The sequence below is a fragment of the Dromiciops gliroides genome, chromosome 1 (genome assembly GCF_019393635.1).
Source record: "Dromiciops gliroides isolate mDroGli1 chromosome 1, mDroGli1.pri, whole genome shotgun sequence".
Classification (NCBI taxonomy): Eukaryota; Metazoa; Chordata; class Mammalia; order Microbiotheria; family Microbiotheriidae; genus Dromiciops; species Dromiciops gliroides.
Window position 1 is genome coordinate 161,457,853 of NC_057861.1, and position 72,089 is coordinate 161,529,941.

General features: G+C 40.7%; 1 protein-coding gene across 1 annotated transcript; it reads right to left on the minus strand.

Annotated features, from left to right (window-relative positions):
* Positions 1 to 30,424: 30,424 nt before the first annotated feature.
* On the minus strand, positions 30,425 to 51,036 carry IRF4 (interferon regulatory factor 4). The gene is made up of 9 exons (XM_043978197.1): positions 50,981 to 51,036; positions 48,644 to 48,996; positions 47,134 to 47,320; positions 45,484 to 45,572; positions 44,322 to 44,463; positions 41,162 to 41,269; positions 38,077 to 38,430; positions 32,306 to 32,418; positions 30,425 to 30,568 (listed from the first exon to the last, which is right to left on the minus strand). The coding sequence occupies exons 2-9, from the start codon at positions 48,881 to 48,883 to the stop codon at positions 30,425 to 30,427; spliced, it is 1,377 nt and encodes a 458-aa protein (XP_043834132.1). The 5' UTR covers positions 48,884 to 48,996; positions 50,981 to 51,036.
* Positions 51,037 to 72,089: the final 21,053 nt, after the last annotated feature.

Below are 72,089 nucleotides of genomic sequence, written 5' to 3' on the forward strand. Positions count from 1 at the left end.
TGACTCTGGAGGAGAGAGTGAGGTTGGTGACCTTGTACAGCCCTCCCTCACTTAAGTCCAATTCACTGCAAGTCATGACATCACCTTCCTGATGTCATAGTCCTCTTCAAGAAGGAAGGACAAACAACAATATTAGATGGAATCTACCATGCCTAGTACATAGTCAGTGCTTGAGAATTTGTGCTTCATTCATCCAGCCATACAGATATTTATAACAAACACTTGTCCTTCCAAGTAAACATTTATTAAATGCTCACTATGTGCCAGACATTTCTGTGTGTACTTGGAAACACAAATACCAACAAGTTACATGATAACTTTGTTGTATATTTGAAAAGAATAGCAAGTTGGGCTTAGTAGATTTGCAGTTTTATGTGTAATCATCTCTTTTATTGTAGTATGTTATAGAAATGCTTGTTTTATTACATAAATTTAAAAACTTTTTTAAAAAAAGACAGTCCTGGGGATGGCTAGGTGGCACAGCACCGACCCTGGATTCAGGAGGACCTGAGTTCAAATCTGGCCTCAGACACTTACTAGCTGTGTGACCCTGGGCAAATCACTTAACCCTAATTGCCCTGAAAAAAAAAAGACAGTCCTGCCTTCAAAGAGCTTATATTCTAATGGGGGATGAGGGGTAAACAACATAGAGAAAGGAGCTACAAAGATACAGTAAAGAGGTGGGGGTGGGGAAGGAGAATAGTGGAGGAATTTAGGAGGGTCAAGAGTTCAGTCCTGAGGAGAATGCAGATGTGGTCAATCTAGGGGCCTTGCTTTCAACAGAGTTCCTGGGAGGAACCAATCAATCAGAAGAAGGGGCCTCAGGAGTAGAGTGAACTTTCCTGGTGAGAAGGTCACTGGCACGATGGAGAAAGTCCAGTGAATGAAAAGTAGAATCCCTAGGGGAATGAAGGTCTACTGGCCTGGGGACTTTCCTAAAATGGAAAGCTACTCCAGTAATTTAGGGGTACTAATTATGAGAAGAGATGTCTTAGAAAGGCATATATCCTATGTAATACTGTCCCTAACAATATTGGTTTTGCAATTACATAATTAACATATTATTGCCAAATGTTTCCTTGAAATTTGGACAATCGATGGAGACTAGCCCTGCCCTAGTGCTCAACCCTAGTTCCCAACCCATGTTCTATACCAGACTGCTCCTATGTTATGATGTGAAATTAAATTTGGGGAACTAGACACTTTGGTTACACTTTAGGACTCACTCTCTCCTTTCTCTTTCCTATCTACAATCTGTCAAAAGATTTTGAAAGGCACAGGGTGGAAAGAGAAAAGCCAGGGTCAGTCAGTCATTTCAAAAAGTATTAAATGCCTACTATGCGCTTTATGGGGCAGCCAGGTGGTCCCAGTCAGGTAGAGCTCCCAGCCTGGAGTCAGGAAGACCTGAGTTCATATCCAGCCTCAGACTGGATCAGATCCTGGACAAGTCAGTTAACCCTGTTTGCCTCAGTTTCCTCATCTGTAAAATGGGCTAGACAAGGAAATAGTAGGGTCATGAAGAATTGGACATGATTGAAAAATGACTCAACAAGAACAGCTCTGTGCCAAGCACTGTACTAAGTGCTAGGAATATGAACACAAAGAGAATACTTGCACTACAGAAGCTTAAAGTCTAGTGGGAGAAGATGACACACACACAAGGAAGCTGAAAGGCAGGGGAGGGGGAAAAGAGGGGGGAGGATGGAGGGAGGAGGGGAGATGGGGGGCAGGAGAGGGGGGAGGGGAGGTAAAGGGGAAAGGGGGGACAAGGTCATGATGGAGGCCAAAGGAGTGCAAGCACTTGGGAAATGAGCATCTGGACATAGTTGCTCAGTCACTGATCCTAACCTTCCCCCCCACCCCCAGAGTCTATCTGAATCATTCTGCCCCTATCCTAAAGACAAAAATGAAGGAAGGTGGGGTGAGGCCATCCCCCAAAGGATTTGTTTGGAGCTAGAGAAAAAAAAATACCAAAAAAAAAAAAACCCAGCACATGTTACGAGACAGCATCATTTCAAAAGGCAGGACTAAAAACTGAAAAAAAAAACCCAATAACTTACTAAATCCTGTCATCACTACCATAAATATGTTTTGTTTAAATGGAAACAAAGATTTAAAAACTTGGCCAGACACAGAGTAGTATGACAGTTTTTAGAGTCAGGGGTATCTGAATTTGAATCCTGACTTTGCTGTGTGACACCAAGCATAAGTTCTTACCCTTTCTGGGACTCAGTTTAACTAATTGTAAAATTATACAGAGGCAACTAGATGGTGCAATGGTTAAAGCACCAAGCCTGGAGTCAGAAAGATTCATCTTCCTGAATTCAAAGCTGGCCTCCGACACTAGCTGTGTGACCCTGGGCAAGTCACTTCACCCTGTTTACCTCAGTTTCCTCATGTGTAAAATGAGCTTAGATGGAGATAGAAAACCACTCTAGTATCTCTGCCAAGAAAACCCCGAAATGGGATCACAAAGAGTCAGACACTACTAAAACAACTGATCAAAAAATGAAACAGGTAGGATTAGGTGATTTCTCCGGTTCCTTTCAGCTCATGATCCTATAAGAAACAGAAAAGACATTTTTTTTTATCAAGCATTTAATGGCAGGGGGGGTGCAGGGGTGGGGGGGGAATCTCATCTTTCCAATTTACCTGATTTTGCTTCACAATCATCTTCTCTGCTAGAGAGGGTAAGGATAGATAATAGAGTTAAGTAGAAGAAGGTTGGTTTGGATTAAGTGATCATGATAAAAACTGGTGGGTTCTTGAGCTTTGCTGTGGTTTTTGTTAGTTGCCTAGGTTTTGTTGTTGTTGTTGTTGTTGTTTTTATTGCTCAATTCTAAAGGGTCTCAAGGAGAGAAATGCATTCTGCCTGTGGGGAAATATGACCCTTAGGAGCAGTCTGATTCCCCCCCTCTCCTCTAAGGTGAGAGAATCCCTCCCCAAGTCTTTTCCAATGAGTTATTTCCTATGACATGGAGAAGGATAATAGGACCATCCAGGATCCTCCAAGAAATTTTTTGGAAGTGGAGACAAAAACAGAGGTGGCACTCGGTGAGTGTGGAATTCGTCTGGGGGACTGGGTATAGCCCACAGAAGTGAACAGAGCCCCACCCTCCCCTCCCTACATTCTATCTATCTACACACAGGGGATATGATTCAGAAGCAGAGAGCTGCCATCCTTTGTTTTTTGGCTATAGTCACAGTACCAGCACTCCTTGATAAAATACTCTGGCTTTTCCATGAGCATGCCCAGATAGGACTAATCCCACACTGACAGGAAACAAAGTGAAAATATCCATGCACCTTGAAGGGGGACTGGGCCCCGGGGTCAGCTCCTGAGATGAGCATGGCACCAATCTATCAGCATTCTGAATAGGATGGTATGAGGCAATCGCCACATGGAGAAGATTGTGTTATAGGCAGGATCATCTATTCCAGATACTGGGAGCCGGAGACATGAAGGATCTGTCACAAATATATTTGAAGAATGGGATGGGTTCCTGGAGGCTCAGAACCAAAGACATAACTAGCATGGAGTGAAGGGAGCTTCTATCTCAAGGTACCAACATCTAGGGATCATGTTCTTCTTCTCCACAGTGGCCATCATCTCTTGTTCTTTACAGGATTATGTAACCACCCTTGCTTCCAAGTGATTCCCCCCAACATCCTATCACTGTGATGCCCTTCTCTTAGGAAGCCTTCTCTCTTCCACCCCTTCCTGGTTGAGAGCCATTTCTTCCTTCCCTCAGTCTGACAAGTGAGATCATTCTCTAAACTGCTGACTCCTGCAACCATCCCACCTCCTACGCTCCCTCCTTCCCTCAACTGTTTTTTGCCTCAGATGAAAACATTCCCAGTTTACAGTCTTGTCGGAGCACCCTAAGGCTGTGCCAAACTTATGGTCAAGATTATCAGAGACTTTTGACATTAAATAAATCTCACATCCTAGATGGCCCTCCCTGTCATCAGAGGAGTAGGAACAAAAGGAAATTCCAAAGAGCAGTCTGGGCTGGAGGTGAGGGGGTGGGGAAAAATTGGAATCCTGTGGAAGCAAATGGAGGAGAAAAAAATGAACTCTAGAAGTGGGGTGGGAAGAGGAGTCAGGGAGCAAGAAACAGGAATAGAAATCAAGAACTGACTGCTGGATATAAAGGTTGGGGATCAGAGATCTGCAGAAACTAAAATTCTGTATCTTTGAGACCCGGATTCACACTGCATGAAGGCAGCAGCCAATGAAGGAAGATCTCAGTAACCCATCTGACAGAAGATACTCCAGGGGAGAGAGCGAGCCCCAAGGCCCTCAAATGAGTAAAGGTTGTTTTTCACCTGACCAGAGGGTTTTTTTTTCTCTCTTTGGTTCTTATTGCATAGAAATTATTCATCATTTGGATGGTGGGGACTTTTGGTGGGGGTAAGAGAAGGGGTTCCCAGGAATAAGCCAAGAGGGACCTCCCACCCCTGAAGATCTTGAGGGACCTGACAAAAAAAATCATGGAATCACAAAATCAAGGGCTGTGAGAGTTGGAAAAGGCCTTGTGAGGTCACTTAGTCCACTCTCATTTTATGATGAGAAAAGCAAGTTCAAGGAAGGGAATAGGAAATGTCAGGCCTTGTGATAAGTTAGTGAATGCTAGAGCTAGAACCAAAACCCAGAGCACTCCCAATGTTGGCATCCCCTGGTCCCTTTGTGGTCCCTTTGTTGTCAAGAATGAAAGTGATCTGCTCATCTTCATCTTCTTTTAGATCAGAATCTTCTTTATGTCTGGGCCCTATCAACAATCTGGATGTAAGGCCTCCGGAACCCTTGTGAAAATAGTTTTAATGCTAAAAATAAATATATAAGGTACAAAAGATAAACAATAGCACTGGCAAAAATAGTTTTAAACAAGTACTGCACCCCAGGTCGATAATTCCTGTTTTGAGTCCTTGCTGCCAATTTTTTAAGCAATCATAGCCATGCTTTGCAGGCAGGAAAGGGAGAAATAATATTGGTGGGTGTTGGCACAATGGAGAGAGTGTTGGCCTTCAGTCTGGTTGACCCGACTTCAAATACAAACCACAGACACTTACTAAACTGTGGAAGTCCTGGGCAAGTTCAGTTGAGGTTTCCTCAAACCATAAAATGGGGGTGATAATAATACCCCATCCCCAGGGTTGTTGTTGTGAGGATCAAATGAGATAATATCAGTTAAGTACTTCGCACAGTTCCTGGCACATTATAGGTATTTAACAAATGCTTGTTTCCTTCTTTCCTGGGTGAAGCAAGCCCATGGCTTAGATTCAGAAGATTATGGGTTCAGATCTTGGTTCTGTGAACATGGGAGAATCACTAAATCTTGGTGCTTACTCAGAGGGCTAAAGGAAGACATGTACTTTTAAATCCTATATATTTATAGTTATAAATCTTATGAATGTGATATATTATTACCCATGGTGACTCCCTGACCACTTTTTCCCTGAGGCTGTGGCACAATTCACAATTATCTAGTAAGTTTGGAGTGGTTCCAAATTGACATCGAATCATTCATAGTCTGAGATCGGAACTGCCCAGACAATTTAAATTCACTAGATAACAACAAAGCTTTACTATTCAAATAGTCTGGATGTTCCCCACTAAAGTTGCTCCCTTATAGGCCAGTGCTACACACCCCTGTTGTGTAGTTATCTTGGTAAATCAAGGAGTAGCACTGCTGACTAAGGCCTATCCCCCTGTCCCAACCTGATTCAGCCAAAGCAGGAATTCCAGTGTTAGAGTATGACTTCACGGGACAAATTGTGAAATAAATGTGACACTATTAGGGCTGGAAAAAATCTTCAGAGATCATCTAGTCAGTCGTCCATTTTGTAGATGATGAAACTGAGGCTCAGAGAGGGTGGGGTCACACAAGCAAGACTATATGTTTGAAAGACTGGAAGAATAGTCAACAAAAACAGAAAAGTTTTGAAGAGAGGAGGAGTTTATAGGAGATGATGAGTACTACTTGGGACCCTCGGAATTTGAGATTCCGTTTGAATGTCCACCAAGCAATCAGTGATGCAGAACTGACACTTCAGGGAGATTGGAGCTGGAAATATAGATCTGGGGGGTCATTAGCACAGAGATGATCATTATAGTGGGAGTTAATGAGGTCACCAAAAGAGAAAGTATAGGGAAGCTAGGTGGCACAGAGAATAAAACCATAGCCCTGGATTCAGGAGAACTGAGTTCAAATCTGGCCTCAGACACTTGACGCTTACTAGCTGTGTGACCCTGGGCAAGTCACTTACCTCATTGCCCCACCAAAAGAGAGAGAGAGAGCATAAAGGACAGAGGACCCTTGGACAGAGCCTTGGGGAACACCCACAATCAGGGAACATTGTTTGGGAAAGATGATAAGCCAAACAAAAGAGACTGAGAAGGAACAGTCAGACAGGTAGAAGACCCAGGAGAAAGCAGTGTCACTTAAGGCTCAGGAATGAGACAGTATCCAGGGGGAGAGACTGGTTGACCGTTGATATTTGGTGACATGATATCTTTCTTTCCCCCTTTCCTTAAAAGACAAAACCTAAAGAAAGAAAAGTTGTCTATTACTTTCATGCACTACTTATAGCCCTAACTAGACAAACATTGTCAAGGCTCCCGGTGGTCACAAAAGTCCACTGTGATGCCTCCCCAGTAAGTCTAAGTGTAACTGAAAGTGACTCACATGAGCTCATTACAGGAAGCCCTTACAGCATTCTTGGATAGAGAGTGCATGAGAGAGGTGCTAGAAAGGTAAACCCTGAATGGGCAGCCTTGCTATAAGCAGTACATCTGCATGCAGTAAGTAACACAGGCTACTGAAATGAGTGTGAATTTTCCAGCCCCGCTGCTTGATTTCAGGCCATAGTTTTGCACTCATTTAGTCCCTTTGCCAGGAAAAGGTCCCACAGTTAAAATCATTTACAGAAAAGAGCACAATTTTCAAAGTCAAGTATCTGGACAAGAAGGCATTTCATTCTTACTGACTCTAATTCCCCGTGCTAAAAAGTACATGGAGACACAGAGAAGATGGCTGGAGGACCACGGAGGGATTTTTTTTTTTTTTTGAGCAAACTACACTCTCATTACAGAATGAATCCTGTGAATGCGTATGAACAAGTTAACTGCTAAGGGACCAATTCATCAGTTTTCAAATAGAGATATACTAATTTGCTTGAAGTTTGCAAATCAGATAAGATTTTTTGAGTTGGGTTAATTTTTTTCTAGCAACCAAATTCCCATCCATACTCAAAGAGGATAACCATGTGGTAGGTTGTGCCTAATAGCATGAGGAGATTTAGCAATTAGCTCTGGGGATGTAACGATTGGAATGACGCACCTGCTGGATACTTACTGTAGAAGAGTCTCTTGGCGGGAGGAAGTGACGCAGACTAGTGGGAGGAGGAAGGAAGAGACTGGCGCTCGGTCTGGCGCTCTTTCTGGGGACGCTGGCAGAGAAGGGAGCTTGAAATGTGCTCTCCCTTTAATAGTTAGGAATCTAGGCCTTTCTCTCTCTTTACCAAATTCTTATTCTCCTTAATAATGCTTAAAATGCCTAACTCATTGCTAAAGCTTATATTTTATTGGCGACCACTCATTAGATATTTTTAGACAGTCTAGCTAGAATTTAGCCCTTAACAGATGGCTGACACGAAGAGGAAAGCTAAACCTCAGTCTTCTTCTGATCTTCTGGTTGGGTAAGAAATTTCCCCCTCCCTCTCCCTTTAACTGCTAAGTACTGGTGTACTGGCTGTGTGTTCCTTTAAATTTTTTCAAATGGACCTTTTAAACTCCCTAATACCCTATTTTTGATTTTAGTCTGTTTAACCAGACAAATGGGGATAAGATCATGTTAATGCTTGGTTTTTGTGGATTTTCTATTTTTCTTTTTATTTTTGTTAAAAGAGCCAGCAACTTACTCACACAAGGAAATATCTCTCCCTCTCCCAACCATGCTTTTTCAGAGAAACCTGAAGAGATTCCGGCAGCTTTTCCCCAGTTCTAACACTAATTGTTGCTCTAATTTGCATGCCTGGAGGCAATGACCCACCCTCTAGAAGCCTTTTAATCCCCTAGCACCTGGAGGCAAAGTGGGGGAAGAGGAATCCAGGCCTGAGTTCAAAATCAAGTCTGATTCAAATTGCGCTGGTCCCTCCCCTCCTCTCCAGACCCCACCCTCTACTCCTCCCATGGCTAAGCCCATTGCTTCCCCTGCCTGGGAAGTCAGAGATCTAATGCTCATGCGCAACTTTCTCTAAATACATTTGCAGCTTCAGGCTCAGCCTTCCCCCGGCTGGCTGTGCCTTCTGAGACAACCTTAGAAAACCCTTTAAATTCCAGATATACTCGTTTTGTTCATAATTGTGCTAACCTGCTTTTGTCTTTAATTAGTAATCTTATAAAGCATTTGTATGGGTGAAAAGACTGACAGACAATATAGAGGGGTTAACGAAGAAAAACTTAAGCTGAATAAGAATGACAATCATCACCATAGTTCAAGACTCTGCTTCTTTTGCCATGGAAGGGTACATATTTTACAGAAATGTAGAAGTAAGCAGCAAGGTATTGATATGAGTATTGGGATTTTAGATATCGGAATCAAAGTGTTCTGAATTCACTCAGAGTCATAGTATCAGTTCAGAGGTTACATAGGATTTCTATGCTATATATATACATTTTTAATTAATGGTATGGGTTTATTTTCGTAGAGATTTTCATGCATTTGAGATTGTGTTTTATACTTAGTTTCTAAACAAAGAGAATATTTGTAAAAGCTTTTTATAGTCATGTGGTCCAGTTTATATTTTATAATACTCTTATTGATATTAAGTTCATATTCATTTAGATTTCCCTAGTTTGAATTTCATTGTCTTTTATTGTTCCACGTGTATCTTCTTCTAATCATTCATCTATCTAATTTTGAAACATGTTTTGATTTCATAATACATTGTTAATTCTAGGAGTATTTGTGCTCCCATATTCTGAGTTGTTTGTTTTTGTTATTTTTTCTCTAACTGATTATTTGATCAAACTCTTTAAAGCATTTCCCTGGCAAATTGGTTGCCCTGGCAAGTATAAATTGATTCTAGAAGTATTATTTTTGATAAGCATATTCCAAAAAAAAAAAAAGAGGGGAACATTTGTAAAAGTTTTCTTTTTTTTTCAAAAAAAAAGTTTTCTTTGAGATTCTGTTGTGCTTTAACTTATATTTAATATGTTCAGATTTTTCACAAAAGTAATTGTATACTAAGTAAAAAAGGTATTATTTGAAATTGTTGCATAATTATATATTATATTCTGAGTCAAGATGTATTCACATTTTTTGCAATCATTTATTATCCTCAATTTTTAAATCCATATGAGACTGGGATTATGGGAACTTATCATTTAAGACACTAATTGCCTTTATCTGAGTTATCAGATGCCAGTTGGCCAAGATGCCATCCAATCACAAGAGGAATACGCAAGAGCAGACACTGAACTGTCACATGAGGGAGACATGCATGAAGTCAAGGTATGGCCGAGGGGAACGGCTTTTGACTAATGTTGAGGTTGGATTCTCTTGGTTTAATATTTTATTTTATTTTTCCCCACAATATTGTACAGTGGCTGGAAGTATTCATCCCACCATCTCACTTCTACACCTGGCTTCTATGCTCCCTCCTATATGCCTGATGCCATGGACATCTCAATCCCATGCATCTGATTAAGTCTGACTCAGTTTCCTCCAATATGTTCGGTGGCATGGACATATATTCCATCCACCTATTTTAAGCATGGCATACAGCATGGTACAGTATATATTGCTCAAGTGTGGAATGCTCATATCCTATCATTTCTCTGTTCTTTTATGGTAACCCCCATAATTATCTCAGATGTCATGATAAATAACAGTGTTGAATTTGGCCTTGACATCTGTTACCAATTATTTTAGATTGTAATTTCTCATAATGGCATGAGGATAATTAGGCAGATGATGCAAAAGGTGATGAAACAAAGATAAAAATTATTTTTAAAAATTAATATTGCAGCAATTGTCTTCTCAATTACCCTCCAAAAGGGGGGACTATAGTAATATATAATTTTAAAGGATGTTTCAAATTTTGTTTTATTAATATGTTTCATGTGTAACAACCAAGATTCTGAATTCCCTTAGACATGTTTTTGAGAACTTTCATTGTTTGATTTGATTATTGACAAAGCTATTTTAAAGTTGTGTTAAGCTCAATTTTGTAGGAAATTTCCTGGCTGATTACCAGCATCCACACATCAACCCCCTGAAAAGACTTCCATTCCACGACTACACCTAGAGGACATCTGAGAAAAGACTTTCAGAGACTTGTAAATGAACAGTTTTGATTTGTTGTTTTTGTTGTTTTTTTTTTTTTCTCTTTCTGTTATAATATACACCATCTGTAACATGTATTCTCTGCAGAGGCCCTCCCTTTGCAAGGACTAATGTCAAAGCGTCGGTTCATGAGGACAAAAAAATCGCCCCTCTGGACAAAACTTTCCTCTCTTCCTTTTCTATATTTTTGTTCACATATTATTAGTTAGCAATAGTTATCATATTGTTTTTACTGTTCCGTCAAGGAAACATTTTGTTTCTTGAGGAACAACAGGGGGGGACTGTAACGATTGGAATGACGCCACCTGCTGGATACTTACTGTAGAAGAGTTCTTGGCGGGAGGAAGTGACGCAGACTAGTGGGAGGAGGAAGGAAGAGACTGGCGCTCGGTCTGGCGCTCTTTCCTGGGGACGCTGGCGGAGAAGGGAGCTAGAAATGTGCTCTCCCTTTAATAGTTAGGAATCTAGGCCTTTCTCTCTCTTTACCAAATTCTTATTCTCCTTAATAAATGCTTAAAAGCCTAACTCTTGCTAAAGCTTATAATTTATTGGCGACCACTCATTAGATATTTTAGACAGACTAGCTAGAATTTTAGCCCTTAACAGGGATCAAGGGCTGGAAGGACTTTAGAAATATAATAATGGTGATGGTGGTAATACCACTTATACATTAATTTAAGGTTTCAAAAATACTTCCATCAATCAGTCCCTTCATTTTATATTTGAGAAAGTTGAAGCCAGGAAAGATTAAGGGACCCAACCAAGGTCTCTCAGCTTATAAATAGCACAGCCCAGATTCAAACCTAGGTCTTCAGACTCTAAATGTATTAATGGCATAGAGTCCAGCATAAGAAAGGTGGTTAATAGTTCCATTGCTGGGATTTAAGGATTAAATTAGTCTATTGGTGTCAAGAGCAATAGGACCCTTTCTTTGATAGACTTTAAACCACAGGGCTTTACTGAAGACCCAAGGGAACAATGCAGGGGAAGATGGGTGGAGCAACAAGAAGGAGTCCTAGGGAAGTCTGCATCCCCTTCTAAAGAGGGGCAGCTACTAACCCTTTCCAAAATGAGGGTAACCCATTGACCCCTCTGAAGTAGAAAAGAGAAAGGATTCACTCAGTGATATCAAGGGAAAGCTTTGGGAATAATGGTTTTTTTAGTTCGCTGTTCAAGGATAAAGTATTGGCCATGGTCAGCTAGGTGGCCCAGTGGATAGAGAACTTCAAATCTTACCTCAGACACTTCTTGGTTGTGTGACCCTGGGTAGGTCACTTAACCCCAATTGCCTTAAACATCCAGGGCCATCTCCAGTCATCCTGATAATATATCTTGCCAGTGGACCCAGATGGCTCTGGAGAAGAGAATGAGGTGAGCCCTCCCTCACTTAAAAAAAAAAAATCCAATTCAGTGCAAGTCATGACATCATCTCCTGATATCATGGTCCTCTTCAAAATGAAGGAACAAGCAACAACAATGGCTGTGGTGGCCTTCTGAGAGTTTGCAACCTTCAAACTTCCATCAGCTACCCTACCGCAACTCAAGGGACCCACCAGCCTCAGCCTATCCCAAGGAACAGGGATTCCTGGAGGCACATCACCACAGTGGGTTGGCTTTTTTTTTTTCTAAGGGTCAACAAAATCCAAGCCCAAAACTGAGGGCTCCTCCTGCCTTTTGTAAGCAGGCACCCTCACCTTCCTCGATCTCCCCTGGTCTTCCTTTTGCTCCCCTTACCAAAGCGTATGTGTACCAGCATGTGTTTTCTAGCAGTGCAGTGCATTTATCAGAGCTTTCCACAACAAAGGTTACCATGGGAAACTTGACACACAGCGAGGAAAAGTGAGAGGCAAACTGTTCTATGGAGTGGGAGGTTGGAGTAATTTTCTAGAATATAATCTTTGTCACAGAATCACCGGCTCTTAGACCTGGGTGACATCTCAGAGGCTGTCCATGTCCCTTAACAGGAACCTTCTCTATATCACCTCAAGTGACCTCCCAGCCTCCTCCTCCTTCTCCTCCTCCCCGTCCTGAAGACTTCCAGTAATGAATGAGCTCCTGGCTGAGCCCAGAAGGAAAGACTAAAGGAAGTGGCTCACAGAGAGAAGACAAACAAAAGTTTCTGAAACAGCCAACAAGCAATTACTAAGTGCCAGGCATTGTAATAAGCACTAGGGATAGAAAAAGGCAACCACATGGTCCTTGCTTTTAAGGAGTTTACATTCTAATGGGGGAGATGACATGAAAACAACTATGTGCTTATAAGATCTGTACAAAGCCCATGGAAGGGAGTGTCAGAGGGAAGGCACTAAGCGGGTGGGAGGGTGGGGCCTTGCCACCTGTTTTAGTACGACCTTTTGAGCTAGAAATGGTTTTCACATTTGAAAATAAAGTTTTATTTCACCTTTGTTATAAAATACAGCCAGGCTATTGTTTGCCAATCCCTGCCTTAGGTGACAAGGAAGCCAGGTCAACCCAGCCAGAAGCTACAAGGAAGTTACATCAAGAAGGAGACAGTAGGCCTTGCCCTGCTGCTAATCAATTGGATCTTGGTTTTATCACCTTTTAGTAACCAATGTTTTAGGGGTATACCAGTGATCTCTGGCCCCCATTCTAGGGGTCGAAGCACCCCCAGTTCCCATTTAACTCCACCAAGGAATATTTACTTCAAAAGTATAATAAGAACAAACATACAAACATTTCCCCCCACATGTAGGGGCATAATCCCCCCTTAACACCACCTGGGTCTCTGAGGAGGGAAGTAGGGTTACATTTGCAACTTAACTCAGTTCCTACATAGTGTTAGTCCCACCAAGTTACAAGACCAAAGAATGAGAGGGACACCTTGAGCTTTCATTCCTGGTCTTTTGCTTCCTGGCTTCCCTGCTGGCAACACCCAGCCTGGGAACTTGCACCCTAAGGTCCCCATGACTCAAATTCCTAGTTGGAGACTCCACTCCCAGTACCTAGACCTGAAAAGGATAAAGAAAACAAAGCAAAAAACCTCAAGTTCATTTTGTGGGGCTGCCTGGCTTTGGGGGGAAAAGAAGGTGGTCCTCATGCCCTCCTCTACTTAATGCAGTGTGCCTCTGTGAGAATACCCCTGGACACAGCTGACTCAGGTAGCTCACAAAGATGTAGGCAGCTGCAGTGACACAACCAGTGAAAAGAAACTGCTTCTATACATATGCTAAGTCAATACAGGCTATATAAGTCCTACTATCTCCTAGAAGCATAACCTTGCCATCTCCCAAGCAGGTGCCTTCATTTTAGGTGATATGGGAATGTTCCAAACACTTTAGAGTCAGCTACATGGAGCAGTGACTTGGAGTCAGGAGGACCTGAATTCAAATCCAACCTTAGACACTAGCAGTATGACCTTTAGCAAGTCACTTAACCTCTGTCTGCCCCAGTTTCCTCATCTGTATAAAATAGGGTTATGAGGCATACTCATATTTGACCTTCCTGGTACATTCTGGCCACATATTGAGACACTGCTGCTTATAAAGTCCCACAGAAAATAATAACTTCCATTCAGGGGGGTGGAGGCAGACAAATCAGAGCATGCCACATGACTGTTACATTTTTTTAAAAAAAAGAGGCAGCTCAGTGACCTATGAAGCCTTCCAATTCCACATCTATGATCTTGTGACTCCACTAATTCAGAATTGGGGATGATTCTCACAGAGGTTTGCCTAAGATTTGCCTTTGCTATAAAATAATAATAGTAACTCACAAAAGCACTCCACATACATTACCTACTTTAATCCTCCCAAGACCTCTGAGAGGTAGGTGCAATTATTATTCCCATTTTCTTGATGAGGAAACTGAGGCTCAGAAATGTTCATGGAAAAAGCTCAAAGATTTAGAGTTGTAAAGGACCTTAGAAGTCATCTAGTCCAACATCCCCATTTTAAAGGAAACTGAGGGTTAGCGATAGGTTACAAGTGACAGAGTGAGGATTCAAACTGAGTTCCTTTGGCTCCAAATTTAGTGGGTTTTTTAGTTTGTAGCTCAGGTGTAAATGATTCACTCAGGATCCCACAGTGAGTTTCTGAGGAGCCCAGTTCTTCCTGACTCCAGATGGAACCTTATATCCACTATAAAAGGGTATCATGAGCCAATAAAGCAAGGTGGAGGAGAAGATATTCAACTCATTTGAGACCCAAACTTTTTTCAAGCATTTTAAAATGATCTTGTTAAAAGCTGAGAGGCAATCTGGTGGTAAGTACTGAGAGCTCTTTGGAGTTTGGGAGACCTGGGTTCAAAGTGTGTGACCCTAGGCAAGTCAGCTTTCTAAGACTATAAGTTGTAGAAAAGATGCCAAACCACATCAGTGTAGGGAGTCTCCACACCAGGGAAATCATGGGTTAAGACCCCTTTCCCCACCCCCACCCCCCAAATTCTGTTATTACTAATTTCTTTTTTCAATATTATGCCAACATTAGCGTGTCTTGGCAAGCAACATACTGGATTTCTTTAAAATAAATTCATACTGTTTCAGACCAGGTGACCTCCCAATTAGTCTAAAATGTTGAGGCTAGAATCAACATTAAGTGATCTTGTATAAGATACTAGTCAATGACTTCATTTCTACTTGAGAGGACAAGAGGCTCAAATTTCAAGTGACATTGGGAAGATCTTTCCTCTAAAGCTTGAGATATACTAAAATATATTTTGAGAGGCTAGAAGTTGCTCTACTCTATCTGAACCTGCCCAAGTTGGTTTTTAGACAGGAGCAAATTGCTAAAAGGGCTCACCTCATCCAACCCACCCTTACAAATAAGAAAAGGGAGGATCCCCGCCCCCCAAATTAAGTGACTTCCCTATGGCCACACAAGGAATAAGTTGCAGAAATGGGATTTGAACTCGGATTTCCTGACCACCAATCAAGCATCCTTCACTACACTAGAATGATGGGGTCTTATCACTGTATTGTTTAAAATCTAAATGTGGGTCCTAACACCCCCCCCAGTTTTGGGGGGGAAGCTGGCTAAAATCACTGATAAATTCAGCAAGAGTTTAGACTTTTAAGGATTTATTAAAAGATATATTATAAGATAGTGAAGAGAGAGAAAGATTAAGAACAGATTCCTTATAGTATGGAAATCCTAGCTTTCCTAGCAGCCCACGTGAAGTTCTGCTACCAAGCCAATGTCTCAAACCAAGAGAGATCCAATCAGCCAGTCTCAGCTTCCTACTTCCTGTCTTCCTCCCTGAAATTGGAGGTTCTTCAAGTTGATTTGTTGAGAGTGGTCTCCTATTGATATTGCAGTCCACAGCCTCTGAGAATACACTCTACTCAGGGTTAGCTTAACTAGGTTCAACTTCTGAGAACAACACCCTACTCAGGGCTGGCCAGGTGTGGCTACAATCTAATCATCCCCAAGTAGGTACTTAGTTTCTCATTCTCACCCAATTCAAACAATACTAAATCAATCTTCAGGTGGGACTCCTGGGCATCTGCCAAATTCCATTATTTTATCGCATCACTAAAAGTGATTTATGAGAAAATCAGTGCATTTTCCTAGGCAGAGCCTTAATCATGAATTGCTGAGCCCAAGGCAAGAGCACAAAGTGGGTTATCAGTAAGGGGGTGCAGAGGTGGTGACAGAACTAACCCATGAGGGAAAGACAGAGAGCCTGGGACATTACCAAGAAGCTACAGCCTGGAAAGCCACCATAGGAATTTAGGAAAGATCTCACCACAGCCTCCATCTGGTAGCTCCCTCTTTTAACTAATTATTTGTGAAAAGTTCTAAGTTCTACAGCTTCTATACTGCTAAAGAACTGAAAGCATTATTGATGCCCTCTAAATAAAGAGCGCTGCATAGACCAACATGTTACACCATGTACCAAAGTGGAGTCAAAATGGGCACATGATTTAGATCTAAAGGGTGATACCATAGACAAATCAGGAAAGGAAGGAATAGTTTACCTCTCAGATCTATGGAGAGGAGAATTTATGACCAAACAAGAGATAGATAATATTATGAAATGCAAAATGGGTCATTTTGATTACATTAAATTAAAAAGGTTTTGTACAAACAGAAGCAATGCAGCAAAGATTAGAAGGAAAGCTGAAAGATGAGAAACAATTTTTACAGACAATGTTTCTGATAAAGGCCTCATTTCTAGAATGTATAGAGAACTAAATCAGATTTATAAGAATACAAGTCATTACCCAATTGAGAAATGGTCAAATGATATGAACTGGCAGTTTTCAGATAAAGGAATCAAAGCTTTCTATTATCATATGAAAAAATGTTCCAAATCACTATTGATTAGAGAAATGCAAATTAAAACAACTCTGAGGTACCACTTCACACCTATCAGATTGACTAATATGACAAAAAAGAAAAATAATAAATATTGGGGATGTGGGAAAATTGGAACACTAATGCATTGTCAGTAGAGTTGTGAACTGATCCAACCATTCTGGAGAGCAATTTGGAACTATTCCCAAAGGGCTATGGGGCTGTGCATACCCTTTGTCCCATCAATACCACTACTAAGTCTGTATCCCAAAGAGATCATAAAAAAGGGGAAAGGACCCACATGTACAAAAAATATTTATAGCAGCTTTCTTTGTGGTAGCAAAGAATTGGAAATCAAGGGGATCCCATCAATTGGGGAATAGCTGAACAAGTTGTGGAATATGAATGTGCTTTAAGAAATGATGAGCAGGCAGATTTCAGAAAAACCTGGAAAGACTTAAGTGGACAGATGCTGAGTGAAGTGAGCAGAACCAGGAGAACATTGTACACAGTAACAGTAACATTGTGTGATGATCAGTTGTGATAGACTTGGCTCTTCTTAGCAATGCAATGATCCAAGGCAATTCCAAGGGATTCATGATGGAAAATGCTCTCCACATCCAGAAAAAAGAACTGTGGAATCTGAATGCAGAGTGAACCATACTATTTCTACTTTTTTTGCTTGTTTTTTTTCTTTTTTGAGGTTTTCCCCTTTTGTTCTGATTCTTCTTTCACAACATGACTAATATGGAAATATGTTTAATGTGATTGTTGGGGTTTTTTGGGGGGATGAGGCAATTGGGGTTAAGTGATCTGCCCAGAGTCACACAGCTAGTAAGTGTTAAGTATCTGAGTCCGGATTTGAACTCAGGTCCTCCTGAGTCCAGAGCCAGTGCTCTATCCACTGAACCACCCAGCTGTCCCTGTTTAATGTGTTTGCACAAATATAACCTATATCATATTGCTTTCTGTCTTGGGGAGGGGGAAGGGAAGGGAGGGAAGGGAGGGAGGGAGAAAAATTTGAAATTCAAAATCTTATAAAAAAATGTTAAAAACTATCTTTACATGTAACTGGAAAAGAAGAAAATACTATTAAAATTCAGAAAAATGAGTGGATGAATGGAGGGAGAGAGAGAGAGAGAGAGAGAGAGAGAGAGAGAGAGAGAGAGAGCACGCGCGAGCCCTGGGAGAACACCCCATTCACTATATTCTAGTTACGGCTCTTTTCCTGAGATAAGAAAATAATTATTAAGCAATAGATACAAAGGTGAGAAAGAAACCTATTATTAAGGTCCAAATCAGCTTTGAAGAAATTTAGTTAAATGTGGCAAAAGAAATTCACAATTTTTAACCATAGTATATTGGAATTTGTGAGAATTTAATATCTTAGGATTAAATTTAGAATTTACTAAGCATACTGGTAGTATGAACAAGTATAACTCATGGATTACATTGTAAAGCTCTGTACTTCCAGTTTCAGCTTTGGAGGCTCTACAATAATTAGAGCGATGGCAAGCTGGATGGATTTGGAGACAGGCAACCCTGGATTGAATCTTGCTTCAGATATTTAATAGTTGTGTAATCTGGAGGAACTACTTAACCTTTCTGAGCCTCAGTTTTCTCATCTGTAAAATGAGAGGGTTCAACTCAATGACTTCCAACATCCCTTCTAGCTCTGATCCTATAAGTGTCCTATAATTAAGGGTGCAACACTGGTGCTTTGTCCCAGGGTACAAAAATTTAGGGTATCGATAGTTCTTGTACTCCTTTGGCAGATAAGAATAACTGAGCTTTATTAACAAGAACAATTGATTAAATGATGCTCAAGATGGTGGAGTAGAGGCAGCAACCCAACTGAAATCTCTCAAATTTCTCTCCCCAAAATTTTAAAATAAGGTATCAGATCAAGTTCTGGAGGGGCACAGCCAACAAAAGGTTGGGGTGAGACATTTTCCAGCCTCAGACAACTTAGGAGGTTGAAAGGAGAGGTCTGTGATAGCAAGGTGGCCTTGGAGTCAGCGGCAGCAGCTTCAGGAGCTCTCAGCTCTGAGATGGTGAAGGGAATTGGACACCTGGTCAGAAGGAGATTACAGAGAACCCTGAATGACATCAGGTGCTTTTTGGCAACTCCATTGCTCATACACAACTCTGGATTGCAGTTCCAAGGTGGAAAAGGGCACCAGTATTGGTGGATCCAGGAGAGCAGGGACACAGGTCACTGTTTCAGGGATAAGAAGAGTAGTAGTGGTTGCAGAGGAACAGGGGCCCTTCCCAGGTAAAGCTCTCAGCTTAGACCTGGAGAGCAGTGATCACATCTCTCCCAGGATAATACCACTTTGGAAACACTGAAAACTTACACACCCTAAGAACTAGTTCTGAAAACAGCAGTGCAGAAAAAAACCTGAAGCTTGGGACTGCTCCCACCACCACCATGCTGAAGACAAAGACCAAATGTAACATAACATTCAAAAAATAAAAGGGAGAAAGTGAGCAAATAACAAACAACAAAAAAAGAACATGACCATAAAAAGCTACTATGGTAGCAGGGAAGACCAACACACATACAGAAAACAATGTGAAAACAGCTACAACCAAACCCACAAAGGAAAATGCTAATTGGACACAAGCCCAACAAGAATTCCTGGAAGAGTTAAAGAAAGAGATAAGATTGGTAGAGGAAAAATTGGGGAAAGAAACAAGAGTGATACAAAAAAAATGATGAAAAGAGAATCAACAGCATAGCATGGTAAAAGAGGCACAAAATAGTGAAGAAATAACACCGTAAAAAACAGAATTGGCCAAATGGTAAAAGAGGCACAAAAGCTCTCTGAAGAAAAGAACACCTTAAAAAGCAGAATTAGCCAAATGTAAAAAGAGGTAAAAAAAAATTCCTTAAAAATTAGAACTGGGAAAATGGAAGTTAATGAATCCATGTCAATCCATGAATTCAGTCAAAAGAATAAAAAAATGGGGAAAAACATGAAATATCTCATCAGACGCCCAACAATTGAGGAATGCCTAAACAAATTGTGGTATGTGATTATTATGCAATACTACTATACTGTAAGAAATGAACAGAATGCTCTCAGAAAAATTTGAAAGACTTGCATGAGCTGATGCAAAGTGAAATGTACTATGTACAAAGTAACAGCAATACTGTATGATGATCAGCTGTGAATGACAGCTATTCTCAGTAATACAATGATCCAAGACAACTCTGAAGGACTTATGATGAAAAATGCTATTCATCCCCAAAGAAATAACTGATTGTGCCTGAATACAGATTGAAGCATAATTTTTTTGCTTGCTTTAATTTTCTTGGGGTTATTTTGTCTGTTTTCTTTTATAACATGACTAATATAGAAATGGTTTACATGACTACACATGTAAAGCCTATATTGAATGACTTGCCTTCTCAAGGGGTGGAGTAGGGAGAGAATTTGGAATTCAGAGTTTTAAAAATGGATGTTAAAATAGTTTTTACATGAAATTAGGAAACAATAAAATATTAAATATTACATTTTAAAAATACATATAAATATATATCTCATCAGAAAAATCATCTGACCTGCAAAATGTACCCCAGAGAGATAATTTAAGAATTATTGGATTACTTGAAGTCTATGACCAACAAAAGAGCCTAGATATCATATTTCAAGAATTTATATTTAGATCCAGAAGGTAAAATTGAAATTGAAAGAATCAATTGACCACCTCCTGAAAGAGATCCCAAGATGAAAACCTCCAGGAATATTATAACTAAATTCCAGAACTTCTATATCTAGGACAAAATATTGTGAGTAGCCAGAAATAAATCATTCAAATATCATGGGCCACATTCAGGATTATACAATATTTAGCAGATTCTACATTAAAGTAGAACATTTGGAATATGATATTCTGGAAGGCAAAGGAGCTAGGATTACAACCAAGAATAACCTACCTAGCAAAACTGAGCATAATCCTTCAGAGATATTTAATGAAATAGAGGACTTCCAAGTGTTCTTGATGAAAAGACCAGAACTGATAGAAATTTTGACATTCAAACAAAAGATTCCAGTGAAGTATAAAAAATAAACATGAAAGAGAAATCACAAGGAACTCAATAATATTAAATTGCTTACATTTCTATGGAAAATGATACATGGAACTCCAAAGAACTCTATCATTATTAAGGCAGTTAAACATAGTCTTTATAGACAGAGAGCATGGATATAAATTGAATATATTGAGATTATCTCAAAAAATTGAAGAGGTTCCTAATTAAGGGAGATAATCAGGAAAACTACATTATGTTAAAAATATCATTGACAATGAAGACAATTAAAATTTTTGGCATCAAGTTTCTCTGATAAAGGCCCCATTTCTCATATATATAGAAAAATCAGTCAAATTTATAGAAATAACAGCCATTTTTCCAATTGATAAATGGTCAAAGATATGAAGTTTTCAGAAGAAATCAAAGCTATGTACAATCATATGAAGAAAAGCTCTAAATCACTATCAATTAGAGAAATGCAAATCAAAACAACTCTGAGGTACTATCTCACACCAATCAGACTGGCTAACATGACAAAAGAGAAAAATGACAAATGCTGGAGGGGTTGTGGGAAAATAGGGACACTAATACACTGTTGGTAGAATTATAAGTTGGTTCAACTACTCTGGAGAACAATTTGGAATATGCATAAAGGACTTTAAAACTGTGTATACCCTTTGACCCAACAATACAACTACTAGGTCCATATCCCAAAGAGATCAAAGGAACAAAGGAAAGGATCTATACATACAAAAATATTTGTAGGAGCTATTTTTGTAGTAGCAAAGAATTGTAAAATGAGGGGATGCCCATTAAGTGGGGAGTGACCAAACAAATTGTGGTATATGATTGTGATGTAATACTATTGTGCTATATGAAATAATGAGCAGAATGGCTTCAGAAAAAAATGGGAAATACGGATTGATTCAGAGTGAGGTGAGCGGAAGCAAGGGAGCATTGTATATAGTAATAGCAATATGATAATTATAATCAACTGTAGAAGATTTAACTACTCTGATCAATACAATGATCAGTTCTAAAGGACTCATAATGAAAAATACTATTCACCATCCACCCCTACCCCCACCCCCGCTTCCCTCTCTTCCTTTCCCCAGTCTCTCTCACACACACTGTGTGGGATTCAATATTGTCCCAGTCTCTTGCTCCTGTTAATCTTGGGGATTCCAATACTAAGTCACACTGCTACTATCATGTTTCCCACACTGTTATTATTGCTCTATGATTCTCTCTTCTAAAGAAAGTGTTACAGCTCTTACAATGAGTGGCCAACATGCCCCTGGAATGTTCAACAGATTTAGAGGCAGCCAGGCTGTGCAGTGGAAAGAGGGCTGGGGTAGGAGTCAAGAAGATTCATCTTCCCAAGTTCAAATCTGGCCTCAGACATTTAATAGCTGGGTGACCCTGTTTGTCTCAGTTTTCTCATCCTTAAAACGAGTTGGACCACTCCAGTATTTTTGTCAAGATAACCTCAAATGGGATCATGAAGAGTCATACATGACTGAAAAATGACTCAACAAAAAGAATAAGGTGGTACATTGAGTAGACTGAGGGATAAACCTGAGTTCAAATCCTGCTTCAAACACTAACTGTATGACCCTAAGCAAATTATTTAATCTCTCTTAGTTTCTGTTTCTTCATTTGTAAAATGGGGGGAAATAGCACCTAAATCGCAGGGTTTGTCATGAGAATACATAAATTAATATATAAAGCACTTTGCAAACCTTAAACTTTTATATGTTATTATTATAGATTCCTAATTCTTTTTGCTCTGTTTTTTGTTTGTGGGTTTTTGCTTTTTGTGGGGCAATGAGGGTTAAGTGACTTGCCCAGGGTCACACAGCTAGTAAGTGTCAAGTGTCTGAGGTCCTCCTGAATCCAGGGCTGGTGCTTTATTCATTGCGCCACTTAGCTACCCTAGATTCCTAATTCTTTTGTTAGGTTCATTGTTCAATAAACATAAGCATCTCTCTCATGCCTTGTGAAGGCCTCCTCACTTGCCTAGCACTCACCCATCTGATTCTCAGTTCTCAAGTTAGTGTGACTGAATTCCATTTACCTATTCCCTACTTCAGAGTACCAGTAGTATATCACCCAATATGGTTAACAACTCCCACTGAAGCTTTTCTGACTCCCGTCGCTCTCTCCCTCTGTATGGCCTGGCCAGATCAGGTCATACAAATTACCTAAGTCTCAAGGAAGCTTCAAGAAAGCACTAGAAATAAGCAAAGATTTTATATAATTCTGTTGTACCTGGAAATGGTTTAAACTACTAAAGAGAAGTATATATACCAGTATCTTGAAGCTCCTCACAAACATTTGTTAAGCCAATTGAAATCACTCCCATCAACTGATATAGGACTTGCGTTTAATTAGCAGAGTTCAAGTTACCAGAGGAACAGAAAAGTTAGATGCTAAACAGAAAGCTATTCATTTGCACTACTTTGCCCCCCCCCATCACCCCGTCACCCTTTACTAAGGTCCTCCTCTGATCAATGCCTTATTATGTTTTTTCCAAGGCATTTTCAATGAAAGCATAAGCTTGGTAGAGCCCATCAAGTTAGAAGGGCTTCAAATATTGATTTGGTGACATACATTAATGTCCAAAGACCAGCCTAGCTAAGGTAGAAGAGGTTCATCCCCAAAAAGGCTGCTTACTTTGTAGTTAATGTGTAAGGGGTGTTATGTGTGATTCGCAGTGAAACCAGAATAGATTCATCTCTAATATCTCCATCCCTGACCTTTCTAGAAGGAAAACTTTAATTCCTGCGGGGGGCAGGGGGTAGGTAGGAAGCAGGAGGTTGGGGCCAGAGCCTGACTTCTGGTCTCCTCAGAGAGAGAGGGGATATTGGGTTAGAATTATAGCTATCTTCTCCCTTAAATACTATTAGTCTAGAGAATGTAACTTTAAGGTTCAAATTAAACTCCTGATTTCTATTTCTCAATGGAAAAGAGCACAGAGGATCCCAAATTCTACATCCAATACTTGACTCCCTTCCCACCAAATGCCTTTTTCACACTGAACACAAATAGGAAATAGCAAAGAAACCCATTTGTCCAAGTCAACAGCAGAACAGAAATCAGAGAAAGCATATATATGATCATATACTAGACAATAAATTTGAAGGAGCTCTCCCTTTGGGAGCAAGATAGTCCAACTCAAGAGAGAGAAAGACAGAGAGAGACAGAGAGAGACAGAGAGAGACAGAGAGAGACGAATCTCATCCAAGAGGAAATTCCTCAAAGTCTCTGATGTAGCAAGCTGGGAATGGGAACATGATTGAGGGTTTCCATGTCTGTTTCTTCCCAGAAAACTTTCAGTAACTTAAATAGAGGTTGGCATCATCTGTGTAATCTCTTGAAACTGGAAACTTAGAAGCTGAAGAAAATGAAGAGCCCAGATTGCACTTCTCTCACTCTTGCCAACTCTGCCCCGCCTCTCAAGCAGGTATCAGGCACTGATATCCACCAATGAGGAGAGTCCCAAATCAGTGAGCTTAGGTTACAAATGTTATTTATATGTGTGTATATATATATATATACATATATATGTGTGTGTGTACATATACATATGTACATATGCACATACATGTATTATTTATATATGCACACGTATATACAGATACACATACAAAAAGACTTATAGAAGTAGCTAGTTGGCTTAGTGAACAGTATGCTGGACTTGAAGTCATAAAGACCTGAGTTCAAATCTTGATTCAGAAAACTGCCAGCTGTGTGGCCCTGGGCAAATCACTAACCCTCTCTCAGCCTCAGTTTCCTCATCTATAAAATGGGGATAATAATCACATCTACTTCACAACATTACTGTGAGGAGAATATGAGATAATCTATCTAAAACACTTTGCAAAATGTGAAGAGCCACATAAACATTAGCTATTATCTTGTTGGTTCCTCCCACAGAATGTAAGTTCTTTGAGGCTAAGAACTGCTTCCAGTTTTGTGTCTCTAGTGCCTAGCACAGTGCCTGGAACGTGGTATGTGCCTACTAAATAGTTGATTGATTGGGTATATCTCTCAATGACACCATCATTGAGGTGCAGAGGTACTGTGGCCCAAGGGAAGAAGTACCCATGCCAATAGAAATAAATGTTTCTACTTTATCAGTCTCCAAAGTATCTGCTTTCAGTGTTTGGGGGTTCCTGGGCCCAGTCAATACAAACTCCACTGAAAAAAGCTTTCAGTTTCCAATAGAAAGTAAAACATTTCTAATAGTAGAGTAGAGATTTGTAACAACAAATTTTTCCCTTCTACATTGTTAGTTAAGCTACAGCTATGGCTTAGCTCTAAGGTAAGGTGTCATTTCAGCTAATAAATGGCACAAAACTAAAGAAGAAAAAAGGAGAAATCCCTTTTAAAAAAAATTCTTACATCAGAAAGTGGAATGTATACTCAGGAGTGGAAGTTGTGACTATAAGCATCTCTCTTTCCTGAAAGAGTCCTGACGCTTCTGGTGTTTCCCCACCTCCAGCTCCCTCACAGAAGTTGTAAACAATACAGGCTGACACTTTAAAGGCCAAGGGGATTTCACCTCCATCCTGTGTTTTTTGTTCCACAAACAGTTTTACGTTAGACTTCACATTAAGAAGGTTTGGTTAACCTACATCCCCTCCATTGTTACTGTATGCTTGTTGAGGGAAAGAGAAGTAAGTCTCAGCAATACAGAACCAAGACATGCTCCCAACAGACATCTTAAAACAGACACGATAGGGGGTGGGTATGGTGGGAAAAGGTAGATTGTTTTATGTTGGATTTACATATTCCAGAATAATGGTCCTCAACCCCAGAATTCATCCTCCTTCACAGATTTCTACAGGTTGGCTGAACACTGAGAGATTTGATTTCAAGGGCACATACAGTCAGGAAGGAAGTAGTAGCAGCAACTTGCTCTCAAAAGGGATGGAACAGAAGTAGGAAGTGTTTCTAAAAGCTATCAAGATCATGTTGCTGACTGTGTTTTTTGTTGTTTAAGAAAAAAAGAGCAATTCATCAATCTGTAAAAATGTCTTTATTGGTAATTAACTATTTAAAACAATAGGTTTTTGATCAATTTACAACAAAATCCATGATACATTTATATACAAAAGATTTATTACCTACAGCTTTCTAGCTCTGCAATAATTTCAGAAATATCAGCACCCTATAAAGCCTTCCCTGGATTAATTACTTTCGGTCACCTGCCTTGTTAACTCAATGCTATGGCTGTGGAAGATGGGATGGAATGTAGAGACTTTCATTACCACCGGCCTTTTCTACTTCCTTTGTCATCCTATTTCTTAGTCCTCCACAATTTAACAATGCCTCATTCAATAGTTCTACCTAAGAACAGGAAAGATAAGCATCTTTTGCTAAAGCAAATAGCTGTGCCAGGGCCCCTTACTGGTAAAACTGTGCATCTAGTTTGCTGGAGAACAACCCAGAATGTTAAGAAGTCTTTATTATGGCTTCGGGCATATTAGCATGTGTATTCATGTGGTACCAATCACGCAGATGTTCCACTGGTGTGGCATGTTGTTCCTTCCAATCACCTGGCTTTACTCTTTTCCCATTGGACCATTCTCTTTCCCTTCTGGTCCAGCTCTTCCTTCTCGAGGCAATATTCCAAATGCAGGGAGGTAAGTCTTACTTCCCTCAGCTGATCTGTTTCCAATATGTCAGAAACTATTGCCTCTTGTCCAGCATCTGGTAAAGGTCACCATCATATGAAATCCCAATAAATTCTACTAGTAAATCTGAGAGCAATTAATTACCCCCTTGAAGGGCCAGTGCATTCTCATTCTCTCTGTGTGTCTCTGTCTCTGTCTCTCTGTGTGTCTCTGTCTGTCTGTCTATCTCTTAATCCTTCCCTCCCCCCTCCCCCCAACCCTCATTCGTCACCTCTTAGGTGTTGCACTGTCCTGAAGCTAGAGGCAGCTATGTGGTATGGTGGGTGAAGAGCTGGTCCTGAAGTCAAGATGACCCAAGTTCAAATCCAATCTCAGACACTTACTAGCTATGTGACCCTGGGCAAGTCACTTAGCCTTTGCCTGACTCAATTTCTTCAACTGTAAAATGAGGATAAATAATAGCACCTATTCCTCAGGGTTGTTGTTAGGATCAAATGGGATAATGTTTGTGAAGCACTTGGCAGAGTGCCCTGGCATACCATAGATGCATTTAAAAAATGCTTCCTGAAATATGTTTGATCAGGAACAATATGGCCACTGACCCATTCTGCAACCATTCTGAGTTACTGATCCTGCTTTACCAATGAAATGGTGAATCAATGAGGTGCACTGTACCCATTAGGATCTTGGCACTCTGAGTGATCATTTAATCTTCTCTTAGCCCTCCATTCCTTCCAAAACTCAGACTGAGAAACAGCAAGGTTACAAAGAGGAAGTGATTCATGGCCAATGAGTATCTCCCAGAAAATATGACATCACTCTAAAAACCATATTCTGCTGAGAATATAGATTGCTAAAATGTTTTAAAATCTACATATTGAAACTACTTCATTTATTGAAATCAAGCATCTGACTTCAGAATTAAATTAAATGGGAATTTTGTATGCCTTAATACTGAAAGAGATGCTATGAGCACCTTCAAAGGATTTTGACTTGGGTCTGAGCATGCTACCTCAAAGAAAATGCTGACCAGATCCTGGTAACTGAGACATTAATTCAGGAAAGATTCTGAATCATCCTTTGTCTTACAAATAGTGTAAAGTAGAAGCATACAGTGTACCAGATCTCTTCAACACAAATAGGATAATATACCCCACAATATTTTGCATCTATAAGATGTATAAATAACTACAATTCGTTAAAACAAAGATCTCCACACCCCTGAGTAGCTAGACTGGTGGAATATTTTCCAGTCAAGGTTTGCAGTTATCCTCCCAAAAATTTGAAATCAGAACACAGCAAAGCATATGACCAAAGAATCTGAAATTGGAAGAGACTTTAAGGATAATGTGGGCCAACATCCTTCATTTTATAGATAAGGAAACTGAGACTGAGAGAAGTGAAATGACTTGCCCAAGGTCACACACAGTAAATGGGGTAGGTGGGACTATAAATGTACCTACTCCTGATCCAGTACTCTTTCCAGTATTCCACACTACCCTAGGCATGTTTAGAACTGGGAAATACACACTCCACTTTTCCTAAACAAGACAATTTATGAGAACTATTTAAGGAACGAGTTATCTTTGCAAATAATATTTCCTAATCTACACATTGGACGAAGCCTAACAAATCCATACCAAAGAATCGTCGGTATAAGGAAGGATGTAACATCCAGACATAAGCAAAAGCACCTCAGAGCTTGCAGTAAGTTCAATGCTGTCATCATTTTTACATAATACAAGGCACCACATTCACTACCCCGGCTCCTCCTCCTTGGTGTAACCACGGGCAACTGACTAATAGCCAAACAAACCAAGCAAAACAAGAGGGAAAATGTCACGAGTTTCAAAAATCTTTAGCAATTGAGCCACTTCTTTAATAATATGCTAGACATTTTTCAAAGCATGAAGAGAAGAAAAGTTGAACAGCTATTTGTAAATTGTGCACGTGTGCACACACATACACACACACACATGTTTCTACCTATTCACCACACCACACTGAAATACATATACACCTGTCTTAGTCATCATTATTAGTCTCTTTCTAAACTGGGGAAGAAGGGGAGAGCCAGCCAAGGGGAAGATCTCGATCCATAGTATTATTTACACTCTCACTCAATTTATAGTATATGTAACATATATACTATATAGTATACACACATATACACACACATTTATGCTCATCTAAAAGACTATTTAATGCACATATCACAGAAGGAAAATGCTTACATGGTGCTCAGAAAAGGTGATATAAGGACGCTCTCAAGGTCTCTCGCAAGAACTGGAATTGATTACATGACATGGGAGACACTGACACAGGAGCACCCAGCTTGGTGTGCCCTCATCAGAGAAGGTGATGTGCTCTATTGGCAAAGCAGAATTGAAGTTGATCAAAAGAAATGGGAGATGCATAAATTTAGTGAATCCACCCCAAATGTTCACATGGACTCCTTGTGTTGTTGTTGTTTGTCCTTCATTCTCAAAGAGGAACATGACATCAGGAGATGATGTCATGACTCGCAGTGAATTGGATTTAAGTGAGAGAGGGCTGTGCAAGGTCGCCAACCTCATACTCTTCTCCAGAGCCATCTGGGTCCAGTGGCAACATATACATCAGGACAACTGGAGATGGCCCTGGATATTTAAGCAATTGGGGTTAAAAGTGACTTGCCCTAGGGGGCAGCTAGGTGGCACAGTGGATAAAGCACCAACCCTGGATTCAGGTGGACCTGAGTTCAAATCCGGCCTCAGACACTTGACACTTGCTAGCTGTGTGACCCTGGTCAAGTCACTTAACTCTCATTACGCCACCAAAAAAAAAAAAAAGTGACTTGCCCAGAGTCACACAGCTAGTAAGTGTCTGAGGGGAGATTTGAACTTAGGTCCTCTTGACTCTAGGGCTAGTGCTCTATCCACTGTGCCACTGTGGTAGAGCCTTCCAAGCCTATATTGGTCTGATCAGCCACAGTCAGACACATTGTAATTTGACTCTTAGATAGTGATGTCATTTTGGTCCTCTTTGAGAATGAAGGACAGCAACCAAACAACACACACACACACACACACACACACACGCACGCACGCACATACTAGATGCTGTCTGTCTATCTATATCTATATATCTATGTTCTATATATATATATATTCTCTATATATAACACATGTATGCTATATATGCCATATATAGAGTAGATAGATAGAGAGAAAAAGAGAGAGAGAGAGAGAGATAGAATGATTTAGAACCCAGCATCTTAAACTGGATTATGACTCCACATGGGGTTGCAAAACTGAATTTGGGCATCAAGAAAAGCTTGGGAACAGTAAAAGGTTATGTATGCCTATTTTATATAGCTATATACCCGGGGTCACATAAAAATTTCTCAAGCATAAAGGTGTCATGAGTGGAAAAGGTTTAAGAAGCCCTCATTTAGGATACTAGAAGTTATCAGAAGAGGGGAGGAAGTGGCTTATGGGAATGAAACCCATGATCTTCATGGAAAGAGCCATTCCTGAGCTAGTCTATGCCCAAAAATATTTCCCTTCTGGTCAAAAACTTTTCTGCAAGAGCTATAATTTCTATGAGAGCTAATTAATGTAGATAGAGTGATTTCATGAAGATATTTATGTTCCCTGAGATTAAGAACACATAGCTTTTGCTATTTTGTTATTGTTCTATCATTTCAGCTGTGTCCAATTCTTTGTGACCCCATTTGGGATTTTCTTGGCAAAGATAATGGAGTGGTTTGCCATTTACATCTCCAGCTCATTTCAGATTAAATGACTTGGCCAGGGTCATATAGCAAGTAAGTGTCTGAGGCCAGATTTGAATTCAGATCCTCCTGAGTCCAGGACTGACGCTCTATCCATTGTGCCATTTAGCTGCCCTAGCTCATGCTATACCGTGCTAGCTAAATGATCATCCTGAAAAGGCAGTATTTTCTTTCTTCAGTAAGAAACAGCCATTATCATTGAGGTTTCACAAGGATTCTTCTGTCACTGGGAATAACTGTGAAAAATGGCCAAATAGCATGTTCATATTTACTTAAATGTTATCTTTGATTTGATAATGGCTACTCTTCTTAAGTCATTCATTGTCGTGAAGTTTTTTTTAAAAAACTTGCTTTCAGCATTTTCATTCTTGGATGGAGGAATGTCGAATTGGTCGATGGTAATCCTCTGGTCCAGTAATGTGTTCTTGTAAATCAAAGCCCCTCAGAAAATGTCCACTATTTTGCTGAGCGAAGTAATAGAGTTGCTTGGCAAGTAATGGCTCAACCTAATGATAAATTAAAAAAAAAAAAGTCAGTTGGTAATGCTTCATGAAGTGCTCTTTGTTCTTAATCAGCTAATAAACACTACCACCATTAAATGCAAATCTGAGTCTATAGCCACCCAAGACCAAAACATACAGACTTTGGGAAGCACCCAGATAGTTGACTTTTTCCACATTATTCATCCAAATATTTATTTAATTTTAAACACTGATCAGACTCTACCGATGATCTTCTTTCTTGAGAATTAAGGTGTACTAGACCAGGAGCAAAAAGACCTGGGTTCTAGCCTTGCCACTGTCTAGATTTGTGTTCTGAGTAAGACGATTCTTCTCTCTGTGCCTTCTACCATAAAATTCCTAAATGAAGTCTAAAGTTCCTTCAATTTTTGTACAAATTTAGTTTATGATTCTAAACTACAAACTCACCTGGACTTAAAATTCACAAGCTACTGAAACTGTACCTATATCCAGGTAAAATAAAACCAAGGACTGGGACAATCATCTGAATGATCTGGGTGCAATAAACTAAATCTTCCCACGTGTGTTGCATTTGTTATGGGGACAAAAACCTCAAGTTATTGGGGATACAAAGAAAATTCTGATTTGAATAATTCCCAATAACCTCCTTCCCTCATATAGATAAGTCTTCCTAGCATAGAAAATTGCAGGTCTATCATTCCCTAGATGAAGGGGACCTAGAGAATTCATGCTATTAGAGACTGTGGGGTCCACCAAGTCAGAGGACCTAAGTCCAAATTTTATCTCTGCTCTTTTTCTGTCTTACCTTCCTTCTCTGGATCTCAGTTTCTTCATATCTATAATACTGGAGGTGGGCCGGGGTGGGGAAGGTCCTTAACATGGGTTGTATCATGGATCCAGTGAAATCTATCTTTTCTTTTTTTTTTTTTAGTGAGGCAATTGGGGTTAAGTGACTTGCCCAGGGTCACACAGCTAGTAAGTGTTAAGTGTCTGAGGCCGGATTTGAACTCAGGTCCTCCTGAATCCAGGGCCGGTGCTCTATCCACTGTGCCACCTAGCTGCCCCTGAAATCTATCTTTTCTTATTCTCAGAATGATGGTTTTAAAGCATAAAATAAAATGCAAAGGACTACAAATGAAACCAAGTATATTGATATAGTTACCAAAATTTTTTTAGCAATTTTGTGGACCCCAAGTTAAAAACCCCTTGAAAATGAGGGGGTCAGATTAAATGACCTCCAATGTCCCTTCTGGCTTTAGGACCTAATATAGAAAAAGGCTAATTGAGACATTTCATCTAGACTATTTTTTCAAAGTGAAAATAGAGAATTTCAAAGAAGTGTTCTGATTGTCAATTCTCAGTACACTTCAATACAATAGGAATACTCTAAAAAAACCAGATGGGAACAACTGAGGTACAGTGTGGTTAAACTGCCTCAAGATCATGTGGGGATAAACAGAAATAAAGTTCCTTGAAGTTTAGTTTTTCATGCTGTTCATTATACTCTATTTCCTCCTCACATCTTTGTCTCTGTCTCTGTCTCTATCTGGGGGTCTCTATCTCTGTGTATCTCTATTTCTCTCTGTCTCTATCAACGTCTCTGTCTTTCTCTCTCTGGCTCTGTGTTTCTCTTTCTCTGCCTCTCTCTGTATTTTATTTACCCAAGTTACATGGTTCATCTTTTTACTTGGAACCAAAATAAAAAAGTGATAGTCACTCCCTTTTCCTAATGCCATAAAAATTCAGTAAGTGTATACTTACTTGGGCTGTGATAAGTTTCCTTTGCCTCTGGGGGTCTGGAAATTCTTCTCCAAAGCACAAAACCACCTGGAATCTTGGCAAAGGGCGACCATGATGAGCAAATGCTTGCAACTCTGGAGATAAGAAAAGGACATTTAGAAAACCCTTTCTTTGCACTGTAAGTTTCCAGGGCATGCAGCAAGTGCTTAATAGTGATACTGCTCTAGAAGAGAAAGCATGTGGCAATGTAATACAGCATTGTTTGTGTCATGGACCCCTCTGATAGACAGGCAAAGCCTATAGACCTCTTTTCTCAGAATAGTGTTTGTTAAATGCATAAAACAAAATATATGGAATTATAAAGGAAATCAGTTATATTGAAAAAAACCATCAAAAAAATTTAAGTTCATAGACCATAGAGTAAATACTTCTGGCATAAAGAGAAAGCTACTGAAAGACCAAAAGAGATGAATAAGAGTGAACCTGCTAAGACAAATGGGTGATAGGAGGGAGGGAGAAAAAGAAGGAACAAGGGACAGAAAGAGAAGGAAAGAAAATGAAAGAGAAAAGAGAGAGCAAAAGGGAATATAAAATTCATAAAGGTCATCATGGTGTGAGAGCAGTTACTTAATTACAAAAGGTTTCAAAATGTTTTATTTTCCATGAAAAAAATCAAAAAGGTAAAGAAATGTTTCTTGAGCATGTTCCCCCTCCTCCCACCATGTCATTTCTGTGGCATTCCAATGCCATCCCTACTTTCATATAAATCACAGAACTTCACTCTGTGGCCAAACCAAGGCAAACCAAAGTAGAAGGAAGACTTCATTGTCTGGGAAGAAGTATGGTGGATGCAGAAGGAAGCACGTGGATGGAAGGCAGGAGAACCAGAAATTCATTCCAACTTCTACTACCAACTCAAAATGACGATAAATCACTTCATTCACTAGGCACCTACTTCCTCACTTATATAATCTGGAGACAGGCTGGGTGACCTCTAAGATCCTATCTCCCTTTAAGAGGCCAGTAGCTTTACAGACTGTTAATTTAACTTTCCCCAGTCCTCCCATGGATTATTTCTCTGACCCCCCAGATTTGAACTCACAAAGATGAGTCTTCCTGACTCCAGACCTGAACTCTATCCACTGCACCACCTAGCTGCCCCTGATTCTCATTTTAGTCTAGGTCATTTTAAACATGATGTTTAAAATGAGATTTCTTTATAAGGTGAAATAAAGGTACACCCTGAAGAAATAAAGTGAGTGATAGACTGCATTCAGTTTGAGGTATATTCATGCTACACATTTTCGACATCTTTTGGTAAATACCATGCCTAAAAGATTTCATGCTGAACTGTATTCTGGGGCACCTGCTGGAGGAGAAGGGTGATATGGAATGGAACAACATATGTAATCAATCAGCCATTGATTATTGCTGCCAAGCACCATGGGTATGCCTGGAGACAGAGTATAGCTCAGATCCACAGTCCTTCCCTGAATACTTATAATTGAAACTGGAGCCTTGCTGAACAGAGAAATGCTCAGCCTATTACATCAGCCTATCTTCCCCTTGTTGATGTTCAAGATAACATTCCTGTCTTGGGCTGTTTCGGTTCATTAAGGAAAGGGTAACATCTCAGGTCTCCAAATTTAACACAGTAGCTTTAAACTGTGCAACAGCCCTGAAGATGCATCTTTTACCAGCTAGATGCTCCTGGTTCTTGCTTCCAGGGGACTGTCCCTTATAGTTTGTGTATCCTGGATGGGCAGATATGAAAAAAGTTTCCATCATCCTCTTCAACTGCAGAAGAGTTTCTAGCTAACTCACTTGACTATGTAAAGAAAGGGGGTTGGGAAGGGCAGCTGAATGGCACAGTGGATAGAGCACCGGCCCTGGAGTCAGGAGTACCTGAGTTCAAATCCAGTCTCAGACACTTAACACTTACTAGCTGTGTGACCCTGGGCAAGTCACTTAACCCCCATTGCCTCACTAAAAAATAATAAAAAAATTTTTTTAAAAAGAAAGGGGGTTGGGGAGTTGGGGTAGGCAGTTGTTTCCAGAATTCAAACTAACCAAAACTACTTCAATGAAACTTGGAAACAAGTACAGGAAAATAGAAAGCTGAGGTAACATTCTGGGTGATAAACCTCCCCAATGCCTGTTAAGAGAAGAGAGGAGTTTGTGGTCTATGCTATTCTTCTATTCGTCATTCACAGGATAAATGCTTATTCCTACACTTGATTTTGCCTATGTGGATACCATCTGAACACCCAGAACTAAAAAGCAGTCTTGGTTCCAGTCTGGTAATCTCCCAGGTCTCTAGTAATAATAATTTAATGATAATGAGAAGAATTGGAGAAGGGGCAGGGGAGATGGAGGGAGAGGAGGAGAAGGAGGAGGAGAAGGAGGAGGAGGAGGAGGAGAAGGAGAAAAAGGAGGAGAAGAAGAAGAAAAAGGAGGAGGAGGAGGAGGAGGAGGAAGAAGAGGAGGAGGAAGAAGAGGAAGAGGAAGAAGAGGAAGAGGAAGAAGAGGAAGAGGAAGAAGAAGAAGAAGAAGAAGAAGAAGAAGAAGAAGAAGAAGAAGAAGAAGAAGAAGAAGAAACAGCTAGATAGCACAGTAGATCGAGTGCTGGGACTGAAGTCAGAAAGACTCATCTTCCTGAGTTCAAATCTGACCTCAGACACTTATTAGCTGTGTTACCCTGGGCAAGTCACTTAACCCTGTTTGCCTCGATTTCCTCATCTATAAAAAGGAGCTGGAGAAAGAAATGGCAAACCACTGCCAAGAAAACTCCAAATGGGGTCACAAAGATTCAGACACAACTGAACAACAACAACAAATGATCATAATAATGGCTGGTATTTATAAAGTGCTCTAAGGTTAACAAAACACTTTCTTAGGTAATGGAAAGTGCACTCACTGGCTCGAGTCAGAAAACCTGGATTCAAATCTTGCCTCTGATTCTTATTCCCTATATGACCTTGAAAAAGACTCTTCTTCCTCCCTAGACATCAGTTTCCCCATCTGAGGAATGAGGGGGCATGATAGGGTGGACTGCATAGCCTCTAAGCCCCCTTCCTTGCAATCTTAGAACTTAGTTGCATCTCCTGTGACCTCCTTTGATTCCCACAACAGCCCTGAGAGGGAAGTATTACAGGTATAACAAATCACAGCCTGGCTCAAAGATAAGAGTTTTTGTAATTGTATTAAATTATAACTTCTGAGTGTGTGAGAGGATCGGTCTAAGGGCTGGGCTGGACCATTCCCACTCTGCAGGAATCCTTTTGGCCACTGATTGAATATACCAGCCCTTCAGGTACAGAGCAGCTTAAGAACATGCAGCTGAGGATCAGAACAGGAAGGAAATGCATACTGAAACCTCAAGGGGAACTCAGGAAGGCAGAAGTGATTTTCTTGAATTTCTTAGGATTCTTGAGCTAAAAGCCCCTACTTGTGTGACATCCCTCATTTCCCTCACCCAAAGCAGGCAGTGCCTCTGTATCTGTGGCAATATGCAGCTTTCTCCAACTGCTTCCCACCTCCAAGCCTGTGCAGCCTCATTCACCCTGTCTGTAGAAACTGAGTGCTAAAAGAATCCAGAAGGACTGCCCAGTCTGGTCACCCCCACCACCATTTTTAGAGAGAAGAAACTGAGGCCCAGAGAGGTTAAGTAAGTTTCCACCTGATCCACAGAGAGAACAAGGCAGGACCCGTATTGGACCCCAGACTCTCTGACCCTAGTTCTGTTGCCCTTTCCCATTGTACCTTTAGAAAGGCCATCCTGACAATCTGAATCCAATGCAGGCAGGCTCCACAAACATGGGCTTAGCTGGTTTCTGTCCTTCCCTTTCCAGTATCATGGGGCACCCATTCAACTGAACACAATAGAACGACTGAAGCCTGTGCCCATAGAGAGTTCTGTGGCATTGCCTAAGATGCCCCCAAGAACCTAAAGGTTTTACTTTGTAAGGATCACAGACTTAGGACTGGAGGGGACCTTCAAAGCAATTGAGTCTAACCTCCTTGTCTTACAGAGTAAGAAGCAAACACAATGAGAGGAAGTTACTTATCCAGGGTCACACAGCTAATAAGAGTCTAAGGCAGAATACAAACTCCAATCTTCCTCACTATGCTTCATCCACTCAGTCACCCATTAAGTACCCTTGCCATTTTACTTCCTTAGAGAAAAGTTCTCATCTCCCTCTTGTTTACATCACTCCCTGGTAGGCTGACTAGGCACCCAGGGAAGCAAACTGTTGTATAGGTACAAATATAGGCCATGCTTCTCCTGACCATAATTCAGTTTGCTTAAAACATGAGTGCAGACAATAATCAGTGCTGCTTTTAATACACATAAATAGACTGTTTTATACATGTTTCCAAGAGCTGTTATATGGCTATTTTATGTGTACCAGAGGCAGCACACGATGTTGGATAGAGAACTGGTCTTGACACCAGGAAGACCTAGATTTTAGTCGTGCCTCTAACAAACATTGTCTATGTGACCCTGAGCAAATTGCTTAACTTTTCAATGCTCTGAAGACTATAAGCTGAAGATAAGGTATCAACCAACATTGATAGAGGAAGCATCCTCACTCAGGAGTTCCTGAAATCATAAGTTTAATCCTTATCTTGACCAATGTACTTGTTCATTTCAAATAAATCTCATTTTAATACTACAAACTAAAATGATCTGGACCAAAACAGTAACTTTTTCAGGAGAGAGGATAGCATTTAAAAGACTCTACAAGGGTCTAGACTATCTCAGCCTGACATTGTTGGCATCTGCCTAACCTTCTGGGTCAGTACAGTAAGAAGATCTTATATGGTCAAAGATGGTGGGGGCAGCTAGGTAGCACAGTGGATAAAGCACCAGCCCTGGATTCAGGAGGACCTGAGTTCAAATCCGGCCTCAGACACTTGACACTAACTGTGTGACCCTGGGCAAGTCACTTAACCCTCATTGCCCCACCAAAAAAAAAGATGGAGGACTTCTGGGGAGAGGCTGCCAAAAATTGGTGATGATTTCAGGGGATTAAAAGTTGAGTGAAGGACAGGAAATAGACAATGACCAGCTACTATCCCCATCCTCTCCTCTCCAAAAAGGGGACTTCACAGAGCATAAAATTAGTCCTTTAGAATAGGCTTCAAAAGATGGGACCAGTTGTTATTGTGAAAGTTAGCCTAGGACAAATCTAATGCAGATACTTAACAAAAGATATAATCAAGACCTGCCATCCCAATGTACGCATCACAACAAATAACTCAAAGCAATAAAGCCTAATAATTTCCCTCTTTAGTCAGATTCAATAGACCCATTTCAAGTTTCCATATGCCAAAAGGCAGTTGCATAAAGATGACACATCTGAGCTTGCATTATTAATAACATACTTCTAACTCTAACCTTTACAATTCTTCTAGGAAATTTAAAGGTCTGAGACATTATTACATATGCTCTCAGAGAACATATTGCTAAAACACCTAAATTTCTATTCATGGGATACTATTTGTTGAAAACCAGAATGTAAAAGGCCATCCCATCAAGCATTTCATCTGGATTTCTATCTCTTCCCCCTCCCCACCCCCAATACCGACTCAGAGTCCAAGACAATGTTTGGTGGGACAACAGGTATGGCAGATGAGCCAGAAAACCTGGATGAGCCTTAGCAAGGTGTGGAATCAACATGGGAAAGGTCTCTGGGCTATATGAGGATGAGCTAGTCATTCTTGACTATTATTCCCACCTTCCTCCTAGCCGTACAACTGACAGACATGCAGACAAGTATGTGCCTTACCTGATAAAAACTGTTGTGTGTCAAAAAGTTTGCAGGTCTGATCCCTTTCCAGCTTATTAGGACGGTCACTGCATAATGCCAAAGGTCCATTCCAGTAGATCCGGCTTTGACAAAGTCTCTTAGCATACAACCCATCAGGTGCCATCCAGAGAATCACTCCCCTTTCCAAATGGCTCAGCAATTTTTCAATGTTTTTCCTCTGGACATTATCCTCTGGATAGGGGAAAAGAACCTGATCCAAGGTGCTGGCATCATAGCTCTGGCCATGAGATATCCTACAACCTTCAGGACTTGAAGTGGTTATCTCCTTCACTAGCATATCACGATAATACAAGCAGATGTGCAGCCGGCAATCTGGAGAAAGAGATTTGTTTCACAGTCAGCATCGAAAGAAGAGTACCCTATGCCCATCCTATCAGATACCACGCTGAAAGCTTTTAACTTGCCTAAATGGTGCTTGACTTGTTCTCATGGTGCTGATGGTGGGACCAATATTTCTAAAATACCAAATCTTGTACTAATGATCAAAATTTACTTTTGAACAAAGGAGTTAATTCTGAACTTGAGAAAAGAGGAGCTCTAGAGTCAGCCGCAACCAGTTAAAAGGATGGTATTTCCCAGTTGCTGGGGCTTTGTCCACTGATGCTTTATACTTTGCTTTAGCTTTGAGTGATACAGCATCTGAGGATATGCTCCATGGAAAGACCAGAGCAGGCATGAATTGGGGATTAAAAGTAGCGGCTAGGTGGCAGTGGATAAAGCACCGGCCCTGGATTCAGGAGTTCCTGAGTTCAAATCTGGCCTCAGACACTTGACACTTACTAGCTGTGTGACCTTGGGCAAGTCACTTAACCCCCATTGCCCCGCAAAAAAAAAAAAAAAAAAAGTAGCATGTCTTATTCTAGACAGGGTGCTATGCAGGCATCTTTATGGGAATCAATGGATAAAAGTGAAAATATGTGAAAGGAAAGGAAAGGGTAATGAATGAGAGGGAAGGGAAGGATTTTATAAAATGGCATTTTGTCAAAATGAAAGGAAACATAATATACCCACCAATGCTTTGCAAACTAACCAGTAATGAGAAAAGTATTTCTTGAAGGCAACATTTACATAAATATAATCAAAATCCTATCTAACTTTCTACTGATGTTTGACAACAGTCTTTAAGACTGTGTGTTCTAATGTTTTAGATGGTGGAGCTTGCAAATTTATTCAAGTTTCACCTATTTAGGAAAGATCCTAGCCTTTATAAGATGAGGGAAAGAAGCTGCCCTAATGGTTAGAGGGTTCTTTAAGACCTTAAACAAGGGCTCTGGACAGGTTTCAGATCCCCCAATTCTATACATTCAGTGGCTGTGAATATTTAAGGGGGGGAAGGTAAATAATTTTTTCCTGAATCTGATCAAAAGACACAAACCAATCTTGACAAGGAAGACTCCCAAAGATGGATCCCATAAAACCTTTTTTTCCCCTCCAATCCAGAGAATTGGTTCAACTTGCCACTCAGTGTTTGTGCAGACAGACTCACACACCAAGGACTCAAACAGAGTATATATTAACAAAGAGGAGGTGTTGCCTAGTGGAGGTGATTCTTGGGGCAGGTTTCATTTCATTTAGTGACGTCAGTTGTCACAAGGTCGAACTGACATAAATAGCTGTTTATTTCCTATTCCTCTCGCACCCACGCAGACTGGGGTGCCCAAGAAAAGAGTATGAAAGTTTCTAAAAACACAGATGCTCTCATACACAATTCTTACTGCCCCAAGACACCTCCTCTCAAAAGGCATACTCAGTCATTTGCAACTTCTCAGAGGACCAAAGGAAATATCTTTTTAGTTTTAGCTCTGACACTGCAATCATTGAAAATCAAGGATCCAAAAACTACTATGAAAAATAACCTCCCCCCTCCCATATTACACAGTCTCTAACATCAGTTTTTAAATGGGGGTAGTTTCAAGGTGAGTAATACCAAAGGTTAATACTGATCTGTACAGGTCAAATCACTTCATAATGCAGTCCAATGAAGTTATCTAGCTTCTTTGGCTGGTCTACAATTATGCTACATCAAATAATCCTTAAAATAAGGGAAACTGGGGTGCAGAAATCCAATTGTTATGCAAAGATAATTGTTGCAATGAAAGTCATAAACTATATTTGCTAGTTAGACAGTCAACAAAGATTTATTGTCAGTCCTTGCTCAGAAATCAAGCTCTATGGTAACATTTATTCAGAATCCTGCTACAAGTGGACACTCAATGTGTATTTATTGAATAAACTTATGCATCATCAACACTGAAATTCATGAACATTATTCTTATTACTAATAAGAATAGCTGATATTTATATAGTATTTTAAGCTTTGCCAAGTGCTTTACAATTGTTATCTCCTATAATTTATTGGCAAGGCAGTTGGCAGCAATGAACTAAAGAACCTGCAATTCAAATGATGGTCACTGAAGAAGATTGATGATTCTAAAGGTTGCTTTTGTTTATTGGTTACTTCCAATAATTCTAGTTTAGTTTTTAGCATATACATGTATATGTATTACATATGTGTACATGTGTACACACATGCAGGAAAAGAGGAAAGAGGCCAGTACCAGATGCCCTATACTGGGATCCCTGTTGTAACAAGTCACTGTTTCCTGAAGGTGCCATATTAGTGATAAATTTCTATGCTTCCTGGCTTCATTTAAGTCCCAACTAAAATCCCATCTTTTACTGGAAGCCTTCCCTTAATTTTAGTGCCTCCTCCCACTCTTAATTATTTCCTATTTATTCCATATATAGCCTGCTTTGTATAGATCTCTTTGCATATTGTCTCCCCCATTAGAGCATAAAACTGAGGTCAGGCACTGTTTTTTGCCTATTTTTGCATCCCCAGCACTTAGCACAGTGTCTAGTATATAGTAAGCTCACAATAAATAAATGTTGATTGATTGATTGATCCTCTTTTTTAGAGAGGCTCAAGTCATCAGAGATCGGCTCAGTAATTAGTTCACAAATGTGAGACACAAGTGATAGCTGTTATTACCACATTCTCTCGGTGACTTATACCAGTAGACAGACAGAACATCACACTTACCTGAGAGGGCCAGGGCTTCAGCAGACCTTATGCTTGGCTCTATGGATATTCCAGGAGTCTGTGACTCAGGTGGCGCACAAGCATAAAAGGTGCCCGTCACCTGGCAACCTGTATTTACAAATAAAAACCAAATAGTTTCTTAACTGACAGTCAAAGTCAGCAAGAGGCAGCATCTTTGTGAAGCAATGTGAAGCAATTCCTCCCAATCCACAAAATAAAGCTGGGAAATAAACTGGAGGCCTTACACGGAGGCCATTATGGTGAGCCTTATAGTGCAAGAACCCAAGAGGCATGTCAGCTCTGTGAAACAAGTGTCCAAGGTGACTGGTTGAAAGCTTGCTCTGTAGGAAACTGAGGCACAAGGAGAAGAAGCTGAAGAGCCCAAAGTCCTACCATGTAGAACCTTTCTGACATAAGCACACCTGAATAGGAACTTTTCAAATATTTAGTTTATTTTTTTAACCTTCTTTTGATGAGTTTGGGGAAACTGAGCCAGGAGAGGTACACCCTGGTCTGTTTTAATAAAGAACGACTCTGCAATGAATGAACATTCCTTTCCATTTGCTTCATCTTATTTTTCCTTCGGAGATTTGTCTTGTCATTCCCTCTCCTAATATACAGGGTATCTCGAAGGTCTTAGTGCAATTTTAAATTACTAAGGCTTTAAACTTCTCTAAGAGTTTTGGGGCATCCTGTATTTATAACCACATTCTCATAGTTAATACTTATGGCTATCAATCTAATAGGTCCAGATCCATTGCACACAGACCCGAAGCTCAGGAATACTATTATAATCTTAGTTTATTCATCTCAAAAAGGGGGAGAATATGGCAAGATGATTACCTCAGAAAGCATCACTGAATAATTCAAATAAATAAATACAGAATGTTGTGGATATAAGTTATAAAACATATATCTAATAATAATATATTATTTGTTAACAATATTATGCCAAATGCTTTTGGAAACTAAAGACTGTTCAGTTCTTTGTCTTTGCATCCCCAGTGTCTGGCACAGTTCCAGGCACATAGTAGGTGCTTAGAAAAATGCTTGTCAACTAATTGGTTGACTGAAAATAGAGAATGTAGCATATATTGCTTAAATAGGAGTAAACTGTCCCAGAAAATGCAAAATAAGTAAATTATTAAATATTCTCTCAGTATTTCTACCCAAAAAACAAATTTGTAAAAGTCATAGCATTCGCTAGCATATTGTACTAACTATTCTCTTTAATGCTATATTAAGAATTTCCTATATGCTATATTAAAGAGTCTTTCTTTGTTCTGCTTTTGCTATATTAAGCCAAATATCTCCTGTGAAATTTCATTTCAATACCAGGGGGAATCTCCTTAAGGGTTATGGCCTGGTCTATTCTAAATGCAATAAAACCCCTCTGAAACTTAATAGTGCTAGGTAGCTTTTATTTTTTCATTATGTAAATCATTTTATGATCTTAAAAATTAGGGATTTTTACATGGAATCCATTGAACTTATTTTTTAAAGTATTTAAAACTAGAACCCTATTTCTATGTAGGTATGCTATACCTATCTAGGTAACTATATTTCAATATAATTGCTTCTCTTAACAAGCACATATATTTTATTTTATGCATTTAAAAAGCATTCTTTTGAGGAGTCCCTATGCTTCATCAAGAGTCCAACACAAAAAAAGGTGAAATTCCCCCATTTTAGATACATTTTATAGATGTTTCAATAAAGTGGACACCCTGTGGCAAACTTCTGGGATGAACATGGAGTCAGAGGAAACTTCAAATTCATGAGATTACAAATCCACTTGAGTATCAAGGATAAAATATTCCATATCCAAACAGTGAGGTGTAGTGGAAAGAGCACTGTATTATATTGTATTTTGGATTAAAAAGCAGGAATGCAAATCCTAGCTTAGCCACTCGATGCTCCCTGTGTCACCCCAAACAAGTTATTTTACCTGGCTTGACTTTAGTCTCCCTGTGATTCAAATAAGGGGTTTGTACTATATGACCTTGAAGTTTCCTTTCAACTCTAAAATGCTAAGGTCCTGTGCTAAGGTCCTATTTTTGATAAAGACTCATGTCACAACAGATGAATGATAAACTGAATCAAAGATAGATACAGGTGATAGCTACTATTCTTTTTTTGATCCACACTTGTAATTTCATCAGTATAGGGACCTTTTGTGTGGAAACTCCCTCCATTGATAGACATCAGCAACTCATCTATAACTAATATTCTTAGAGAGTTCCCTAGGACATTGATAAATATTGTGACTTGCCCAAGATCACACAATTTATTACTGTCAAAGGTGAGACTTCAACCTAGCCCTTCCTGACCTTGGCCAGCCCTCTGTCCACTTCATTGCCTTTTGATAGCTGCTATAATTCATATTTTTAAAATGAGGGTAATGTTGTTCAATCATGTCCAACTTTTCATGATCCCGTTTGGGATTTTCTTGGCAAAAGATACTAGAGTGGTTGGCCATTTCCTTCTCTTGTTCATTTTACAGATGAGGAAACTGAGGCAAACAGGGTGAAGTGACTTGTCTAAGGTCACATAGCTAGTAAGTGTCAGAGGCTGCATTTGAAGTCAGGAAGATGAGTCTTCCTGACTCTAAGCCCAGCATCCTATCCACTGTGTTAACCTAGCTGAGGGCAAATCTATTTGGCACCCCTGCACTATCTCATGAATCATTAGATGGAAAAGGATGACAAAGTTCTTGACCACATCATAGGCCTGGGAGTAAAATTTAGAACTCAAGAAATCCATTACACCAGACACATGATGGCTTCTCTTTAGAATAAGATTCAGTATCACTTGATTATACCATAATCTTAATACAGTAACTTGGAACCAGCACTGGAAGATAAATAGTCTTTTGTTTTGTCCCCAGTAAAGAGAAGAGAAGAGATGAAGAATAGCCCAGTTAATAGGTATAGGATAAAGAGACAGTCATTTATCCAGCAAACTGTCTTTCGTCTGCTTTTACACATGTCGGTCATTCTTTACACTGTTCTCAGAAAGGGGAAGCTCTTTGTCACTGATAAACAATACTAGATTAGCAGTGATTTTTTTAAACTGTGGTCTCATTATCAGTGAGTTCAGCATTAGTGGGCCCGAAGTACAGGCCATGGATAAAGGAAACCAACACTGGAATTCTTCTTACCATTCTCACAAGCAGGGCCCTGCCAATGGTGAGGTCGAGGCCCAAAAGGGACAGTTGCACATTGATAGGGGATTTCTGGGTGAGGCTGTTCTGGAACAAAATCTCTCCAATTACGGTCGTGGGGCATCATATAGTTTGGAACCTGTTCAGATCAAAGAAAGAAGAAATACAATAAAGACTTTGGGGAACTCCTCCCAGATCGTCATATTAATAGGGGACACTTTTCCTTTGCATACTCCTGGACTTCCTAGGGATTCACTCATTTGGCAAGTGGCCAATAATGATTCTAGCACCAGAAAAAAAAGTTTAGAATGAATTGTTCGTCTCACTGACAAGTTAAAGACGATTTAAAAAAATACAATCAAGGCACTGTTGCAAAATATTGATTTATGCAAAGCTTCATCATATGGTTAAACTCTGACACCAAAAACACCACAGGGAAAACTACCTCCCTTTACCCATCAGATTCAATCAAACAGAGCTGTAATTCACTTTAGAAAAAGCCAGCTAGGATCAGCTGCCCTGTGGTTTCACATGATAAAGCACTTCTTCCCAAGTTATAAATTTCAACAAAAGACCTATTTCCCAGAAGATTTTAGAATCAATTGGGAAAAAAAGATATTCTATTCCTCCATCTTTCCTTACTCTTCTTCTTCTTCTTCTTCTTCTTCTTCTTCTTCTTCTTCTTCTTCTTCTTCTTCTTCTTCTTCTTCTTCTTCTTCTTCTTCTCTGTCTCTGTCTCTGTCTCTGTCTCTGTCTCTCTCAATATGAATCTCAGTCTGTCTCTACCTCCTTCCCTTCCTCACTCCCATCAAACAACATTCTTATAAAACCCACCATTGATTAAACCAATGATATACCAACAAACCATTTGAAATTTTTAAAAAATGTTTTCAAGGGAAAAAGTTGTTGAATTGTTTCTTATCTTGTTCTTACCATACAGACAATGAGCTTGGTTTTAAAAAAACAACTGAATTTACTAGTTGTTTTGTTATGACTTACTCTCATAAGATTCGTCAGTTCAAAACACCAGCCCTGGATTCAGGAGGGCCTGAGTTCAAATGCATCCTCAGAAACTTGACACTTACTAACTGTGTGACCCTGGGGAAGTCACTTAACCCTCATTACCCCGACAAAAAAAAAAAAAGATTAATCAGCTCACCTGAGTTTGTAGTGATGGGTAGGGAGCAGGCATTGCAAAAGAGTGGTTCATAATTATCTGAGGATCCTCCAAGCCCAGTTGTTTAGCTCCTATTTATATTGGCAAAGGGGAAATAGAACAACATTTTAAAAAATAAATAAAAGCTAAGGTTAAACAATAAATTTGGACACAGAATGACAGTATTTCAAAATGAAAAGAGACCTCCAAAAAGATCTAGTCCTGGAAGTATATCATCCAAGGTATTTACTAGCAATATTTACAAGTTTTACTTTGAATGAGAAAATGAGTCCTATAAAGATCAATGGACAGAATGATCCTAAAATTAAATAAACTTAAGATTGGCCTTTTGAGCAGTAGTTAGTCACTAAAGGCTCTTGGGGATCACCAAAGTCCCCAGTGCCCAGTGGTTATCTATTTATGGCCAGAAATATTGCCCATGACATTACTAGAGTAATTCACTGATTCAGAAAAAAAAAAGTTCCAGGGGATCTGCAGTATGTATACCTCTCAGTAAATGCTGTCAGTCCATAAACTCTTATTAAGTGCCTACCGACTATGTGCCAGGCACTGTGCTAAGCACTGTGGATACAAAGAAGGGTAAAAGATATTGCCTCCTCTTAAGGAACTCACAGTCTAATGGTGGAGACAACATGCAAACAACTATGTACAAACAAGATATGTTAAGGGCTACCATTAAGATATATCAGGAAAGGGGGGTGGGGTGGGAGATTAGCTAGGACTTGAAGGAAATCAGTAGGTAGAGACAAGGAGGGAGATGATTCCAGGCATGGAGGACAGCCAGGGAAAATACCTGGAGTTTGCAGAGAGAATATTTCATTTGAGGATCAGTAAGGAGGCCAGTGTTACTGCATCACAGAGCACAATGGGGCTGAATAAGGAGTAAGGAGACTGGAAAGGTAAGAGGAGGATAAAGAATAAAAGCTTTTGAATGACAAATGGAATATTTTACATTAGATCCTTGTGGTGATACTGGAGTTTATTGATTAGGAAGCTGAAATAATGAACCCTGAATTTCAAAAAAATTAATTTGACTGCTTAGTGGAGGATAGACTGAAGGGGAGCAACAAGTGAGGGATATTAACCAAAAGACTGCTGCAGTAGTTAAAGCATGAGGTGATAGGGGCCTGGACCAGGTGGCTGTACCAAAGGAGAGGAGGAGGCAGGGGAGAGATGTGATGAAGGTCAAATGTACCAGAACTTAGCAACAGATTAGATGTAAGAGGGGGGGATAAGAGAATGAAGAGTCAAGGGTGAGGATGACACCTAAGCTGAGAGCTTGCCTTGCTTGGAGGGTGGAGATGCCCTTCATCATAATAGGGAAGTTTGGAAGGGGAGATGCTTGGGGGAGTGGTTAAGGGGGAAAACTGTAATAAAATCTTGGCCTAGAGTTAGAATTTGAGAAGTTCACATACAAGAATACTATAGAAAACTCAAATCAGTGCCTCAAAGAATGAAGCAGAACCTTTATGAGTTTTCAAAAACCTTAGTGGCAGTTTGTATGAAGACAGAAAAAAAAAGACAAAACAGAATTAAAGCACTGAATGTGTGTGTGTTGGGGGGAGGGTGTAGCTTACAATGCAGAGAGACAGATTTGATTTTTAAAATAACAACAGCAAGGAAATTCCCTACCTTTTTTGGCCCCTTCAGGAACAATTCTGTAAACTTTATATGGATCTGAGATATCCAACTGGCTTCTGTCCACCAATTCTTCAAAGTCATTACTCTTGTTGAGGGCACAGCGCAACCTTGTCTTCCAGGTTGGAGGGTCTGGTTTGTCAATGCCTTCCCTGAACTTCCCTTTAAAGAGTGCCCAGGCCTGGGAGGAAAAGTTAAGAAGGGAAATGTAACATTAAAATGCTGGTCATTTTCTAAGAAACTGAATGGAGGAATTGATTTACAAATAAAATCATGCCTTACTAATTAAATCACAATTGTGCAGTATTTCTGCACAACTATTTCCTTTGAGAAATACCATTGCTGAGCTCAAGCAAAATGGTCTAAGAGAAGGCTGGTTGACTGGTGGACTGGACAGTCACCATGTCAAAATGACACAAAAATGGAGGAAGGAACCTCAAAGGGCTTAGGGATTTTGCCAAGGCTGTGGTTATCTAATCCCTAATTCAAATAATCAGCTCCATTATTTTAGAATTGGATTTCTGTCTAGATGAGGCCTCAAAGCTCATCCCCTCCAGATAAGGAAAGTGAGGCTTCCTTTCTGATAGGGACCTAAAGTCAGAAGTGGTTTGCCCAGCATTACACAAGTAGCAAGACTGGGATTCTCAAATAGGAACCGGGATTCTTTGGCTGAAAATCCAACTCTTTTATCTCCAGGGAAATATTGGGGGGAGGGGGGGAATGGAAGGGGTGGGAGCAGGAAGAGAAGGGTAATCCTGTTTGAGGCATACATTCTGAAGGGCTGTCAAAACTCTTAGGAACCTGAAATCTAAGCAAAGACCCTCTCCTTTGCTTTTTCTAACATTACAGGTGGCAAGACAACTTTCTCATTAGATCAGCCTAAACCCTGCTCTAGAATGGAACAAGTTTTGTCTGTAGACTGAGACATTCACAAAGATGCAAAGACAGAAAGACCCAAACAGAGATACAGAGACCGACAGAAACAGGGAGAGTTGCAGAGACAGAGGGACAAAAAGAGTCTTAAGTCCGAAGCCCTTCAGCTCCCTCCAGCGCAGGGCCCCTAGCAGCCTAGAGAAGATCTCCCTGTTTGGGCCAGCAGCACTACTTTCTAGATATTGCTCACCTGGCACTCTTGGGGCTTGTGACTTGGCCCCTCATTTGTGCAAACACCTCAGAAAGCTACCAGCTTTTCGTTTTCTCATGTGGTCTCCACCGGGACTGTACCTGAGGGTTGCGATCCCACAGACATCTACCCATTTCCCGGGTCCTCCCCTAACAGCCCCACAACTCCAACCACCGCCCCTGCCTCCTCTGCCTGCTACTGCTAACAGTAACTGGGGGAGAGCTATTTGCAAGATCTGAGATGGGTGTAAGAGCAAGCTTCCTTGCTCCCCTCTCTCCCCATCCTCCCGCACCTGGGGAGAGGGTATTTCCCCTGGTCAGGAGCTCAAGGGCCACCCCCCTCCCTTTCAGCTTTCCTCCTCGCTCCCCCAGCGTTAATGACCTTGAAGAGGGCAGCATCCTCCTCGCGGTTGTAGTCCTGTTTGCCGGCGTGTTTCCAGGGGATGCGGAAGATGCTCTTCTCCTCATTCTCCCACACGAGGCCCGGGTACTTGCCGCTGTCAATCTGGTCAATCAGCCACTGGCGGAGTTTGCCGTTGCCGCAACTCACAGAACTCATCCCGCACTCGCTGCTGCTGCCGCCGCCGCCGCCGCTGCCGCCGCCGCCTCCCTCCAAGTTCATGCCCCGCGCGCCGGGTCCCCTGGTGCTGCTGCCGAGGCCGCCGCTGCCGCCTCTGCTGCTGCTGCGGCCGCCGCTGCTTCCTCTGAGCCTCTCGCAGATGTCCCGGCCCCAAACTAAAGAGAAGGGATATGGGAACAGGAGCCCGGCCACTCCAGTCTCTGCCAACACTGGTAGCTCAAAGGCACCAACGATGCCTCCTCAAGCCCCACTCCTCCTCCCTCTCGTTAACCCCCCACTCAAGAGAGAAAGGGGGCTGCTGGCTTATTAAGGACTCCAACTCTCCCAATTGAGACTGTGGACTATACTCTTGCACACTACTCGCCTCTGGACACCTTCGGGACTTCCGAAGCCCTTCTGCGTGCGCTCTCCCTTAAGCTCTGCTTGGCTACCTAGATCTCTCCTTTCCTCATCAATTCCCCTCATCAGAGGTCTGTACTTCCTCACCTGGAAGGCATCAACTTCTTATCAGTTGTCTCCTACCCGGGCACACTCCTTTTACACTTGTATTTACACTTTGCACGGCTCCCCAAACCTGCTATGACCTCCCACGTGAGCGTGGGGACTTTTTATTCGCCACATCACTTTAGTTCGAAATACGTCTTGTGGGAACCGTTTCCCCTGCACGCCTAGATATTGGGGGGCTAAGGGAAACTCTCCCCTACCCCTGGCCTCACTGTGATCCCAGGCAAAAAAGTTAACCCGACCTTTAGAGATGCCTTCTGCCTCTCCTCTCACGCTCTCCTTACACCATAGTTAACTCTCCATCCTTCTCAAGCTAAACGTGCCTACCGTACTACAAGGAAAAGGTCAGGGCCCTAAGACTAGAGATGGCTTATTCGATTGGGAAGAAGAAATAGAAGATGAGCTGGTAGGATACGAGAATAATGTCAAACAAAGTCAAGAGTTGGGGTAATGTTGCAAGGAACCCACAGGGTTCCAGACTCCACCTTGGTCACTGTCGCCCGGAGAAAAGAAATAAGAGGATGGAGGCGCAGTGTCAATTCGAGGGTTACATCTAAGCCCACCCGCGTCTCAAAAGGAGGAGTAACCCCGGCTTGTCTAAAAGTGCTCCGAGACTTCTGATGCAGAGTTAACAACGTGAGAGCCCCTCTGTCAGAGATCTGCTCCGTCAGAACCTACAAACTGAGCCAAGGCAGCTCAGAGATTCTCCTCAACTCAATTCAAATTCTCTGTCCCTTTTTTTCCTCCTTTGCCCAGAAATCAAACCATCGAGGTGTCATTAGGAGCTGCTATTTGTTTGCCCACATTCCCGCCCCCTGCCCTCTGCTTCCTCCCCCTCGTTAGCGGCTACCACGTGAAGCTTTAGCAAAGTGCCGGGAGGAGCGCAAGGGGACTTATACAGGGTCTTCCCAGAGTTTTAGTTTAAAGCTTAACATTGCACTAAGACTTTGGGGACACTGTATTTCCCCATGGGAAAACACAGCCTCCAGCCTCTGGCAGCCTACGGATTTCAACTCTCCTCGTGATGTCAGTCCCATAGCATCCTGAAATAATATTTGTAAAAATTGCTTAGCGCAGTGCCAGTCGCACAGGACATGCTTACCAAATGCTTGTTCCCTTCTTTTCCCTGGCCGCTGCTAGGGAAAACTGTGCGGATTCTCTGATCTCTCTCTGTCTCTCTGTCTCTCTGTCTCTCTGTCTCTCTGTCTCTCTGTCTCTCTCTCTGTCTCTCTCTCTGTCTCTCTCTCTGTCTCTCTCTCTCTCTCTCTCTCTCTCTCTCTCTCTCTCTCTCTCTCTCTCTCTCTCTCTCTCTCTCTCTCTCTCTCCTCTCCCGTACACACACACGTGGACTTCTGTCCCAAATCCTCAGTCAGCAAGCATCCTGGGACCTCTATAGAGTTCTCTTCCAGCAACTCTCCAAAGTGACAGCAGTTCAATGGGAACCATCCATCACCTGAATGGGACCCACTCAATCCTGGAAAAGCGCTTGCGAATTTCGGGGTAGCCCTGCTCACTTCCTCCCAGCTGAGACTCCCAGGGATACCCCCTCTCTTTCTCACGAATGCTTCCTTAGACCCCCTTGGCTAGTACTTCCCTCCCACCTAGGCACAGGCTCCCGGGACCGGCAGCTCTTACCTCTGTCCCCAGCCTCAGAGGAGAGGGCTGGTGTTGGGTCCCAAAGCTAAAAGTGGTGAAACTACAACCCTGCGGGGGGGAAAGAGGAACTTTATATGAAGCGTGAACGACCAGCTCGGGGCGGGGACAGGAGGGGGGGCGGGAAGGGGGTCAGGCCGGCGAATGTAGGGAGGAGTGGGCTGAGGGCGGAGACTGGGAGGGAGGCGGGAAGGAGGCGCGGCTTCCCTGGGCGGGGACCGAGGCTCCGTTACTTGAATTTCTGCTGTTTTAATGACGGGGACTGGAGCTAGGCGGGGGAGACATGTGCGATCTGGAAAGCATTGAAGTGACTGAATTGACTTCTTTTTTGTGCGGAAGCATGATCTGGGGTTGTGGAGGGTCGCGAGGAAGAGGACGAAAAGAAGAGGGAAAGGAGGAGTGGAGAGGAGAGGAAGAGAAGGGGAAGGAGGAGAATGGGAGGAGAGAAAAAGGAGACCCAAATCGAACACGCTTCCAGGAGAAAGACAGCTCTGCACCCTAGCCGCCCTAGGCGCCCTCGGTGCCTTCCTAGGCGCCTAGCCGCCTGCCCTAGCAGCTCAGGAAACTTCTCAAGTGACCTGTCTACGGCAGCCTAGGAGAGTTTAGTCTGGCAGTGGGTGCTAGGGATCGGCCTCTTTCCTTTGCCCACCCTACTGTGGTGCTTGGCACTTTAGCGTTCAACCTCTAAGAATCCTGGATAGTGTTGTTGATAATGATGATGACGACGACGACGAACAATAGTAATGATAATAATACCAGCAGCGGTAACATCCACCTTTAAGTGACACCAAAAAACCTATTTTTGGAAGTAAGGAAGCAGCACGATCCAAAAAAAAAAAAAGTGTTAATTGATACTACTTTGTATCAATAGTGTAATTCTTAGATTGTGTGTGTGAGAGAGAGACACAGACAGAGAAAGAAACATAATACACACACACACACACACACACACACACACACTTTGTCTTTCTTATTTGGTTTGGACCTGTGATTTCATCCCTGTGGAAACTCTTTTTCACTGAAACCATGCTGGCAATTACTTTGTAACTTAGTCTTAGTTGCCTGAACTGAAACTTTTTAGTGACTTGCTCTATGGGGTCACACAGCCAGTAAGCATGCAAGGCAGGATTTGGTCTCAGGTCTTCTAAAAAGCCATCACTCTAACCGCTGAGTATGCCTCTCAAATTATAGATACACTAAGTCAAATGTCCATGCTTTAATAATTAAGGTGGATTGAGGGTATTTGGAAATATCAAACTGCTCCCTCCCAGTCTAAATTAGAGAGATAACAAAAGATAGTAAATTATCCAAGTATTCTGTTGTCCCCAGACTCCAAATTCCCACTTGGAAACCAGTTTTCAAAAAAAAAAAAAAAGACTGCTCCCTAGTAGAGGTGCCTAATAAATGTTTACCACTAAAATAACAAAAATTAAAATATTAAGACTTTGTTGAGGACTCTGAAATAACATCTTTGTTCAAAGAAAATTCCCATAGCAATTTGCATTTTGGTCCCCATTCTTTTTAAATCAGTTAAGTTCCTTTTCATTAAAATACTGATAAAGTGAGAGAGGTGCAGGAAGGAGAGGATTTGGAACAAAAAAACATTTTTAGAGTATTTCAGCCTTTCATACACGTGTCCTCTGCACAGGTTTAGTCAGTTTCATCATTTCCCTCACATCCACATCCTCTGCTTTCAAAAGTACAAAACAACAGTCATTGAAGGAAAGCTTTTCAGATAGCACAAGTGCATCTTGTTTAAAAATAACTTGGTTAATCTTCAACGCCATCTTCTGGCTTATTCATTTGCAATATCGCCCGGCTTTCAAAATAAAGGTAATTTTTAAATGATATAATAAACTCCTTCGTGTAAAATATTTTGGTAGCTGGATCTATTGACGTAGTCATAATTTCCAAGTGGAAACAAATCAAATGAAGTTAGCCCGTAAACATTTATTAAGCACTTATGTGCTGGGTACTGTGCTAAGTGTTGGAGATAAAAAGGAAGGTAAAAGATGTTCCCTGATCTCAAGGAGCTCACAATCTGATGAGGGAAACAACCTGCAAATATCCATATACAAACAAGTTATATACAGGATAAATGAGAAATAATCAACAGGGAGAGGGCACGAGCATTTAGGGAGATCAGGAAAGGCTTCCTGTAGAAGGTGGGATCTTAGCTGGGATTTGAAGGAAGCCAGGGAAAGCAGAAGACAGAGATAAGGAGAAAGCATTCCAGGCATGGGGAACAGGCAGAGAAAATGCCTGGAGCCTAGAGATGTACTGTCTTGTTTGAGAAAGAGCAAGGAGACCAGTGTCATTGGATCACAGAGCACTTGGTGAGGCGGGGTATAAAAAGATGAGAATGAATGCAGGGGACGAAAGAGTACGAAAGGTTTTGAATGCCAAATCAGTTTATATTTAAATGTGGAAGTTATAGGGAGTAATTAGAATTTTTTGTGGGACAATGAGGGTTAAGTGACTTGCTCAGGGTCACACAGCTAGTAAGTGTCAAGTGTCTGAGGCTGAATTTGAATTCAGGTCCTCCTGAATCCAGGGCCGGTGCTTTATCTACTGGGCCACCTAGCTGCCCCAGTAATTAGAATTCTTGAATTGGGGCAGGTGGACATGGCTGAACCCGAGTTTAAGGAAGATCACTTTGACAGCTGAGTGGTAGATGGACTGGAATGGGGAGAGACTTGTGACAGACCCAGCAGCAGGCTATGGTAGTGGTCCAGGTGTGGGGTGATGAGGGCTTGTGCCAGTATATGGGCAGAGTCTGAGGAGAAAAGGGGGTGTATTTGAGGGATGTTACAAAAGTGAAATCAACAGGCCTTGGAAATAGATTGGATATGAGAAATGAGACAGAGTGATAAGCCCTTGATGATGTGTATGAGTTATGAGCCTGGGTGACTGGGTAGATGGTGGTGTGCTCTGGAGTTAGGAAGAGGGTTTGTTTCAGAAGAAATATAATGAGTTAAAAAATTAAATTTAATTAAATTTTAAAATAAAAATAAAAACAAAGAAAGAAATATGTTGAGTTCCATTTTTGACAGGTTGCGTTTAAGGTGTCTACAGGACATTCAGTTTAAGATGTCTGATTGATGGTTGTAGATTCAAGACTGGAGGTCAGCAGCAGAGAATTCGGAATTAGATAAGTCGATTTGAGAATCATCTTCATAGCAATGATCATTGACTCAGTGGAAGTTAAGGAGATCACCAAGTGAAAGGGAAGGGAAGATACCCAGCTGTGGGGACATGATGGAGTCCAGTCCAAAGAAGTGCAACTGGGTGAATAACTTTGAAATGAGTAGTTTTGGTCAATTTGAGACTGTAAGACAGATTGTAGAGACTTTAAAAGAAAGTGAGAGGAAAGGAAGATTAAGCACCTATTGTATATGACCTCAGGAAGTTTAATTTTTTTATAAAGGAGGGAAAGATATAGGACAATGGTTACTGGAGAAGGCATGTCATTTGTTTATCAAACATTTTACATCTTAGACATATTGTATCATATTAGATATATTGAAAATCTCTCCTCCATAACAGAAAAAAGATTTTCTAGTATGCACCCCCTACCCTGTACCCTCAAATCCCCGCCTCCCCCCCCCCCCCCGCCCCTGCCTTGCATTGGTTAATAAGAAAAGTAAACTGTTCCTCATGAAAGATTGGAACCCTGGAACTAGATCTGCCAATGCCGCAGTCGGTTTGCTTAAAAGGTACAAAAACCATTATCATTCAGTTGGTTGCTTTATTAGACAAAACAACAAAGCATATGATTGTATTCTAGCTTGAACTACTGATTTCTGTTTATTTTTACCTAATTGACTGGCTATTTTGGTATTCCACAGACCTAACCCAAACCTAGTTTAGTAAAGTTTCCTCTCTATTCTTTTTTTTTTTTTTTTTTTTTTTTTTTTTTAGTGAGGCAATTGGGGTTAAGTGACTTGCCCAGGGTCACACAGCTAGTAAGTATTAAGTGTCTGAGGCCGGATTTGAACTCAGGTACTCCTGATTCCAGGGCCAGTGCTCTATCCACTGCGCCATCTAGCTGCCCCCTCTCTATTCTTTATAAAGCCCCTCTTTTAAAGGTGAATTTTTAAACAATCATTTAGGAAAACTTCTTTTTTTTTTTTTTAGTGAGGCAGTTGGGGTTAAGTGACTTGCCCAGGGTCACACAGCTAATTAGTGTCTAAGGCTGGATTTGAACTCAAGTCTTCCTGACTCCAGGACCAGCATTCTATTCACTGAGTCTCCTAGCTGCCTCAAGATATCTTGTATCTATTCTTTGTCTTCTTTGTATGAGCTTATTCATATGCATGCGATCTCTCTCCCCCGCCTTTGTAGGATGTAAACTCTTTGACCAAAGGGCTTGTTTTCTTTTTTTTTTTTTCTTAGCATCCTTGAATGCTTACCACTGGGCTGACACCTAGTAAGCTCTTCAAAATTGCTTGTTAATTAATTGATTAGATTTTAGCACAATGCCTGGCACATTTTGTTGTTGTTGAGTCTTTTCAGTAGTGTCTGACTCTTCGTGACTCCATTTGGGGTTTTTCTTGTCAAAGATACTGGAGTGGTTTGGCATTTCCTTCTCCAGCTCATTTTACAGATGAGGAAACTGAGGCAAACAGGGTTAAGTGACTTTTCCAGGGTCTTACAGTTAGTAAGTGTCTGAGGTTGGATTTAAACTCAGAAGGATGAGGCTTCCTGACTCCAGGATGGTTACTCCTAGCTGCTTGCCTGGCAGACATAGTAGATGGCATAGTAAATGCTTAATAAATGTTTATTAACTGATTCGTTGATACTGTCTTCCTCATTAGAATGTAAGTTCCCCACTAATTCATTGTTGGTGGAGCTGCGAACTGATCCAACCATTCTGGAGAGCAATTTGGAATTATGCCCAAAGGGTGATAAAGCTGTGCATACCCTTTGACCCAGCAATACCACTTTTAGGTCTTTTTCCCAAAGAAATCATGGAAAGGGGAAAGGGACCCACATGTACAAAAATATTTATAGCTGCTCTTTACGTGGTAGCAAGGAATTGGAAGTTGAGGGGGTGCCCATCAATTGGGGAATGGCTGGACAAGTTGTGGTATATGAATACAATGGAATACTATTGTGCTGTAAGAAGTGATGAGCAGGAGGAGTTCAGAGAAACCTGGAGGGTCTTGCGTGAGCTGATGATGAGTGAGATGAGCAGAACCAGAAGAACATTGTACACAGTATCATCAACACTGAGTGCTGACCTACTGTGATGGACTATATTCTTCTCACCAATGCGATGGTACAGAAGAGTTCCAGGGAACTCATGATAGAAGAGGATCTCCAAATCCAAGAAAAAAAAAAAAAACTGTGGAATATAGATGCTGATTGAACCATACTATTTCTTTTGTTTTTGGTGCTGTTGTTTTATTTCTATTTTGAGGTTTTTCATCATTGCTCTGATTTTTTCTCTTATAACAGGACTAATGCAGAAATAGGATTAATGTTATTATGTGTATATATGTGTGTGTGTATAGATATATCTATATCTATATGTATATAGATATATAGATATAACCTATATCAGATTACCTGCTGTCTAGGGGAGGGGGGAGGGAGGGGAGGGAGGGAGAAAAATCTGAAATTGTAAAGCTTGTATAAACAAAAGTTGAGAACTATCTTTACATGTAATGGAAAAAATAAAATACCTTATATGTAAAAAAATAAAAATTAAAAAAAATTTTAAAACTCAAAATTTTAAAAAATAGAAATTCTAAAAATTTTTTTTCATGTAATTGGGGAAAAATAAAATATTAGTAAAAAAAAAAAGAATGTAAGTTCCCAGAGGGCTGCATTCACTTTTTCCCTAGCATTTTGCATAGAGCCTGATATATGATAAACACACCAAAAATGCTTGCTTGCTTACATGATTGGTTGGTTTAATGTCAGCTTGACCAGTTTTAGGACAGGTAATGATCTCCTTTACTTCCTATAGTTATGTGCTTTGCATGTGGTAAGCAAGAAAAACATCTCCCCCTCTTGCTTATAGAGTTGGTTTTGGTCATTTCTGTTTTTGTCATGCAATCATGTTTTAGGATATGGAACTATCTCCTTTAATAACTGTAGATAAAGTTTGAAGCTATAACAACTTCAGATAAGTTAGCACTTAAGAAATACTTGTTGAGTTGAATTAAATTGAAGCAGGCTACATTCCTAACTGTTCATTTCATTGTTGATCAACAAGTTTTCTTTGTGGTTGCCTCCAAGACGTTTGTCTTTTATACAATAGTATTCTGAATGTGTGCTTGATTGAATAACCAAAATCAGTATTTAAGTTCTAGACCGAGAATCAAGAGACCTAGGTCCTATTCCTATCTGGGAGTCCTTGGGAAAGTCACTTACCTTCTCCACTGGGTCTCCCTTTTTCTTAGCTATGATGCAATGAGTGAGGTTGAAGTAGATGACCTCTAATTCTCAAAAAAAAAAAAAAACAACAGAAAAAATATCTTCTAGTCTATTCTTAGAACAATCAGTCTAAGTTCATGTTTATCCCCTTCTATTATTTATAAGTATTCAAAGATGGGGGGGGGTATTTTTGTGACTACTCTACTAACCACTAATCTTGACTTCATTCTTTTCAATACAAGTGTATTTATTGTCAGTAAAATGCTAAATGCATGTGGGGGAAATTATATGATTCTTCTAGGATGTTTCTCAAATATTTCACTGTTTGCCTAAATGTGGACCTATGAAACCATAAAGTGGAAAGTGGGAGAAAGACATGAGTCTACTATAAAATTAGGATAAAATTCTATATCAAAAAGCTTTGTAACTTGACTCCCCTCTCTATTCCCCCTCACTAGATACCTCTCTGGGAAACAGTCCTACCCAAGGATTGTTGATGTGTTTGGTGTCTGTGTGTTTGTGTATCTGAATGACAGAGACCTGAATGACATTGTTAAACTCAATCCTCTCATTTCACAAATGAGAAAACTGAGTACCAGAGAGCTTAAATGATGTTTGTTCAAGGTCACACAGATAGTATGTAACATAACTAAGATTCAAATCTAGGTGCCTCTCACCCACTTCCCCCCACCTTACCAAATTGCCTCTCTATTCCCTATAACCTAGGCTGAAAGTGGCAGAATTCAGGGGGGAAGACCTCTCTTTAAAAGCTCATCATTGCCCTACATTTGATTGGGGAGGGCAATTAAGGGTTAAGTGACTTGTCCAAGGTCACACAGCTAGTAAGTGCCAAGTGTCTGAGGCTGGATTTGAACTCAGGTCCTTCTGAATCCAGGGCCAGTGCTTTATCCATTGTGCCACCTAGCTGCCCCCCCATTTTTTTTAAAGGAGATACTACTAATGGTTTAAAAAATTAGCAATTTCAAAAGCAATGAAAATAAGTAATGATTTTCTTACAATGGGGTATACCTCTATAACATTTTCAGATGAGTATGCATTTGTGAGTAAGTATACACTTAGAAGCTTCTCTAAAATCCCTTGATGCAAGGCTCTTTTTTTGTTGTTGTTGCAAAAATGCAACAATAAGCATTCTCTAGAATACTTAGGAAGTTAAGGAGGTACATTAATGTTTTTAAACGACTACTTTTGTTGTGGTGGTAGTGGTTGGGTTGGTTTTCTTTTAGGTTTGTTTTTGGGGGAGATCCAGATCTGTGATTTCATCTGTGTAGGGAACTCCCAGTATCAAAACTCCCCTAACAATTCAGATCAGCAAATCTAACATTTTTAGACATCTAAACAACCAAATATTGGTCCTCCTTAAGTGTCTAACCTACTTAGAGTAATTTAGACATCTAGGGAATTTGCCTCACATTTTAATCAATTCAGGAACAAATGCTGTTAAACCAATGGCACCAACAAAAAAAAGTCTCAATTTGCTTTCTCTTATTTATTTTCTTCTATGTTTATAAACAACCATTGCTTTTTTCCCCTCCTCCTCCTCCTTCTGCCTGTATTCTAAGAATTTTCCTCACAATTCTTCCTTTCTCTCTAAATTATTACGTGCTCTGCATAAGTAGTGCCAGAACTCTTAACTAGAAACAACTTGACATTGCCAACTCATTTCTCCAAGCCAGTGAAGAGCAGGTAGTTGGCAATAACTCTGGGCAATGTTCTAGACACTGAAGCAACGATTTAAAAGTAAAAGTAGGGGAAATGTTGTAGACAAAGGAGATTTCAATTTCAGCAAAGCATTTGACGATCATTCCAGATAGATAGTACATTTAGGTCCATTGGGAACTGGTTGAACAATCAGATGAATTATGACACCACCCAGGTACTCCCAGTAACTGCATATAGACACCCTTGAGAAAATTCACACACACACACACACACACACACACACACACACACACACACACACCCCATACCCTCAGCGTATATACACCCTGCCCCCAGATCACTCCACAGGAATGACTGTCCCTTGGCTCAGACTTCATTACTGGTGAGTAAGCTTCACACCCCACTCACCACTCTTCAGGGAGGAGTATTTTGTATTTTTCAATATTAAAATTCACCTGCTTGACTACTTAAATTAATCAAAGGTAAAACAAGTATTATTTAAGCACTCGATGTGTTCCAGGCATTGTTCTAAGCTTGGGTATACAAATACGAGCAAAAATAAAGAGAATGCCTGCTCTCAAGAAGCTTACATTCTAATGGGGGGAAGACAACACACACACAAGGGAGCTGAAGGTTCCTGCACTGGGGCATGGTGTCCAAGTTTAAAAAAGAATATCTGGGAGGGAAATGAAGGTTGACTGGCCTGGGTTCCTCTCCAAAATGGAGTCACCAGAGAAATTCATGGGAGAAGGGTCTGGCATGGTGGAGGGATATTCCACACTGAGAAGCTCAATGGGATGGATACACATTTCAGAACGAAAAGGGCCCAGCTGATGAAAATTCCAGGATGCGATCGTAGTTGAAGCATGGTGTTGAAATAGGAAAAGTGAAGAGCATGCCCAGGATGTTAATTGTCAGTATCTAATAAACAGTGAATTGGGGGGGGGGGGGAATGAGGGTTAAGTGACTTGCCCAGGGTCACACAGCTAGTAAGTGTCAAGTGTCTGAGGCTGAATTTGAACTCAGGTCCTCCTGAATCCAGAGCTGGTGCTTCATCCACTGCCCCACCTAGCTGCCTGAATAAACAGTGATTATTTACAAGTCTTCCCTACACCTGGAGACATATCTGAGGATCTAAAAAAGTGAGGTGACTTATTCTTCTTGACTGTAGCTTATAGTCACAGTACAAGCAGCAATTTGCCAACCTGCTGAGAATGGTTTTAAAATTTTGCTCTTTTGGTTTTGCTATTTATTTAATTTCTTATTAAGAAATAAGAAAGGAACTTAAAAATGGAAAAAAGAAAAAAGAAAGAAGCTAATTATGATTAATGTTTAATATACAGATTGACAGTAGTACCTTTATTCAATCTGTATATCCCCAGATCACAAATCACATATGGTAAAAGAGTGATAATAAGTAGAATGGGGAGCTTTCCCCTTATGAGTATGCACAGTGGGCTCAGCTTGATTTGATGCCTCACATGGATTTGGAGGCATGTGTGCGTATTCTATGACTGTTCCCAATCTACTCCCAACACGATGAGAAAAGCTTTTTTTTCCTATTTGCTCCTGAACAAGAACTGAGCTTGCAAAGTCGCCAGAACTGGACTTTATTCTCTTTCCTTCTTGGCTGCATTCAAGTGGGAGACAATAACTGCTCTCAGTCTGTGGTTAGGGAGAATTCTAATAGCTTATTCTCCCCACTAGGGACAACACAAAGGATATGGTCCTGCTGTCATTTCTGACCCTGTTGTTTCTATTCTTTCTTAGGTGAAGGATTATTGGAGATAGAAAGGAATAGACTGTGGTCTTGTGATCTTTGAAAGCTCTGGAGGGCAGGAGGGACCCAGAAACTAGAGTCCATGCCAGGGTCTGTGGGCAGCCAATCTTCATGAAGAGCCAAGTTCTGAGCATTGATTGACCCAACCTAGCCATGCTATGAACCATGGATCTCACAGAGACACTGGTTTCTGCAAGCAAGGGAGTATCTTCATTCATCAGCTATGCTAAATTCAGAAGTGAACATAGTGGAGTGAATGCTCTGTAACAGATATCTTTCAAGCATACTATTCTCAGGGACCAAAGATGTATAAGGGAGAGTTTGCCTCTAGTTCAAGCAGGGAAAAGTGTTTGTACTTCTGTACCTGCTGTATTTTCTCTGTAAATAATCCTTTGTAAAAGCTGGTTGCTTCTAATTGATTAAATGATGCTTGGGTGCTAATGACTGGTGATCGATATTGGAGAAGTCAACAAGCACTTACTAAGTGCCAGGCACTGGGCTAAGTTGCTGTAAATACAAATTAAAGAAAAAAAGAAAGGCAGTATTCTCAAGGAGTGTGCATTTTAATGCAGGGAGATACTTATAAAAAGGAGCTGAGGAGAGGGAAAAAAAGGCATTTGGAGAGGGTGGCTAGGTGGTGCAGTGGATAAAACAGTGGCCCTGAAGGACCTGATTTCAAATCTAACCTCAGGCATTTGACATTTACTAGCTGTGTGACCCTGGGTCACTTAACCCTCATTGTCCCGCAAAAAAAACAAAACAAAACAAAACAAAAAGGCATTTGGAGCTAGATGGAAGGTTCAGAGAGTAAAGAGTAAAGTTGAGGGAGGACCAGGCTGGAGCTGGCCAAGGCATTTTCTCAAATGGAAGATCTGAGTAGGAATTCACCAACGGGACAGTTGCAGGGGTAGTCATTTGCACAGTTCAAAGGCCACTACAGGAGAGAGAGAAAAGTCCAGATTCAGCAGCAAATGTGGGAGAGAAGTGAGAATTTGTAGGAATAGAACCTCAAGCTGATAGCATTAGAAAAGAACTCCGAGGCCCTCAAGAATATCCCTAGGTCCTTGAAGGGAAGATATTACCTTGTTCTCAGAGACCCAACTCATCAGTGGAAATGAGAGTTGGGAGGACCCCTAGAGTTTACATGGGCTACACTTGGAGTCAAGATACCACCATGTTATTTTGCTGTTGAAACCTTTTCCACATTCAGTAGATTCAGAAAACTCATGACAGATAGAAACAATAGAATAATCAAATGCAGCATTCAGAACCTATCCCAGATCACTGCAAAACAAGAGAGAGACCTGACTCTGCTTTCTACCTCCAATGCACTTACTGTCTGTATGATCATGGACAAGCCACAACCTCCCCAAGTCTTGGACTTCTCCCTTATAAAATGGATAAAGAATTCCTGTAGTCCTTGGTTCACAGAGTTGTTGAGATGATCAAAAGAGATAATGTGCTCTAAGTGCCTCGTAAACCTTCCTTCATGCCAGCTATTATTATACAGCTCGTGTTCTGGTGTTTTCAAAGTTAAGACTGTGAAAAAAAATACTTTTGGCATGTGCAACCAAAATTGCCTGATGGCTTCTAATGATTTATTCATAGCATCATACATAGATTCTTAGGTTTTTGCTCTTTTAAATTCTTTGGGAAAGTATGCCTCCCCTGTGTGTTACACGGTTAACATATTACTTGGGAGAAGAGGATTGAACTTAAAATTTTTACCAGATGGATAAAGCACTGGCCTTGGATTCAGGAGGACCTGAATTCAAATCCAGCCTCAGACACTTGACACTTACTAGTTGTATGACCCTGGGCAAGTCACTAAACCCTCATTGCCCCACCCAAAAAAAAATTACCAGGACTTTTCTCCTACTAAATTACCCACTCTTCTCTGTGGGTCTGTTACTATTTCTTGGCTTCCTATTTTTGGCATCTACTATCTGAAACAAAAAGTCCCTAATGTGTTCCTTCCTCCCCTCCACCTCCAGCCCTATAACCAATGGATGAGACAGTTTTTTTCTTGGTAATAGGACTTTTCCAATACCCTCGTGGTTTCTTTCTCTTTTTAATAACTAAGATTCAGGTCCATCGGTAAAGTGAAGTTCTAGAATTGGAGACTTACTCATCTTGAAATCTAGCTTTTAAAAACCAAGTGGATCCCTATACATGTACATATATTTTTGTGGGTGCCATTGCTACAGTATCTTCTTGAAAAACATCAAAACGAAAAAAATCTATTCTTGGATAGTTCATTTGTAGTGTAGAGTATCAGAAACACTCTCTTTAGGGGAAGCTTTATACTGTGCATTTCAGGCCTTTCTATGACAGGGACAGATGCATAGCACCCAAGTTTCCCCAGCTGAGGCAGCCCCTATTCATCAACCACATTACCAGTACTCAGGTGTCTCAGGCTACTCTCAATCAAGAGCTTTTTTTTTTTTTTAACAAAAACTAGGATTTATGCCATGCCCAGCAGGAGACCCTTGGTGAAATTAACTCTCAGACTGTGAATTCTGTTCACAGGCCGGATGAGAGTGTCTCCACCTGAGACACTCCTCTGACATCCTGACCTCAAATAGGACAACTGCAATGGCTATATAGCATTCCAGAGGAGGCAGATGATAGCTCTGCCTTATTCTACCCTGGTCAGGACCCACTGGAATACTGTGGTCACTTCTGGGTACTACATTTTAGGAAGAATATTGACAAACTGGAGCACCTCCAGACGAAGATTATTGGAAGATTAAAGGCACTAGGGATCATGTCACCTATCCTGAAGTTGGACTTTCTTTTATGTATTATCTTCCCCAGATAGATTGGGAGCTACCTGAGGGCCAGCACTGTCTCATTTTTTTCTATTTTTATTATCAATGCTTAGCACAGCACTTGGCACTTAATAAATGCTTCCACCACCACCCCCCAAGTCTCCCTGGTAAATTTCAAAGTATTCTATAAATTATAGCTTTCAGAGACATTTAACACAACAATAATGTTATTTGAAAAGAAAAGAAATTTGCCTTCATTATAGTAAACACCAAGTTTGTACCACTTTCAAAATACTATTTTACTATGGTATCTGCTCTCACTAAAGATGATATTTATTGCCATAAGTAATTCTAGAATGCCCTGAGAGCCAACTGTTTGGTCCCTTTAAATTCAAGAGGGAGTATGACTGGATGGTTCATCTTTGAAAAAAAAAAAGGAAGATGCATCATAGATGGTATAAGAAAAAATGGTTTCATTTCCTCTTATTATCCTGAGCACTCACACCTTATTAAGTGATCGTAATTTGCTTTTGGCTTTTTGTCTGCTTGTCCCCTTTCCTGATTGCCCATTCATTTATATATTTTTTTAATTTAATTTTTTTGGGGGGTGAAGCAATTGGGGCTAAGTGACTTGCCCAGGGTCACACAGCTAGTAAGTGTCAAGTGTCTGAGGCTGGATTTGAACTCAGGTACTCCTGAATCCAGGGCCAGTTCTTTATCCACTACGCCACCTGGCTGCCCCCATTCATTTATATTGATGTGACTTTGCCATACTAGCATCTCTGTTATAGATGTCACTGTCTTACCGTACTCTTTTACTAATCCTGGGTTTTGGATTGGTTTGGGGGTATGAGTTTCATTTCTTCTCTGATCATTCTGGGGTTCTCACTGGCTGATCCCACCATTCTCCCAATAACTTCCATGTCTTAGTACAAGCAAGTTTCTATAGTTTGGGGTTTTTTTTTTCTTTTTTTCTGAGACCAGAATCTTCTGATAGCCATTGGATAGCCTTCCCCTTACTGGAAGCTCATAGCTTATTCCAAATTCTGAGAAGATTATAGATCAATAATCAGAGAATTTGACATTCTACATTAGGCAGGATAGTGCTGTTGGTAATGAGATGTTTGTTTAAATAGTCCTTGGTAGACATAATTGACTCCCTAGTGGCAGCTGCATGATAGAGTGGATAGACTACGATGCTGGATTTGGAGTCAGTTAGACCTGAGCTCAAATTCTGCCTCAGGCACTTATTAATTGTGTGATCCTGGGCAAAGCACTTAACCTCTGCCTCTGGTTCCTCATCGAGGCAGCTTGGTGGCTCAGTGGATACAGTACTAGCCCTGGAGGCAAGAAGATACAAATTCAAATCTGACCTCAGAAATTTACTAGTAGTCTAACATTGGTCAAGTCACTTAACTTCTGATTGCCTCAGTTTGTTCAACTGTCAAATGGTGATAATAATAGCACCTACCTCATGAGTTTGTTGTAAGTCAAATTAGATTACACAAATTAGATAATATTCGTAAAGTGCTTAGCATAATGCCTAGCACATAGTAGATGCTGTAAAAATATTATGATGATGGTGACAATGGTGGTGGTCTATAAAATGGGGATAATAATACCTACCTCACAGAGTTGTTGTGATCAAATGAGATAATGTATGTAAAAAGCTATGTAGCCTTTGAAGCGTTATTTAAATCTTGCCCATTAGTATTCCCTAATGGACCCTATTCTTTTTCTTTCTCTCTTTTCCTTTGACATGTCATTTCTTATACTACAATGTCTTATATCATAGAACCTATATTTTAGCTTTCCAGGGGAATTTCATTTTTAGTTCCAAGCTTAGGAAAGCCCCACTTCCCCCAAAGAATAGTAGATTTGGGGGTGCTTTCAGCCTAACTGGAGACAGGAAAATTGTAGAGATGCCAATGTGAATGCTTGTTTGATAAGAAATAAAAACTGGGAGACGGGGACTAGGAAACAGTCTTCTTGAGTCATGCTACTCAGGAGTGGAATGTCACCAAAAAGAACTGGAAGTCAATAAGTGACTCCCAGAGTCATTCTGTCTGGGGGTAGAGAGCAGGACAGTTTGGATGATTCAATTAATCTTTGAAAGACTGGGCAACCCAGCTTCCTAGAAAAAAAGCCTTAAAACTGAGAGAAGAAAAAAAAAGAAATTTTTAAAAACTGAGAGAAGAAAGAAGAGATTGGAGTCAGGATGGACACAAATGGAGAATAGGAGTTCATATCAAGGATGCTATGTATAGTTGCTTTGTATGTAGAACAGAGGAAAGGGCAGTTTAGAGAATTTTTATGAGTAGACTGGTGGACATACCAGTTAAGTTAGTCTTCAGGAGGTTTCGAGAAGAGCAGTTTGGACATGAAGCCAAGGGTATAAACATTGTACCAAGCAAAAAGGAAATTTGCTTGTCCAGGGACCAACTCTATCTAAATGTGAGCTATTATTTTCAGGAAAAAGAGTTGAATATGCAAAGAGGTGGAGGTGAGAAGGAAGTACAAGACAGGCAAAAAAGGACAGATAGCCCGTATAAAGCCATGGGAGTGGCAATTTGAATGACTAGTTCAAGCAGCAATTACTGATCTAATTTGACCGGAACATAGAATACATAAAGGAGTACAATATGTAACAAGTCCAGAAAGATAGGTTGAAGCTAGATTGTGAGGGACTTTAAAGGACAGGCTGAGAAATGTTTGTTTTAGAGGGGAGAGGCTTGAGGCAAAGTGATCAATTAGGAAACCACTGCATTAGCATAGGAAGAGGTGATGGAGATCTGAACTTGGGAGGTGGCCGTGTCAGTGTTGTGGAGACAGAATCAACATTTGGCATCGAATTGGATATGAGGCAGAAGGCTATGGAAGAGACAAGGATGACACCAGGTTTGCAAACCTGGGTGACTGGGGAGGATGGTGGTGCCCTTGACAGAAACAGGGAAGCTAGGAGGAGGGTGGGTTTAGGGGGTGTGGCAATAACTTCTATAACGGATATAGTGGATTCACAGTGCCAATGAGACATCCAGGTGAAGATGTCCAGCAGCTAGTTGATGATGATGGACTAGAATTCCTGAGATTAGGTGAGAGTCAACCTTCATGGAATGGATAGCATGCTGGACTTGGAGTCAGTACCACCCGGATTGGAATCTTACCTCTGATACTAGCTGTATAACCTTGATCAAATCATTCTCTGAACCTCAATTTCCTCATCTGTAAAATGGGGGTGATAATTGGGATTATTTCTTTTTCTTTTTTTTTAATTTCTTTTTCAAATGGATTCAGTGACAGAGGGTAAAATAAGTAGTGCTTCCTTATGTGACAGTCATTCTGGGGTGGAAAGACCTCCAAACCCAGCCCTACAGAGGGTCCAGATCCAGAACCCAGCCCCTCTCAAATTTAGCAGTGTTAATAATAATGATGACTTTAAAATTTACCAGGTCACATGAACATTCTACATACGTTATCTCATTTGTTCCTTATGACAATCCTGGGAGGTAAGTGCTAATATTTACCCCCATTTTACAGATTAGGTAACTGAGGCGGAGAGAGGGTTAAGTTAATGTGCATAGACATCACATAGCTTGGTAAGTCAAGCCTCCCTGACTTCAAGTTAGTGCTCTAGCCACTGTGCATCCAGCCCTGGAGAGAGAGAAACACCCCTGTATCTGAATTTCAATTCTTCATGGTTTGGGAATCTTATTTATTGGAAACAGCTTTAGATGCCACCTGCCATTATTGGAACCCTGGCTTTGTTCCCTGAAGGGCCTTGAGGCCAGCCTATAGATGCAATGCTTTGAAGCACCACCTCTGAATTACACTTGTCATACTTCAGAAAGGATGAGAGTGAGGACACAGTTTAGGCACTGCCGTCATTTACTGCACAAGTAAACAAACATTTTATCTGCATTTCCCTGAGCTCCCAAGCTGGTGTGCAATTCAATTCCCGGGGCTCTCTTTGGGCTAAGCAATCATTCAACTAGTCCTTCAAGAGGACACCTTCCCCTTCCTTCCCTGGAGTGGGGGAGGGAGAAGACACACGCCAAGAACTGGCCTTGCAAAAGTGAAGTTGGCAAGGAGCAGTACAGGGTGAGTCTTATGCCCCTTTCAAGCATTAGGCTCTTTTTTTTCCAGTCTGAAAGAAGCACCATTTTTATATTAGAGATTCTTTATAGTCTGTGAAGTTGCCTATGATAAATACAGTAGATATTGTATTTGGCTGTGGGCCTCTGAATTTCTTACTTTTGAGATTAGTTTGCTGGGGAAAAGTTAGAAGGAATTAGGTAATTAGTGATTTCTTGAGAAATCACTTCCTAATAAATACAAAAGTAAGAAAAGAATTCCTTCTTTCTCTGCTGTTATTTGACAGTTCCAAAAATGAGTGTAGTAAAACAAGAAAAAAAAATTAAAGGGGTAAAGATAGGTAAAAAGGAGACAAAATTATCCATTATCTGCCAATGTCATCATAATTTACTTGGAAAATAATAGGGAATCAGAAACAAACAAACAAACAAACCCTGACAATTAAAAGCTTCAGAAAAAAAAACAGATTTTACACATACACACAGAAGAAATACTCATAAAAATCAACATTTCTGTTTAACAATTTTTTTAATCTAGAAAGGAATAATAGAAAAGGAAGATACCATTCAAAATAACTACAAAATGCATAAAACAACTGGGAGTCAAGCTAACAAAGAACACTCAATATCAAATGAATACAATTTTAAAATGTTCTTTAAAGAAATAAAGAATAACTTGAATAATTAGTGGAATGTGTAGTGTCTTGGCTGGGCCACACCAACATAATGATAGTGATAATGCTACCTAGATTATTTTATAGATTCAGTTCTATATCAATCAAATTACCAAAGAAATACTTTATATAGTTAGACAAAATAATAACAAAATTCTCATGGATGAACAAAAGGTTTAATGTAGCTCCTCCTGTTAGCATACTCAGTGGGCATTGTAGTCAAATGCATGGAAATTTAGGGTCAGGCTGCTTTAAGACATGAAAGATGAAGGGTCTCCCTTATCCCACCCCAAACACTTAAGAACAGGCTTTGCTATCCCCTGACTTCTTATATTGGCTATCATGTCTAAGAGAGTAATAGCCTGTAGTGAAGAAAGTCTTTGAAATGATTGCTGAGCCAGAAATCCATGGTTATACTAAAGGGATGAAGCTCCTTCAGGTCTCTCCTTCCTGTCAACCTTGACTCAAAAGATTGACTATCCAAGCTGCCCACGTGTTCGTGACCCCAGTGACACTGGCCTCCTGGCTAGTCTACAAACATACCATCTCAGCTCCTGGCATTTTCACTGGCTGCTCCCATCCCTGGAATGCTGTCTCCTTCTCCTCTCTGACTACTGACCTCCCTGACTTCTCTCAAGTCCCAAAAAAATCCTACCTTCTACAGGAAGCCTTCCCCCACCTGTATTAATTCTAGTGCCTTCCCTCTGTTGTCTCTTATTTATCCTCTATGTAGCTTGCTTTCTCCCACAGTAGATTGTGAACTCCTTGAGGAAAGTGACCATCTTGCCTTCCTTTGTTTCCTAAGCTAGGGTGTGTGGGGTGTTCAGGGAGGGCTAGCGCCTCTGGTGTAAGGGCCTGCTGAGCCCTTTTCTTTTTTTTAAGTATTTTATTATTTTCCAGTTACATATAGGGATAGTTTTCAACATTTGTTTTCACAGCATTTTTAGTTCCAAATTTTTCTCCCACCCTCCCTTCCCTCCCTCCTCCCCAAGATGGAAAGCAGTCTGACATAGGTTGTACAATCACTTGCTGAGCCCCTTCAGGGCTGCTCATCTATCCCGATTTGGTATCTAGCTGGCACTCAAAACATCCGTGTTTCCAAGAAGCTGTAGCATGCATAGTGTCCTCCCGCTTCATAAACCATATCAAAGATGGACTAAACCAGACTGAGTAACCAACAGGCCTCCAACCCATCAGTTAGTTAGCAGGCTATCTCCCCAAACATGTGAAGATTTCCCCAGGCAGAATGGGTGACTGAGAACCATGTGTTCCATTGGCCTTGAAGGCAGCTAAAGCTGAGGCTGTGGAGTACTTAGAGCTTGGTTAGACATCGAAGATGCCAAGGTCACCCACTGCAGCCCAGGCTATCACCAAACGTCCTGATTTTTGTCTTGCCACTGCACCTAGATGACACTGGACAAGAGAGTGAGGCTGATAACTCTGCCAAACTCTGCCCCACTTAAATCCAATTCACCCTCGAGTCAGGACATCACTTGTGATGTCACTGGTTCCCTTTAAAAATGAACAACAACAACAAGCACTTAACACAATGCCTGCCTCATAGTGGGCACTTAATAAATGCTTATTGACTAAAACATAGGCAAGTCTGTTTCTGAAATGGAGCCTCCTACCACTGATTTTTTCTTTTCTTTGGTACAGAGATTTGTGAGATTTTTTTTTTAAAAAACCCAAAAGTTGGCACCTTTAATTTCCCAAGTACCCAAGCTGGCCAGTGGCTACCAGAGCAATTGCAGCAGAAATACACACAAAGGGGAAAATTTAAAAAAAAAAGAAAAGGAATACACACTAAGGAAAACTAGACAAAAGGAGGAAAAGTCACTACCAGAGGTACCCTCTCCCCCCCCCCCCTCAAAGACTCTACTGGGCATTTGATTCGGCTGTTCTCAGTGAGGTAAAATGTAAAATAGCTCATTAGCAGCTCCCACAAAGAAAACTGCAAATGTCTCAATGAGCCTTGAATATCAGTAACCATTCTGTGATTTAAAAAAAATCACTCAGCATTCTCTTTTCTATGTGAGAATAAAATCACCTGTTCCATACCTGATCATGTCTATACTCTGGATACCTTTTTCATCTCCCCTTGATAGGGAAAACCCCTTAGACTAGAGCCAAAAATAGAATCGTTCTTGAGGAATATGAGAGGAACAAATGTAACACTGGGATTCAGGAAGACAGGGCAAATCCTGAGCTCAGGAAGGTAAAAGACTAAAGGACAGGGAATGTTGAAATCCCTTTGGCTTCAGCCTAGTGGTGTCAACAGACTAGGTTCTCAACCAGACTAAAATCTCAAGGAAAATGATTTTGTAAAAGCTGTTGTTGTTGTTTGACCTTTGTTCTAGAAGAGGACTACGACATTGGGAAGGCGATGTCATGACTTCCAGTGAATTGGATTTAGGTGAGGGAGGGCTGATTAAAAACCTTTTGTAAGAGCAGGAATGAGGAGGAATAGCATTTCCAGACCCCGGATTATATTATAAAACAGTAATCAATCTCTTTGGAACTAAGTAGCTGGGCAGTACAATGGATAGAGCATCAGGCCTGCAGGCAGGAAGAAGAGTTTAAAACTCTCCTCAGACACTTCACTAGCTGCATAACCTTGAGCAGGTCACTTAACCTCTCTTTGCTTCAGTTTCCTCAATTGTAAAAATAGGGATAACAATAGCATCTACCTGGGATCTACATCTACAGAGATGTATGCAAGCAAGACTTGAGGGCTCTGGGAATAGACACTGGCAGCTGGGAGGAGATGGCCAAGGACCTCACCCGATGGAGTTCAGTACTCTGGAGCAGCTTGCGAGCAGCTGAGATGGGCCTTCAAGCTCTGGAGGAAGAAAAACGAATGACTCAGGAGACGGGCAAGGGAGAGCGAAGTTTTCTGATGTCCTCATTGCGGCAGGAGCTTTGGGTCCCGTATAGGACTGCACAGCCACACTGTAGCCTGTGGCTCTTCAAGGCGCTGATCCATGGTCGTCCGCGACTGGCGGAAGCCTGCTGCTACTACTACTCCTACTACTCCTACTCCTACTCCTACTCCTACTCCTACTCCTACTCCTACTCCTACTCCTACTACTACTACTACTACTACCACTACTACTACTACTACTACCTGGGAGGGGTGTCATGAAATTCAAATGAGACAATAATTGCAAAGAGTGCTTGGCACATAGTAAGCACTATAGAAATAAATGTTATTTATTATTTATAAAGTGTTTAGCACACAGCAAATGCCATATAAATGCTGGCTAATATTATTAATTGGTGAAAAATAGGCATGTTAATTAACGGAACAGATTAAATGTGATAGGAACAGCACCTGTTTTATGAAGGTTGGGTTGGTTCTCTTTTAAAGGAGCAGGGAGGCTCCCCATAGAATTTATTTGACCCTAGGGAGCTGGGCCTTGAATTATTGGTTTGGCTCCCTAACCCCTTGAGGCATAAGAGGGTCAACCTATGGAGGAATTAGAGGTTTTAGCAGATCTCCTACTGCACCAGGAGGACACCTTTCTGATCAAGTGATGATAATTGCCATACTGAATGTGGAAGCATTTGGGAGTAGTGTTTGATTTCAATGACTATGGAGTTTTTAACCTAAATTGTATCCTTTGTTATGAATAAAGTTATTTTTATTACATTTTATGGTCCACAAGTTTCTCATCACCTTCTAATCCTTAACCTAAATCACTGGACTAA

Bases quoted from the DNA above. Each gene is read 5' to 3' on its own strand.
- IRF4 (XM_043978197.1), bottom strand. From the start codon at position 48,883: ATGAACTTGGAGGGAGGCGGCGGCGGCAGCGGCGGCGGCGGCGGCAGC. The intron at 38,431-41,161 runs GTAAGTGTGATG...CTCTTTCTCCAG, and splicing joins TGAAGCCCTGGCCCTCTCAG to ATTGCCGGCTGCACATCTGC. The intron at 32,419-38,076 runs GTAAGGCACATA...TCTTATCTCCAG, and splicing joins CACACAACAGTTTTTATCAG to AGTTGCAAGCATTTGCTCAT.